The following is a 72089-nucleotide window of genomic DNA, read 5'->3' on the forward strand; positions in this document are numbered from 1 at the left end:
AACTCCATGGTGTACATTATCCTTACAGCAAAATCAATACAACAAACCACAATTTACAGTGCTCAGCAGCCCCATGTGGTCAGTAGCCATCATATTGTACACCAGATGTATAAAGTTAAGGAAGAAATATAAAACATGAAATCATTAGGACAACCTATAGTATAGGTTCTAGACTATCCTTTGACTGGATGTGTGGCTTAAAGAATCAGAAAAATATTAGATTTTGAACTTTCTGCCTGTAAAATCGGGGCAATCATACCTATCCATCACTAGGATTGAAATCTTGAAAGGAGTGTTCCAAAATTATAAGCCTTGCTAACCTTGGCTCCCACTGAACAGGAATATAGAGTTCACCATCAATAATACCTGGACTCAAAGAGAGAATTCACAAATGGGATTGTGACAAAGTAAGAAGTTTCTGCATGGCAAAGGACATCATTAAAGCTAAAGAGAGCCTATGGAAGGAGAGATCTTTGCCAGCTCTACATCAGAATATACAAATAGCACAATAAATTATACTAGCAAAGAATTAACAAACCAATTAACAAATGGGAAAACAAGCTATGTAGAGATTTCTCAGAAGGAATAAAATTGGCCAGTAATCACATAAAAATGGTCAACATCTCTGGACATAAAGGAAATATGAACCAAAACACTTGTGATGGGCTGGGAAGGTGGCTCACTGGTAGAGTGCTTGCCTTGGAAGCATGAGGATCTGGGTTTGATTCCTCAGCACCACATAAGCAGAAAAAGCTGGAAGTGGTGCTGTGACTCAAGTGACAGAGCTCTATTCTTGAGTTGAAGAGCTGTAGGCCCAGGTCCTACGACTGAACAAAAACAACAACAACAACAAATAACACAACAAATTGACATACTGTTCTTTTACCATCTCACTTTAGATAGATCATTAAACATTATTTGTGGGAATGTAAACTTCTTCAACTACACTGAAAAGAAATCCACAAAACAACTAGGACTACCCTCTGATCCAGTACTACCATTCTTGGGCATTTATCCATTTTCAAGTTATTGATACAGCACAAATGCCTTCAATAGATGAATGGATCAAGAAAGTATGGTGTATATACACAGAGTAATTTTACTCAACCATTAGAATATTGTATCACTTATAAAGAAAAAGATAGACCTGGAAAAAATTTTGTGAAGTCAGGATGCATGGTTTTTCTCATATGTGGAAGCTAGATCTATGCACACATATAGAGTGTTGTATGCACATATACATAAATATATTTCACAAAGTACGGTATATGTTGGCAAGAATTTAAATGATGTAATCCTTTAGAAAACCTAACAGTACAATAAAATGTATATGAGGAAACTTGCACTTGAAAGGCAGCAGGAGGTGAATGAAGTCAAAATTTTCAACTCATATCCAATGAAGCTAGCAAAATTGACGGGAAGGACTTGAGTTTCAGAGACTGGGGAGATGAAGAAAAAAGTGTCACTAATTAAGACTCATTGTACTTACAATTAAAAATGTAATTAAAAATAATTATGCCTGAGCCTACCACCTATGATTTCCATATTCACACTTCTTAGTAGCCATCCCCCTTTCAAACCACCATGAACCATCTCATCTTACTTAGGAATGTTACCACTTTGCTGTGTCTATGAACCAAGGAATTGTAGGCAGATCAATTTAATGCTGTCCACATATGCCAAGCCATCAATATAAGGCCAGAAACCATGAAACTCTTACAAAAAGTGGCAGGGGAAACACCATGGCTCCTAGAACAAAGTTCAAAACATTCTAATGAAAGATCCAAAATCACAAGAAATCTAAGAAAGTGTGGATAAACGGGATTGTAAGAAACGTATAAGTTTCTGCCTGGCAAAGAAAATAACAAGCTAAATACAAAACCTACAGAATGGAAGAATTTATGAGCTATTCATCAGACAAGGGCCAAATAGGAAAAATATACAAAGAGCACAAAAATTACCCCCAATAAATGCTCAAATAACATCCCAATTGATATATGAGGTAATGACCTAAAGACAGACTTCTCAGAATAAGTAAGAATGGCCCATGGACACATGAAGAAATGTTCAACATCTCTGAACATAAAGGAAATGTAAACCAAAACAACTCTGTAATTCCACCTCACTGCAGAAAGGAAGGCCAATAAAAAACATTTAAAAGTGATTAGTAACAAATGCTGTCTTGGATGTGGCCAAAAGGGAGCTCTATCACTGTTGGTGAGAATGTAAATTGTTCAATCAGTCTGGAGACTGAGATGTGAGTATTATGGTTTGAGTCAACTTGTGCAGAAAAAGTCCATGTATTTTTTATCACCAATTGGCCACCAAAAAGACGCAAGTAGAGCTGTGGTGCAAATGAGTAAAGTTGTAGCTTTCATTACAAAATCTCAGGGACATTATCCACATCCTGTGTTCAAGCTCCAGTACTGGCAGTTTGTGTATGTGTGTGTGTGTGTGTGTGTGTGTGTGTGTGTGTGTGTGTGTGTGTGTGTGTGTGTGTGTGTGTGTGTGTGCTAGTGATTTCCTGACTGAATCAAATGTTTTGGTGTATTTAAAGTATTAAGAAATAAAGGTTTCAATGTCCTATGATTTTTTTTTGTGCCCCTGTGTTTGTATGTATGTGTCTATCTGAGGTTGGTGCGGGTGCTGTTGTGCACATGTGTATGTGCATTTAACTTTGGTCTTGCTTGTTCTCCACCTGTATTAACAAAATTGTCAGGCTTGAAAGATGGACACTACTATTTAATGTTATGACAATTTTCTAAGCTTTGTTTTTAACAAATGATGATTTGAATTGTTTACTGAAGGACAGAGAGGGAGGATAAAGAGAGGCGGAGAAAGAGGGGAGTTCTAAATCTAAGACTGCAGCAGCCATATTCCAGAACAATGTTGCAGAACTACATATAAACTAGATCGTGTTGTGCCTTCAGTACTCTAGCAGTAAGAAAGCACCCATTTTTCCATAGGTGTGGATTGTAGGAAAAAAGACAATTCAACAAAAACAAAGTCAAATAGTCTGAGACACTTACAAACTTCCTCTTGGGAAGCTGCTGCTTTACAGGCCCAATATTTGATCTGAAGTGAAGCTTGGAAAGTCAATAAAAGGCCTGTGTAACTCTTTAGTCCTAGTACCTGATACTGTGACTTAGTGGGAAAGCTAGGGGGTAGATTTCCAGCTTTGGAAGACTTCTTCCTTAGTGAACAATGAGCACAGACTTGGTTCAGGTCTGTGAACCTGAATGTAGAAGTTTGAATCTCCATAGTGTGAACTGGAAATTTGGCCTCCTAATGAGATAGGTTTTTGGGACGTAGGGTAGCTGTGGGAAAGTCTCTTTTTAATAGTCTCTCCTATATGCACATTTGTTTAGATGCAGGTTTATATAACTAACTAGTAGCAGTGGTCACCCCAGGGTAGAGCAAACGAGCCACAGTAGAGGGACAGAGATCAAACTCATGTCATCTGTCATTTTATGCTGCCTGAATTCACATATCCTGCATGTATTTTAGTATTCAAGAATAAAAATTAACATTGAATATAGATTTTTAATTGCCTCTTTGCTTCTGACAAAACTTAAAAGTAAAAATGAGTTTAAATGGAAAGGCAGGATGGTAAGAGCAGGGGAAAGGAATGGAGCAATGATTGTGGGCAGCTCCTGAAGTCCAGTCTGGAGTCTTTGGGGAATAAAAGGAAATTGTGTAACAAGACAGGCCTGCCTGCTTTTTCTCAGCAACAAGGCATCCCTGTCTGCTTTCCTTAGCAACAGAATAGCCCTGCCAGTCTTTCCTCATTTATGCCAGAGCCAAAGGGCTTAGTAGACCAAGACTAAGGGAGGAAGTTAGAGCTATCTTTGTAAGATGAAAAAGAACAAGCCCTGGATGTGTCTGAAAACCTAGAAAGTCTTTGGAGCATTAAACTTTTAGGCCTTTAGAGAACAGTCTTCCATAGAAACTAAACATTCAGGAGTTCCGGGAATATGGCAGAGGAGAGGCTGGAGACTAAACAAGCTCTCGCATAGAAAGCAGTTTAAGTGTTCCAGTGAACAGTCCTAAGCCAGAGAATCACACAAAGCATGCCAACACAGTACAGCTAGCTAGGCCAGAGAGGGGAAATCCAGGCAAGGAGAACGATCTGAGCACTTGCCAGCAGCCACCGCTGCAGCGGCATTGGTGGCGGCAGTGGCCATAACCGCCATACCTGCAACATAGAGAGTACGGGACGAAGGAGCCAGACGCCGTGGGCAAACAGATTATACTCAACACCAGCAAGAACCAACAAGGAGCAGACACTTTCATTCTGCAGTTCACAGACCAGAGACGACTCAGGAAAAAAGATTCGATGTGAGTAGAAGCCTGACGTCCTCACTCCTTCTCAGGAAGTAGAGGAGGGAAGGCCAACCCCCCCCCCCCCCCCCCCCCCCCGCCCAACTACTATCTCCATCTTTGATACTGACAGAGGCCCAGCTGAGCTGCTAGCTCCAACTCAGGCCTTGAAAGAAAACTAGAGACATTTATCAGGAAACCAGAACCTAACTTGACCTTCCAGATTCAGCTAAACCCAGGGAAAAGTCACCCAGCTCAGGCTACCAGCCCCAATTTTTAAGCATTACATTTTTTTTTTAATTTTTGCTTTTCTATTTTTTCTTGTCTCTTTTTTTCTCTTTCTCTTCTTTTTTTCTCTCTACTTTCATCCTATCCAACCTATTTATCGCTTTGAGATTAGGACTTATTTAAGTTAACTCTCCCTGTGCCTTTTCACATCTCTCTATTCCTATTTTTACCCACATGTCTCCTTAAACCTAATAATTTCTGGTTTGCCAAATTCTTCTTTGTGGTTCGTAGCCCATTAATATATAGTTGAATGATGTTGAATAGATATTTCTGTTGAACTAGATTGTATGCACAGATTTCTGACTATGCAACTATAGACTTTGGTTGATGCTTGCCTTAAGATAGTGTTCTAGCACAAAACTGGTGTTACTTTCATCCCAAATGGGCAGAGTATGCCGTAAAAACACAAGGAAAATGGCAAGTCCGTGTATCTCAACTCCCACTCATGATAATCAGGGGACAGAACAAATAACGAATAATCCTGGGGAGAGTTCCCAAATAGCTGTACAAACACTGCAGGCAAACAAAAAAGATTGAAAACATACAAAGGACCATGTATGAGCGTGATAGACAGAGAGAAGAGGCAAACCAAAGGTCAATACAGGAAAAGATTGAAAACATACAAAGGAATCTGTATGACCGTGATAGGGAGAGAGAGGAGGCAAACCAAAGGTTAATAAAGGAATATCATGAGAGTGAAGAAGCTACTCAAAAACTGATAAAGGAAATGCATGAGCAGATTAATAACACTCAAAGCAAAAGGCAGGAATGGAGTGAGCAAGATGAGAACACTCAAAGAGATCTTCAGGAATGGTGTGAACGTGAGGAAGCTAAGCAAAGAATAATACAGGAATTGAGAGAGCAGGATGAGAATACACAAAGAACACTAAAGGCATTCATGCAATCCATTAACAAAGAGCTGAAGGAAGTCAGGGAAACCACAAAGGGAATCCTAAGTGGAAACCAACAGAGGAAATGTGAGTCCAAGGAAACCATAAGCAATCAAATAACTGATTTGAGCATAAACACTGAACACTAAATTAAGGAAGTAAAGAAGCTCATACAAGATCTAAAACAAAGCTTCAACAAAGAATTTGAATCCATCAAAGTTGACAAATTAGAAGGAAAAGAAATAAAAAAACAAAGTAGAAAGCCTTAACAGCAGGTTAGACCATGCAGAAGTTCGAATCTCACGGATTGAAGACAGCCTAGATATTATAAAGAAAGAACATACCACCATCCAAGACAAGTCCAAGAAATATGATAGATCTTTCCAACACTTGGAAGACACCATCAGAAGGCCTAATCTGAGAATAATGGGTGTAGAAGGGCATCTAGAGACAGAAGTTAATGGTCTAGGAAATTTGTTTAACAGGATCCTAGCAAAGAAATTCCCAAACATGCAAAAAGATAGGCCTATTCAGATACAAGAAGCTTTTAGAACTCCAAATAAAACAGACCAGAAACGGACATCCAACAGACACATTATAATCCACAAAGGATCAATTCAGACCAAGGAAAAGATCCTTAAAGGTTTCAAGAAAAAAAACATTAATCACCTATAAAGTGCACGTTAAAAGTACACGTTGTCATGTCGAAAACGAACTTTAGAAATTTGGGGGGGGAGGATTGGTTAAGGGGGTCGGGGGGAGGCTGGGCAAGGAAAGGAAGGGGAAACAAAGGAGGAGGCTACAATGCTTGATAAGAAATGTACACATTTTCTTGCCTATGTAACTGTAACCCTTGTGTACAGTATTTTCACAATAAAAAATAAATAAATAAAATAATATAAAATAAAGGGAAACCAATTAGAATCACCTCAGTTTTCTCAGCAGAGACAATCAAAGCTAGAAGTGCCTGGAATGATGTATGCCATGCACTAAATTCAAACAACTATCAACCAAGAATACTGTACCCAGCTTAACTCTCCTTCATAACTGAAGGCCAAATAAAAACTTACCATAGCAAAGAAAAATTGAAACAATATATCTCCACCAAACCAGCCCTACAAAAGATACTTAAAGATGTCCTACACATAGAAAAGCAACAAGACCACAAGAAAGGGCAGGAAACCTCACCGAAACTGAGAATCCAAGAACCATAGGAAGGACCCAATAGCTGCAGCCCCCAAGAAGGTGGATTAAATGGCAGGAACTCCCAAATACCTCTCAGTCCCATCTCTCAACATTAACGGACTTAACTCTCCAATTAATCGACTTAGACTGTCCACTTGGATTAAAAAGCAAGATCATTCTATCTGCTGCCTTCAGGAGTCACACCTTGCCCCCAAAAAAACAAACATTTTCAATATGAAAGCCTGGAACAAAATCTACCAAGCAAACGGCCCCCATAAACAGGCAGGAGTTGCAATCCTAATATCAGATAAAATAGACTTCACATTAAAATTCGTGAGAAGAGATAAAGAAGGTCACTACATACTAATTAAGGGGTCTCGCCTTCAGGAGGATATTACAATACTAAACATCTATTCGCTAAACAATGGAGCACCCAAATATATCCAGGAAACACTACTTTCCCTCAAATCCAACAAAGATCCAAATACATTAATTGTTCAGGATTTTAACACACCACTATCCAACTAGATAGATCAACTCACAAAAACTCAACAGAGAAAATGCAGATCTAAACAACTACATAGATCAACTAGATTTAACAGACAACTACCGAGTATTTCACCTAGAAACATCAGAATACACGTTTATCTCAGCAGCACATGGAACATTTTCCAAAATAGACCACATTTTATGCCACAACATAAACTTGTCTAAATTCAGAAACATTAAAGTTATACCTTGCAATCTCTCAGACCACAAGGGAATAAAATTAGAACTCAACACCAAAAGACACCAAAGAAAGTCCGGTAACACATGGAGGCTGAACAACACACTGCTGAATCACGAGTGAGTCATGGAGGAGATTAGAAAGGAAATTCAAATGTTCATGATATTCAACAAAAAAATGAGCACACAAATTACAAGCTCCTCTGGGACACAGCAAAGGCAGTACTCAGGGGCAAATTTATAGCTCTGAGTTCCTACATCAACAAATTGGAGAGGTCTGAAACCAACAATTTAATGAGGCATCTGAACCTCCTTGAAAAAGAGCAGCAAGATAAATCCCAATCCATTAGACATACAGAAATAATTAAAATTAAATCAGAATTAAATGAATTAGAATTCAAAAATACTATAAAAAGAATAAACAAAACAAAAAGTTGGTTCTTCGAAAAAATTAACAAAATTGGCAGACCCTTAGGAAATCTTATATGAAAAAGAAGAGAACACACCCAAATAAATAAACTCAGAGATGAGAATGGAAACATTATCACAGAAAAAAACAAGATTCAGAACATTATAAAGGAATACTTCTTAAAACACTATGATAATAATTTTGAGAACGTGGCAGAAGTGGAACTTTTCCTAGCAAATATTGACAGGCCAAAACTAAACCAAGCTGAGTTAAATCATCTTAACAGGCCCATATCAAGCATTGAAATAAAAACAGCAATAAGAGACTTCCCATCTAAGAAAAGTCCAGGAACAGATGGTTTAGAACCATTTCTTAGATGAACATTGATGAAAAACTTCTCAACACAGTTTTGACCAATCGACTTAAACTATTCATCCAAAAAATTATACACCACGATCAAACCGGATGCATTTCAGGGATGCAAAGTTGGTTCAATATACGCTAATCAATTAATATAATTCATCACATCAACAGGAGCAAGAATAAGAATCATATGGTTATCTCAATAGATGCAAAAAAAGCATTTGACAAGATCCAACACCCTTTTATGATGAAGTATTTGAAAAAATTAGGAATCCATGGAACATTCTTCAATACAATAAAGGCTGTATATGACAAACACAGAGCCAGCATTATGCTTAATGGTGAAAAACTAAAGCCATTTTCTCTTAAATCAGGTACAAGACAAGGATGTCCACTCTCTCCATTTCTCTTCAATCTAGTATTAGAATGCTTAGCAACAGCAAGAAGACAAGATGCAAACATAAAGGGGATCCAAATAGGGAGAGAAGAATTAAAACTCTCCCTCTTTGCAGATGACATGATCTTGTATTTAAAGAATCCCATAGACTCCACTCCCAAATTACTCATGCTGATTCAAAACTTTGGCAAAATAACAGGGTATAAAATTAATTCTCAAAAATCAATGGCTTTTCTGTATGCCAACAATGAGAAAAGTGTGGCTGAAATTATGAAAGAAGCTCCATTTGTAATAACCCTAAAAAAAATAAAATACCTAGGAATTAACCAAAGAAGTGAAGGATCTCCATGATTAAAACTTTAAAAACTTGAAAAAAGAAATCAAAAGAGAACTAAGAAAGTGGCAAAAATTCCCATGCTCCTGGATTAGAAAGATCAACATCGTGACAATGGCAATACTTCCCAAGGCTAGCTACAAATTCAATGTGATACCTATCAAAATTCCAACCTCATTCTTCAAGGAAATAGAAGAGGCAATCCAAAAATTCATATGGAACAATAAAAGACCCCGAATAGCAAAAACATCCTCATCAGAAAGAACAGCCCTGGAGGAATATCAATGCCAAATTTCAAACTCTAGTATAATGCCATAGTAATCAAAACAGCTTGGTACTGGCACAAGAACAGACCTCAGGACCAATGGAATAGAATTGAAAACCCAGAAATGAATCTACAGACCTATAGCCATCTAATGATCGATAAGGGAGCTAAAAAATAGAATGGAAGAAAGATAGCCTCTTCAGTAAACGGTGCTGGCAAAATTGGTTAACTACTTGTAGAAAACTAAAGCTTGATCCCTACATATCACCCTGAACCAGAATCAACTCGAAATGGATCAAAAACCTCGGAATCAAATTAGACATTCTGAAAACATTACAGGATGGAATAGGAGAAATCCTAGGTGTCCTTCGCACAGGCCGAAATTTCCTTAATAGAGACCCAGAACCACAACAAATCAAAGAAATGTTGGACAAATGGGATTGCATGAAATTGCAGAGCTTCTGCATGGCAAAGGACATAGCTAGCAAAATCAATTGAAAGCCCATTGATTGGGAGAAGCTCTTCACTACCGTACAACGGACAAGGGTCTCAAAGCTAAAATATACTTGGAACTCAAAAAATTAAGTCCCCCAACAACAAATCCCCAAAGAAACAACTGCCTAATAAATAAGTGGGCTAAAGACTTAAAGAGAAACTTCTCTGAAGAAGAAAGAAAGATAGCCAATAGATACATGAAGAAATGCTCAACCTCCCTAGCCATAAAAGAAATGCAAATCAAAACAACATTGAGATACCACTTCACCCCAGTTAGAATGGCTATAAACAAGAATTCTAATAACAACAGATGCTGGAGGGGAGATGTGGAGAGAAGGGAACCTTACTGCATTGTTGGTGGGAGTGTAAACTTGTTCAACCACTTTGGAAAATAGTATGGAGGTTCCTCAAATGACTCCACCTAGAGCTCCCCTATGACCCAGCAATTCCACTTTTGGGCATTTACCCAAATGTTTACAAACAAGATCACACTAAAGCTACCAGCACAACTATGTTTATTGCAGCATTATTTACTAGAGCTAAGATATGGAACCAACCCAGATGCCCCTCAGTAGATGAATGGAGCAAGAAAATGTGGTATATATACACAATGGAATTCTATGCCTCCATCAGAAAGAATGACATTGACCCATTTGTTAGGAAGTGGAAAGGCTTGGAAAAAATTATATTAAGTGAAGTAAGCCAGGTCCAAAGAAACATAGGTCCCATGGTTTCCCTTATTTGCAATATCTAGTGTATGTTTGAGTCCAGCAGAAAAGGTCAGAAAAGTTGATGTTAGGAAAATGAATCCTAAGTTATGTATTCAAATGTTTTTTTTTCTTTCATGCAATTGTTTCTAACACATTTACAAGATTATTTCTTTGTTGCTTTGTATGTCCCTCCCCCACAGTATAACCCCTGATTTCACTGTATTTGTTGCCGGTATAATTTGTGGAGGGGAAGGGGAAAAAAAAAATCGTTTAAATAGGGATACAGGTAGACCCATTGCAATAATGAGATGTAAATTCCTTATGTCCAAAACGAACTTTACAACTTTCGTGCGGGGGACGGGGTGGCAGGGAGGATTGGTTAGAGTAGCAGGGGGAGGATGGGAAGGGATGGGAGGGGAAACAAAGGAGGACTCTACAAAGCTTGATTAGAAATATACTTTTTATTTTATCCATTTAATTGTATCTCCTCTGTATAGTATTTTCACCATAAAAAATAAAAATAAAAAAATGAAACTAAACATTCAGAAAAAGCCAAGATGGGACTTGAAAGGTGGTTCAGTGGTATAGCACTTGCCTTCCATGCATGCGGCCCTGGGTTCTATTCCTCAGCACCACATAAGCCAGAAGTGGTGCTGTGGCTCAAGTTGTAGAGTGTTAGCCTTGAGCTGATGAGCTGAGGGACAGCACCCAGACTCAGTGTTCAGGCCTCACAACCGGTCTAAAAAAAAAAAAAAAACACGCCAAGATGTGCTCTGAGGTGTGTAGATTCCCTTATTCAAAGAACACAAAGACCTCCCAATAACACAATTCACCCTGCCAACAACAGCCCTTCCCAGTGAGGCTCAGGGAATAGAAGACACATTAACCTTTTCTACCTGTCATTAATCAGCCCACACCCTGAAGTCACCAGAACAGCAGGAAGGCAGGGCTCTGCCCTGTCACAAACCAAGCATGAATCTCAGAGGACCACACTTAATCTCAAAATGTACTCAGACCACTTAAAGGTCCAACACCATCCAGAAGGTGTCCATAGACCTTCAAAAAGATCAAGCTAGTATCAGACATGTACTAGTTATTGCAAATAAGGGAAACCATGGGACCTATGTTTCTTTGGGCCTGGCTTACTTCACTTAATTCAATTTTTCCAAGTCTTTCCATTTTCTAACAAATGGCGCAATGTCATTCTTTCTGATGGAGGCATAGAATTCCATTGTGTATATATACCACATTTTCTTACTCCATTCATCTATTGAGGGGCATTTGGGTTGGTTTCATATCTTAGCTATGGTACATAATGCTGCAATAAACACAGTTGTGCTGGTATAAGTTGATGTTAGATGAAATGAACCCCAAAATAAGTATTGAAATATTTTTCTTTCATGCAATTGTTTCTATCTTATTTATAAGATTATTCCTAATTGCTTTGTATATCCCTCCTCCATAATATAACTCTTGCTCTCACTATATTTGATGTTGGTATAATTTGTGGTGGGGAAGGGAAAAAACAAATCATTTAAATAGGGATTTGGGTGTACTCACTGCAACAATGAGATGTATAAGTCGTTATGTTGCAAAAAGAACTTTACAAATTTAGCCAGGAAGGGGGGGGGATGGGAAGGGATGGAAAGGGGAACAAAGGAGGAGGCAACAATGCTTGATAAGAAATATACTAATTACTTTTACTATGTTATTGTAACCCCTCTGTAGGGTAGTTTCATAATAAATTTTTTTTAAAAAAGATCAAACTGTGATGCCCAGCTCTAAAGCCCAAACTCTGCACACAGTGTTAGCCCTATTGAATGGACATTCATGCCAAGCAGGGCTCTCTGATAAATTTCCTAAAACCATTGGACCCTATGCCAGCATCCAGTCACTTGTGTTCTGGTGACAAAGCCTCGGGGTCATTCAAGACAGAAGGAGCCATAACCTCAACTCCACCTGTCATGGGCAGTTCAGCAAGTCTTACTCTTTTTCTCCCTCAGCAGTTGGTTAATTTCTTGGATAATCTCACCAATACTGTCTCTAATATCACTGCCCCCAAGGGGACACTCCCCCCCAACCAAACAGTCAGACAAACTGGAGGTATTCTCTTTAAGAACGACAGACCAGCCTTTCCATGAGTCCATTTATAGGGGCTCCTCTTTCCCCAGATTCCTTGGAAGGGGCATCTGCTCTCTCCAGCAGCAGGCCAGCCACTCTTCCCAGACCTGCCCTGACCACAGCAGCCCCTAGAGAGATGGACACTGCTTGTCCAAGTTGGGAGAGCTGATGTCTCCAGGTTCTATGGTTGAAGAGATTCTAGGCAGGTTCTTCTGCTGGAAGTTTGGCAAGGTTGAGGATTCTGCAAAGTCATACAGCAAGGTTTCACCTACCAGACTGCCAAGTACACAGCTGTCCAAGCCTGGTGTCTGCTTGTGCTCTGGCTTCCTTGAATCTATAAAGGACCTTCAGATTCCTCCTAACAAAGCCAGCATTGAATTGTCCATAAAGAGCACCAAGTGCTCCTGGTCCATCTACTGCAGCCTTTAGCAGTTTACCCCCGCCAGCATGGGACTCTCTGGTGCAACCAGTCATAGAGGAATATTTCTGGGTAGCAAGCAAGTCTAGCTTTTCATTTGGAAGCCAGCAGACTACTAATATAGGCTCATCATCTGTCCCCTGACAACCTGGACAGCCCTGCCCCTCCCAGCTCCATTGCCCACCCTGTATTTAGGGGCCTCCTCGGCTCAGCTTCTGCTCATGAACCTGCCCATATATTCTGAAAGGAGCCCAGAGAAATCCTTGGCCTCTGTTGTGCCTCAAAGTCAGGCCACAGTGAGACTTCTGCAACTCCCAGCCTTGCTACAAGCAAAGCCTCCATCAGGGTAACACCCCCAGGCTCTACAGCAGACCTCTGATGGGTACAAAAAGAGGCTGTGCTTATGCCACCCACAGTCACCAGTCAGCAGTCCTGGCACAGGGGCATCTGCTAAGGCCACCCCAGTAGCTACGGGGATCTGACATCAAGACAGAGGCAGGCAGGTGCACCCATGCAGGCTGACTTTAGAGCAGCTCCTCTTTCAGGTGCAGACCTGGTGGCATTTGAAGAAGAACATGACATTGCAAAATATCATAGCACACACTAGACCTGATAGAAGCAGGAAATCAGAGAGAGAGGGAGAGAGAGAGAGAGAGAGAGACAGACAGACAGACAGACAGAGAGACAGAGAGAGAGAGAGAGGCTAGCTGTGCTTTGTACCTGTTTCAATATCCTTGTCAAGAAATACAAATTTTTATCAAGAAATAGAGAGGAAAATTTCTAACTCTAAGTCTGATGGAGTAGCTAGGATCAATCTAAACTCCCTATCATAAACAATCACAAAAGTGGAAGCTATATGAAAATAAATATATGCATATAAATGTATATATAAGTATGTAGGTATATATATATACACAATGTGAATATGTAATTTATATATAATGTATATATATATATGTATATATATATATAATGTACAGAGGGAAAAATACATATTATTTGAAGGAATAATAACCAACACCTCCCCAATTTAAATTGAAAGCATGAACCCTTCCATGCAGGAATCTAGCAGCTCAAAAAATTCAATTACTTAATTACCCAGGTCCACACTAAGACACATTCTAATAAAGACAGAAATCCTCCCAATGCACAGTGACACAACTCATCACACCCAAGTGATCTTTAATGATATTATGACAAATTTCTCATCAGAAACTAGATTACCTATTAGACGGCAAGGGCAACAAATTTAAAGTGCTAAAAGGACATATCTAAAACCCACCTTTCTAACAAATATACTTCCTCCAAATGGAAGAGATGAGCTAAGTACCTACCAATGGCTCAGGCCTATAATCCTAACTACTCAGGAAGGTGACTTGTAAGGATGGTGACTCAAAGCCAGCCTGGAACTTGTCCCCTCAGGAGGAAGTTGTAGGACACAGTTGTCATTGAAAAGGAGGGAGGCCTTTGTGTTGTGCCATTGCTAGAACAAGACATAGCATAAGGTGCCCATCAATAATGGAGGCTATTAGCTAGTGTCTCCAGAGAAGCAATTTATAAGATGCAGTAGTCCTTTAGAAAACCAGAGGATTTTTACCCCTGCCCTTGTGGTGCCATGATAATGACCAGAGCAACCTCAAGCCCACCTGGAGCCCTTAGCAACAGTCTTTGAGGTCTAAGTGCTAGAGTGTCAATGCTTTCAGGCTGTGATTGGTCCACTTTTTGCTGACCTCACTGGACCAGACTTTGATTGGTCCATTTCCTCCATGATATCACTATGACTGGTTGTGATTGTTCCATTGTATGAGGTCATTCAGGATATATAGGAAGCCACAGTGCTCCAACCTATGCCAGTTAACAGAGCTGGAAGTTCTTTCTTGATAACCTGCTGGACTGACTCAAAGCTGAATGATTTTTTTTTTTGGTTCTTGGGATTGGTTGTCATTTGTATTTTGGTATTTCTTCTTACTTTTTCTGGGTTTTTCATTATTTTATTTAGTTTATTTTAGGTAGATTTGCTACCTGCCACTGTAGCAGAAGGATAGAAGAACACAAAGAATCATCCTCAAGCTCCTGAAGGAGGAGATCATCAAACAATACCAGATGAAAGAGCTCATTGACAAAGGTACCTATGGACAAGTGAAGCTGGCCCATCCCCATGTCACAGGCAAGGAGGTGGCATTTAAAATACTCTGGAAGTGAAAGGCTTCATCACTGGATAAAGAATGAGGTGGGCATTTTTAAGACGGTAAGGCACAAACACATCATCAGGTTGTACCAGGTGATGGAGAAGGAAGAGGATCTGTATCTCATCATGGAACTGGCCACTACAGGACACCTCCTGAGGTGGATCTTAAAATCCTGCATCCTATATGAGGATGAAGCCAGAAAGCTAGTCACACAAATTGTAAGTGCTATTCACTACCTACACCAAAACAGAAGCACACACTGAGACCTTAGGTCCAACAACATCCTGTTGGACGCCAAAGGCAACATCAAGGTTAGTGGTTTTGGTCTGAGCATCTGGCTCACCCCGGGGCTGTTGGTAATGAATGTATGTGGTGCTGTATTATTCCTTCCCCCTGAAATGTTCCTGGAAGAAAGAAATGCTGGCCAGGTGCAGGTGACTCACGCCCGTAATCCTAGTTATTCTGGAGACTGAGATCTGAGGATCAAAATTCAAAGACAGCACAGGCTGACTCTACCCTCTGAGCAGATGCAAACTGATACCAAAGACTAATTTGAGAAGGAGACGGCAGAGGATAGAGGTGGCTAGCAAAATAGCTACCACTCTTCTCAGAACAAGCTGCAGTTCCAGACAAAGGAGTGGAGAGCCCTAAGAGATATCAAAGATAACCTCACTTGCAAGCCAGAAGGCTATTATTGGGTGGGAGAGATTTGTATGGGGTCTACTAAAAAAAGAGTTGTAAGCGGGATCCAAGAATGGAGTTCAAAATACTGTTTTTCCAGCAACATCCTCAGTCCAGCCCAGAAGACAGGTGCACCAACTGCCTTAGGTTTCCTCAGGAGGGATTCCAGCCAAGGGGCACCTAGTACTACATTGATAAACTGTCATTGTAGTTATTTAAAGCATGTAATTTTTGTGCATTGCATCAGTTCCTTGCACATGCAAAACGACTTGAATTACCTTTGAACTACACTCTAGTTTTTAAAAATGTAGTTTGATTTACTTTATTCTATGTAATTCTTCAAGATACAGTCTCATTATGTAGCCAAAACTGATCTCAACTGCCTAGTCTCCCATGTGTTGGGATTACAGGTTTGTACCTCCATGTCATCCATCATACTATTATCTGAACATTTCCTTAAGTTTAGTACTTTATTTTATTCCTTAGCAGTACTGGGGTGTTGGTTCTTTGTCCGCCCCATGAAAGACAGACGGGTTCTGAGGAAAGGTACATGCGCCATTTGCCCGTTCCCCAGCCTCCTTTAGCCCCGGAGACAATCACATGCAACGGGGAGTCAAGTCAAGCAAGAACTCATTTATTATCACACAGCAAGCCTTTTTAAAGCAAAAGACTAAAGAGCATGGAAGGGGAGGAAAAGGAACCAACCAATGACCCTAAAGGTCACCCTATCATGTGCTTTTCACCTGGGGCCCGGGGTTTAATTGGCCCCAGTGCATCTGAACTTTCCCTGCCTTTCACGAGCTGCACTGATGTCACTTTGCCTGATCATGGTATCAAATCAGATTTTAATGTAAACAACTTGGGCTCTGCCCACTCAACTTCCGCTCAGTGCCATCTTTGCTGCCCTTGTGCCCCACACTGTGGTTTTGATTCAGAGGCTGCTGCTTGACAAGCAAATGCTCTACCTCTTTATCCCTGCCCCCAGTCCTTGATCTTCATTTTACTTTAGATGAGCTCTTATTGTATTATTCTTCTTAGGTCATTATCAGACTGTGATTGTAATGTATTATTCTGCTGGGAAGCTGACATCTCCCTTGGATAGTTCAAACCCTTTTTTGTCTTTTTTATACTTTTGTAAATATATTTTTTCTTATTATAAAGATGGGACAAAGAGTGGTTTCAGTTATACGTCATTTTAAAATTCAAAACCTTATTTTAAAAGAGTGAACATGCATATAATCACTAAAATTTATCTCTAGAAAAATGGCTACCAGAATAAATGTTTTTGGAGCCTTGGTTAGTGGTATTTTGTATTGTTCTCACTTCAGCTCAAGACAATGCTACATAGTTTCAGGCCTGCATAGCCTAAATAAAAACAAGTAAAAAATAAAAAAATGATCCTTTAGAGTACAGCTGTGGAAGATTTGAAATACTTTTGTACATTTTATTGACCATTTGTCCATTTCTGTGCTGATGAAAAGTGATATAGCAATTGTAGTAGAATTTGACACATTCTTCTAACATAACATAGCGTTGCCACATGACCCCAAAAGAACTGAAAACGAAAACTAGTAGCTCATATTCCAATGATAACATCAGCAATGTTCACAATAGTCGGGAGTTGGAAACAGCTTGAGTGTCTATCAGTTGAATAGGTTTATAAAATGTGAGGTATGCATAAATTATGACTCATCCACAAAAGGCTGCAATTAATATATGTCTCATGGATGGACACAAAAATAATCTATTTATGTGAAATATATTACTAAAGCATTTCATAAGAGAAAATGGAAGATTAAAAATTTCTGGGGAAGGTCCTTGGGGGTGATTATTACTTAATGTGATTGTGTGGATTCCATCAGTATTGAAAAGAAAGTCCACAAACAGAAGTAATGGTTACAAAGCAGTGTGGATATAATTAATGTCACTGAATTTTATACCTGCTTAACAATCATAAAACACTGCTTTCAAACCCCTACACATAAAAATGCTAAATCTGCCTTCTGTTACCTACCTTGAGTTGTAGGTACTCTTCTTCACTTATAATTGTATTCCTTGGAGAATCTCTGGTGTATCTCTGATCATTATTCATGCTTTTACACATAATCCATCATTTGAATATTGATGTTGAGTTTCAAAGGATATTTTGTGTATTAAAATGAGGGCAATGAATGTAGATCCTTATTCTGTCAAGGCTGCCTAGAGAGGTCATTCCTAAATCCCCATACTAGTGCTGAAACTGGAGGGACAATTGTTTGTAAGCAATTACAAGTGAGAGTTAAGTTTCTGATCACATTAGATTTTGGTCATGTCAGTTTGGTTTTAATATTTACATGAATTTTTAAAATTTTCCTTTTCCCCTTACTCAGTATGTCATTTTGAAAATTTGTAGTATGTTCTTGTTTGCAGCATTAAAAAGAAACATAGTTTTCCTTTGCATCATATTATATGTTTTTTTCTATTTTACAATTTATTAATTTTTGAAAGCTTTTATGTTGTTTTCTCTTAATCTAGGGACTGGCCCCGTCTCAGAGATTTTTCTCAGTTCTGCCAATTGAGTCACAGCTCAACTTCCAGCTTCTTTGTTTTTGAAGAGTCTCATACAAAGCCCAGCACAACTAAGGAGGCTGAAATCTGAGGATCTTGGCTTGAAGCCAGTATGAACAGCAAAGTCTGAGGTTTTCCTCCCCACCCCAGACATTTGTTGTGGGGCCTGAAGTCTGGGCCTAGGTGCTGTCCATCAGCATTCCAGCTTAAGGTTAGCACTCTATCATAGGAGCTGCAGCACCATTTCTGGCTGTTTCTGCTTATGTGGTTCTTAGGAAACAAACCCAAGGCCCCATGCATGCAAGGCAAGTACTGCCACTGAGCCAACTTCCGAGCCTGAGTCTGAGATTGTTATCTCCAATTAATCACCAAAAAGCTGGGGGTGGTAGGATTCTAGCCTTGAGTAAAACAGGGCAAGTTCAACCCCTAATACTGGTAATTACACACACAAATCTCATGGTCTTTCTTGCTAGAGCTTGCTTTGAAATCCAGCCCTTAGATTTCACCCTCCTGGGTAGCTAGGATTTACATGCATGAGTAACCAGCATCTGACTTATTTTAATATTTTTAATCAACTCTTGCCTTCAACCTCGATGCTTTTTATTGTGGTCAGTAGACCTGATCTCTGGGCCTCATTGCTGTTTCTTACCTATTTTTAAGGAGGGTAGGGGTTGAACTCTGGGCCTCTGTGCTGTCTTTGAGCTCTTCAGGTTAAGGCAAATGCTCGACCACTTCAGCCACAGCACCACTTCAGGTTTTCTGGTGGTTAATTGGACATAAGAGTCTCAAGAACTTTCCTTCCCAGGATGGCTTTGAACTGTGATCTTCATATCTCAGCCTGCTGAGTAGCTAGGATTACAGGCTACAGCCACCAGCATCCTTCTGTTTCTCAGCTTTTTATTCAAGGATAAATTTTTACAACTTCAGCCACAGCTCCACTTCTGGCTTTCTTCTGGTTTAGTGGACATAAGATTCTAATGTGTTTGTCTGGGTAGTGTGGCTTCAAACCGTGAACCTCAGATTCAGCTTTCTGAGGTGCTCTGATTATACACATGAACCAGAAACCCATTGCTCATTTTAAAAAGTTAATATGTTCTTTTTCCCACTCTTCTGTTTTTTAATTTTCCTTTTTATTTTTATACATGTGCTAGTTCTGGGATTACAAATCAGGGACTGGATACAATGCCAGAGCTTTTCCTTCAAGACTAGAGGCTTACCACATGAGCCAAAGTTAGCTTGTGGCTATGCTTATTTTTTCTTGGTGATTGGGCAAAGGCCCTGGGTTCTGTCCTAGAAAGTGATTGCCCAGTGTGCCTCTGAAGTCACAGGTCAACTCCAGTTTATTATTTAATTCTTGGTAGTAAATAAGAGATGAGTCTTATGCAAAGCCCAGCATGAATAAGTTGGCTGAAATCTGATGATCATGGTTCAAAGCCAACAAGGGCAGAAAAGGCTATGAGAATTTTAGCTCCAATTAATCAATGAAAAGCTGGGAGTGGTGAAGTTTTTTCCGTGAACCAAACAGCACTATTTCAAGCCATATAATAGCACACAGATGCACACACAGAGAAAGCCTCATGGACTTTCTTGTATGGGCTAGCTTTGAACCATGATCCTCAGATTTCAACCTCTATTCATCCTCTCTCCTTTTAAAATTGTATTGGTCCTGTGGCTTAACCTCTGACTCTGGGGCCTATATCTCAGCTTTTACAATCAACGCTGGTACTTTTACCACTTCAGCCACAGCTCAAGGTTTTGTTCTGTGTAGCTGGAGATAAGAGTCAAGCACGTTCCTGCAATCCTCAGATGTCAGCCTCTTGGGTAGTAAGGATTACACACATGACCAGGAACATTCGGGTCATTTTAAAACTTTAGTATGTGCTTGCTTCGACCTTCTTTTCTTTTTTTTCATTTTTGCTTGTCCTGGGAGTAGAAATTGAAGCTCAGATGCTGTCTCAAGGCATACATAAGACTAATGAAAACATTTGGCTTCTGCATGGAGGTTAATTGGAGAGAAGAGAATCATGTAGAGCTAGGCCAGTTTCAGGAGGCAGAAAATTGAGGAAAGTCCTTAACATTCTTTTCTCCAATTAACCAGTAAAAATCTGAGTGTAGTAGATCATTGAGCAAAATAGTACACGTTCAAGCACAAGGATTGACACAAAGAGATGGGGGGAGGGAGAGAGAGAGATCTTATGAACTCATATATCTGAGCTGAGCTTTAAATAGTATCCTCAAATTTCAGCCTGAGTAGATAGAATTACAGATATGAACCACCAATGACTAGTTCATTGAAACCTCTGTTATTGGCTCTTTCTTCTCTTCTTCTTCCCTTCTTTTCACTTATTTCATTCTTTATGTGTGTGTTGGTCCTGGAGCTTGAACTTATGCAAGGCCTGACCTGATTCCGGAGGCTGAAATCTGTACATCATGGTTTGAGAGCAGCCTGAGCAGGCAAGTCCATGAAACTCTTATCTCCATTCAATCAACACAAACCTATTCCCAGTGTGGCCACCACATAAAAACCAGTCTCATGGAACTTCTTCAGTGGGATTGCCTTTACACTGGCTCTTATATTTCAGCCTCCAGCATTTGTAGAATTACAAACATGAGCCAACAGTCATACATTCAGTTTCTTAATATACAAACATGCATTCATTTTCATGCTCACATATATTCCCATACTCACATGTATACTAAATGTAACACTGTAATAAAAAATAATATAGATACTGAAAAAGAACACCTTTGCAAATGTAATTAAATTTTATTTTTAAAATATAATTCAGTATTGAAATATTGATGAAAGAGCAGCTGAGAGGATGTTTCAAATACTAGAGTGCGTGCCTAAAATGCATGTTTCTCAGTCCAAACCTTATTATTTCCATCCTTCCTTCTCTCACAATAAAATCATAAATAACTACAGAATTAACCTACGTGTTCCTTAATCACTGATTGAATAAAGAGATTGTAATATATATAGATATATATATAGATAGATATATATATACACACACACCACACATATAAACCATGATATATTATTTAGCCACACATAATAATGAAATCATACAACTTCAAGAAAATAGAACTGGAATCCTTCACATTAAAGCAATTAGCCACACTGTGAAAAAAAATATTAGATTTCTCATTTGCAGACTCTGGATCCAGAAAATAAAATGAATGACCCAGGTGTATAAGATGGAACTGATTAAAAGAAGTGAGTGAGGAAATGAAGATAAATATTGTGGAGTAAATATGTTTAAATACTTTGGAAGTTAGTATAAAAACAGGATAAAAAATTATAAAAATAGGGTAATGAAATTAATAAATACAATTAAATTTAGCAAGCTACCTTATCTGGACTTATGTGTATAGCACAATAAAATACTTTGTGAAATTAATATTTGCTAATGAAAAGACAAAAATTCATTCCAGTTGTTATAGATTCATATGTTAATTTCCATCTTTTCTACAGTTATTTCCCTGACAAAGTAAAAGGAGAAATAGGTTTTACTCATTTAGAAAGACAATCTTGTCCAATTAGCATTAAAGTTTTCTAGTTAATTACTGTCAATGTGAAATGGTTTAAGTAAAATTAATTATTATATTAGAATATTTCCAATGTACTCTTCAAAATATTATTATTTTGCTATTTATTGAATATGTTTTCTTTATTTAATTGCTATATACCATTTTCTCAATGTAGTTTGGTGTATGCAACTATATTTTACCTCACCTGGAAATTATTCAAACAGTTTTTATCAAAATTGCCTATAAAAATAGAGGTAAATCCAAATTATGTATATTTGAAGACAATACTTGGTTACTCCTCTTCTCACATTTCCCATTCCCTTCTTGAGAATAATACACATTGTAAGGAAATGCTTAGAAAGTTTTGGAAAAATAGATTGCTTTTAAACCAATGAGTTACTCTACGTTGCATTTTTGTTTACTTTATATCCAGACACTATGACATCGATATGTTAACCTATGCTTACTGAAATCATGCTTATGAGATTTTGTGTATTATAAGCAATGGTCATTAGTTTTTGTTTTGTAATCAACATTATTTCATGGGTTAGGAACTGAAGTGAGACATTATACTCAGGACAAAATTTAAAGAGGCATACAAAGTTAGTTACCAAGTTATACATCATTTAACAGAATGTTTGTTAAATGCAAGCTAAAGAAGATAGTTTATAGAAAAAAATCATTTAAAATAAATACAAAATCAGTGTGACTGATTTTCTTTTACACTAGTTTGCAATACGGCTTGTATGATGACTTTTCTGATTATATGTTTAGTTATGTCGATATTTAGTTGGAGAAGTTATGTTCTTTAATATTCATTTTTTCAGAGCAAAGAGGAAATGAATTCCATATCAGAGTCAACATCCAAATAATGTTGCTGTTGTATCCTACTACTTTGCCAACGTTTCAAATCAGCTCGAGTAACCTGGGTTTTTTGAAACTAATTATGTATGCAATTTTGTCTGTATTAGATTCTTTTTTCATTTTTCTTCTTTTTTTATTGTGAAAGTACTGTACAGAGGGGTTACAATTACATGGGCAAGATAATGAGTACATTTCTTATCAAGCATTGTAGCCTCCTTTGTTTCTCCTTTGATCACCATTGATTAAAATATTATTTTCTGGGAACTACTTCTATTTTATTCTCTCTTGTGATTTGATACTGTAATTTTTTAAATATTAGCAGATCTTACTTCACATATAGTTACATTTGTTTTAAACAATTTGATCCATTCAAGGGATTTGCTATAGTTAATTACAAATTAACCTAACCTTATTTCTGAGACAATCATCTTTACGGCCTTACTCAAAGTTAACATACATTTGTGGTTTTGTACTTAGAAAAAAAAACTGCACACAACATACTTTTCTTCCTGTGGGAGTTCTACTTTTTTGGTTGTTTTTCCAGCTGTGGTGACTTCAACATATGTGTGCATTTTATTTCAACTGTTTTATGTCTATATTGTGTTTCATATAACAGAAAATGCAAAAAGTATCAGTGATTTAGAACTTTTCCAAAATAGAATTCTAAGAGAGACACTTGAATTTTTATGAAAACTGGGAATGGGCAGGTCTTCTTAGTGGAAGGGGTAGTAGAATAACGGAGACATTGTTTGACATGATTTGAATTTTTCTTCATCTTGCCTTACTATTTCCAATGGTATTACTTCAAAGTCTTCAGTAGAAAGAAAATAATTTTATCTGTATGAACTCAGAATTTTTGGTTTAATTGGGACACACTATATACTCATATATGATTTTAACCCTAAAATATTCTTTCCTTAGTATAAAATCACCTATGTGAATTTTTAATGCTAAAATACCCTCTACTGATTTATATGAAATGGTCCAAACTATTTTCACTTCACATTATATGTAATATTGAGTATAATGATAATATTATGTAATATAGTATGTAATAATTTACTTAGGGAAATCAATTACACTGAATTTTTGTGAAATACTGAGTATTAATAAAATTATATTTGATTTTATTAAAAAATTCAGTTACATCTAAAAATAACTCATAGTTTTAAACTAATGCTGAAAAATAAGATTGTTTATTGGAAAAAGCCAGAAATTACAATAAGCTTGGTTTTTTAAAAATTGACTTGGATCTGGCCTTTGTTGGCTCATTTCTTTAATTCTACCTACTCAGGAGTCAGATCTGAGGTGAGTGGTTCAATGCCAGCCTGGGCAGAAAATTCTGTGAGACACTTATCTCCAATTAACCACCTGAAAACTAGAAACAGCACTGTGGCTCAAATGACAGAGTGGTAGCCGTGAGCTGAAGTGCTGAGGGAGAGTACCCAGGCCCAGAGTTCAAGCCCCATGACCGACAAAAAAATTGACATAAATTTATACTTTATTATTTCATGAACTTTTATGAATGGTTGTTTAGTGAAAAATGTCATTGGTGTTTATATTTTATGTTGGCATAAAATGAGCCTTCTATTGTCTTAATTTAATTTTAAAAACCTCTGATTCTAAGACAGCATAAATTTTGTGGGTAATGGTTAAGACCAGGTTGCCTTTCTGAATAAAAATATATCATCCTGCAAAAAAGAGGAGCAAAAGGAAAAGATATGACAACAAACTTACTCTATAAACCTTAATGGGCCTGGCTTATTTCACTTAATATAATTTTTTCCAAGTCTTTATATTTCCTAACAAATGAGGCAATATCATTCTTTCTGTTGGAGTCATTGAATTCCATTGTGTATATATACCACATTTTCTTGATCCATTCATCTACGGATGGGCATCTATGTTGGTTCCATATATTATCTATGGTAAATAATGCTGCAATCAATATAGTTCTGCTGGTAGCTGTACAACTGGTTATGTCGAAAAACAAACTTTACAACTTTGGTTGGGAAGGAGATAGCATAGGGGGTGCAGGGGAGGAATGGGAAGGGATGGGAAGGGGAAACAAAGGAGGAGGCAACAATGCTTGATAAGAAATGTATTCGTTATCTTAACCATGTAATTGTAACCCCTCTGTATGGTATTTTCAGAATAAAAAGGAAAGAAAAACCCTTAATGGACTGTCAGTTTGTCTAAATTTTAATCAAAAATTAACTTAATATTTGATAATATTTTATTAACCCATTTAAATTTCTTCATCCTTGTCATTTAAGATTCACTTTAAAAAGAAATTCAACAGGTGTCTGCTTTCCCTTACTTTTCCAAAGAAATGATTAGTTAATCATTATAGTGTATAGCACAATATATGTTAAGGAAAAACTTTTTTCCCATTTTTGGTTTGGTTCAGTCTGTAGTTAAAGCGGCATACACATCTTACCCACCCTATTATCTGTCTTCTGGAGATTAAGTTCTTCAGTGTGAAACCCATGAGAAGATAGACTCTCATCTTCTTTCTTCTTTTATATTTTAATCATTCTAGGTCAAAAACATTTCTCTTTGACATACTCCCCTCCTTGACATTGTCTTGTCACAGCCCCCCAAAGCAATAAAACCAACTGAACAAACACTGAAACCTTTAAACTTGTAAATCTGAGTAAGCCTTTCTGCTTAATAAATAGAAAATATAATTTATGATGATAGGTTTAAAGCTAACACAGAAGCCTAGTCTTTGTAACAAGGTAAAGTGTATTAAAATGTGCTTCATTATAAAATATCTAACTCCATGTTTTATTTTGTGTTTTTGTTTCTGTTGATGCTATGGCTTAAACTCAGGGCCTGGATGGTGCTTTTGTGTTCAAGGCCAGTGCTCTACATACAACTTGAATGGAGCTCCATTTCCCCTGATGGCTAATTGGAGATAAGAATTATATTAACAGAAGTAATCCAGGTCCAAAGAAATATAGGTCCCATGGTTTCCCTTATTTGCAATAACTACTATATGTCTGAGACAAACAGACTTCAGACAAGTTGATGTTAGGTTAAATGAACACCAAGATAAGGATTCAAATATTTTTTCTTTCTTGCGATTGTTCCCAACATATTTATAAGATGATTTCTTTGTTGCTTTGTATGTACCTAACCCATGGTATAATCCCTGCTTTCTCTTTATTTGATGTTGATATAATTTATGGAGGGGAAGGGAAAAAATTGTTTATATTCGGAAACAGGTGAACCCATTACAACAATGAGATGTACAATACGTTATATCGAAAAGCAAACTTTATGACTTTAGCGGGGTGTGGGTGTGAGGCGGGTGAGGGGGTGGTAGGGGGCTGTGGGGTGGGTGGGTGAAGAGGGGAAAGGATGGTATGGAGAAACAAATGAGGAGGCAACAATGCTTGATAAGAAATGTACTCACTATCTTGCCCGCATAATTGTAATACCTCTGTATGGTATTTTCACAATAAAAAAAAAACATTCTCAAGAAAAAAACAAGAATCTAATGAACTTTCCCACTCAGGCTGGCTTCGAACTGTGATCTTGAGATCTCAGTCTCTTAACTAGCTAACATTACATAAATGAACCACCAGTACCTAACCATGTTGCATATTTTGTGTAATTCTCATTCTCAGCATTGTATAGATACTCCTACTGCAATATTAAATAAACTTAAAACATAACTAAGGATATTTGCAAAGTATATAAGGAAGGAAGAATTTACATTCTTTACAAAATCTATGCAAAATCTATGCTAAACTATTGATATTTTACTGTACCTTTCCTACAACCAGTTTATATAGTTTAATACTTGTCACACCACGTTTCTCTATAGTCTACTACAGATTTACTTTTTATGTATGCATGTATGTATATATCTATGTATCTGTCTATATATTTTCCAATGTGAATCATCAGACTTGAAAACTTGCTTTATTTTGCTGTTCAGCAGTTGAACCTTGTCTACTCATTCTGTGACAATATCTGTGCTCATTCTCATCATTCCTTTATTTACCACATCATCAGCCTTCTAAAATCAGCTTCATTTCTTGGAGAAGGTTTGCAATCAGTCCAAACTATATCCACCCAGAGGGTTTTAATAAAGCAAGCTTTAAGAAAGGAAGATAATGTGAAATGACAACAGAATTTCTACATAGACCTAGTAGGTTATCAAAATTATATCTGACATATTTCATATTTCTGCTGTCCTTCTCTTATCATACTTAAGAAAACATTGACAAACACTATAAATATATTGCATTTATAATTTAAGGATCAGTACTTTTTTCTAACCTGAAGCCTTCTTTTCCATGATTTTTGACATAAACTTTTGGGAGATTTCTTGATTGTTATGGGAATACATCCAAAACAAAGCCATGTATATCAACAAAGCCAATGTTTTCAACTCAGATTACTAAACAAAAGAGGGAGGAAATTATGGTTAGCTATATATGTTAAGCATAAATATAGGCAATATCAAGATATTATTTTATTGTGAAAATACCATACAGAGGGGTTACAATAACGTGAGCAAGGTAATAAATACATTTCTTATCAAGCATTGTTGACTCCTCCTTTGTTTCCCCTTTCCATTCCTTACCATCTCCAACCCCCACTCCCAGCCCACTCCCACCCCACCCCAGCCAAAGTTGTAAAGATCATTTTTCAACATAACGACTTGTACATCTCATTGTTGCAATGGGTCCACCTGTATCCCTTTTAAATGATTTGAAATTGTATATTTTACTGGATAAATTGGCTCAAATCTGTAATCCTAGTTACTTGGGAGACAGAGATTAGAGAATTCCAGTTCCAGGAAATCCCAGACAAAAAAAGAATTTTCAGAAACTCTGACAATTCGCTGGGTGCAATGTTTCATGCTTGTGTTAGGAGGACTGCAGTCCAAGCAGGCCCATGCAAAGTGATACTACCTCAAAATAAGCAATGCAATTACAATCTACAGGTATGACAGTAGTAGAAATGATATTTATCAAGGATATAGTTTTGGGCTCAATCCTCCAGTAGCACTAGGAATTTAAGTGTTTGCCCGGGGGAGAATTTGGCAAGTCTAAGGTCAAGACATCATAGCGCTTTTACAGGCTTTAATAAAACCTCTACCTCTTTTGCTAATATTTTAAAATATAACCATATCTTCCATGCCCAAACCAAATAATTTCCTATTAGAGATTTTCTTCTATCCTTAAAGTAATATGTTATGAGTTGGATACTTTCCAACTGAAATCATACTAAAAAGTGACTGCATTTGGAACCAGAATCAAAAAGGTAGCATTTAAGTTGAGGTCTCTTCCAAGAGAAACAGAAGGCCTTTAATATGCCAAGGAATGATGACTCAGAAGAAGCTAACTCTGATCCTTGAGTTCTATTCCACCAAATCAGAGGGAATGTATTTACAGTATTAAGGCTACCTTTTCTGTGGTAGTTTATTACTATTACTAGCAAACATGTGGCATCTATAAGATATGAAAATTCATTAACTCTTGGGGTCTATGACTCATCTTTAGAATTCTAATGTTTAAGAAAGATGAGACGGGGGATAATGGCTTTCAGGCTGGTAGGAAAGTTCATGAAGTTCTATCTCCAATTAACTAAAAAAATTTTTGGCCGGAGGCATGGTTCAAATGGTAGACTGACTATTGTTAGCAAAGAAATAGAGCATGAGGTATGTTCAAGCCCCAAATTGGGAGAAAGGAAAAGTTCTTAGAAGAATATTATGAGAAACAGAGTTATGAATAGGAAAACAGAAACAAAAGAAATAAACGTATTGATACAGACAAAGCTTCACAATATGAAATATGGCACAAACTATAATATTTAGGGTTATCCTTCCTATATAGTAGAAATAAATGGGATTTCTTCTTGAAACTAAAATGTAAAACTGTATGCAATAAATAATGAAACTATAGTTATGTTTCCATAATTTAACTTGGTATCCTAAAAATTCCTAGAATAGTGTAGCTTTGGAAAATCAATAAATGTTGCATTTTCATATAGGATTACATAGCCTTGCAAATATTGTCTAAAATTGATCTACAATAAAATGATTGCCATTGATTTCCTTCTCAAGATTCAAAACGTTTACAATTTAAGCTGACCTTCCACAAAAATCATACCCCAAACATGACTTTTAGTTTGTTCATACAATCATATGAACTTAAACATACGGCCCAAAATGTGAATTACCTTTATTTGCTGTCATTAATGTAGTATAAATAATACTATTAACCCTGGCGCAAAGAAGAGATTCTTACTTCTAAATACATACTTGCATACACACACACACACACACACACACACACACACACACACACACACACAAACACACACACATATTTACCACTCTAACAAAGGTTAGGTTCCAAACATTGGGTATCAATGATCTAATAATCAAGCTTTCCTGTCCAGACATAAAATACATTCATAATTCCATACATACAAAAACACCATATCATTCAAAATAATGAAAATATTTAACAGAACCACCCAGCTCCTGAGCCATCAATTCCCTGATTTCATTCATTCATGATGATGCATTTTTCATATCATATTTAACAATCTTTGTCTCTCTGATTAGCAGACAACAATATGCTATCATATAATAGAAAATGTTGGTAAAATTACTTGACCTTAGGTAATCTTTAATATATCTTATCAAAGATGTCTATTTCCTTTTTGCAGAGTCTGTTCCTGGCAATTTGCCCTAATGTCTAATATTAAGTTACAAAAGACATGCCATATTTCTTAATTCATTTTCCCTAAAGTTTATGCTATGGAGTTGAATCTGATTTGTTTGCTTATTCTAAATTAAATTTTCTCAACTACTTGAGCTATTGTTTATGTTACTCCTTAGCTATTAGAAATGTCAAAAAGAACTGGAAATTCACCTTGGCAATGATTTGTGAATGGCAGTAATGGTTGTGGGGATATGAAGGACTTGAATTATCTAGATTGTCTTAAAAGTGGCACTGTTATTTAAGGACTGATCATTTAGTAAGCTTTTAAAGTGTGGTCTTATTATTTCATTTAGGAAGATAAAAGTATGCTTTTAATCACGTTCTTGCCTGCAAGCCACCAGAATTATTTCCTGTCTACAGTTTATGCCCAGCTGCTACATTAGTGAAACCGACAAATAACTGCACAGCTGTGTTAGCTGCTTTATATTTTGAAATATTCTTCTGATAGCCCTAGTGATTTGAGCCCAGATTCATGGGATAGTCACAAAGCATCACAATATACAAGACTACGTGCAAAATTAGGTTCAATTTTTTTTCTATATTGTTTCATTTTTTTTCATATTGATTTTCTTTTAAGGAGCTAGGGGCTGTTAATTTCTCATTATTATTGATGTGACAAATAAATGTACCAGATTTTTCAAATAAAATAAAGGGATATAAAATGACAAATTTAGTAAAAAAAATAAATTTAAACATTTGAATGATTTTTTTAATTCTAGTCCTGCTCTCAGTAATCCTCAAATAACATTGAGATGAGCCAAGCATATGTGTACATTGACACGTATCAAGCACAGAGAACTCTGGAAACGTGGGGCTTTGTTTTTTATATTAACTTCACCTAGAAAAAATTTATTACATGCTTCATGTCTTTTTTTAAATTTTCATTTATTTTTTATTGTGAAAATACTGTACAGAGGGTTACAATTACATGGGCAAGATAATGAGTACATTTCTTATCAAGGATTTTAGCCTCCTCCTTTGTTTCCCCCTCCCATCCTTTCCCATCCTCCTCCACATCCCCACCCATCCTCCCCGACCCCTCCACCAAAGTTGTAAGGTTCATTTTCGACATAAAGACTTGTACTTCTCAATGTTGCAACGGGTCCAGCTTTATCATTATTAAAATGCCTTGTTTTTCCCATTCCCTTCCACAAATTATACCGACATCATATACAGTGAAAGCAGGGGTTATACTGTGGGGGAGGGACATACAAAGCAACAAAGAAATTATCTTATAAATGCATTAGAAACAATCACATGAAAGAAAAAAAAACATTTGAATACATATCTTAGGGTTCATTTCCCTAATATCACCTTATCTGAACTTTTCTGCTTGACTCAGACATATACTAGATATTACAAATAAGGGAAACCATGGGACATATGTTTCTTTGGGCCTGGGTTACTTCACTTAATATAATTTTTTCCAAGCCTTTCCATTTCCTAACAAATGGGTCAATGTCATTCTTTCTGATGGAGGCATAAAATTCCATTGTGTATATATACCACATTTTCTTGATCCATTCATCTACTGAGGAGCATCTAGGTTGGTTCCATATCTTAGCTATAGTAAATAATGCTGCAATGAACATAGTCGTCCTGGTAGCTTTAGTGTGGTCTTGTTTGTAAACATTAGGGTAAATGTCAAAAAGTGGGGCTGCTGGGTCATAGGGGATCTCTATAAGGAGTCTTTTGAGGAACCTCCATACTACTTTCCAAAGTTGTTGAACAAATTTACACTCCCACCAACAATGCAGTAAGGTTCCCTTCTGTCCACATCCCCTCCAGTATCTGTTGTTATTAGAGTTCTTGATTTTTGTCATTCTAACTCAGGTGAGGTGGTATAATAATGTTGTTTTGTATCTATTGGCCATCCTTTCCTCTTCAGGGAAGTTTCTCTTTAAGACTTTAGCCCACTTATTTATTGGGCAGTTGTGTCTTTGAGGATTAGTTGTTAGGGGATTTAATTTTTTGAGTTCCAACATATTTTAGATATGAGACCCTTGTCCTTTGTATAGTTAATGAAGATTTTCTCCCAATCCGTGGGCATTCTATTGATCTTGCTAGCTATGTCCTTTGCCATGCTCAAGCTCTGCAACTTCATGCAATCCCATTTGTACAATCTTTCTTTGATTTGTTGTGTTTATAGGTCTCTATTAAGAAAATTTTGACCTGTGCCAAGGAGACCTAGGGTTTCTACTATTCCATCCTGTAATGTTTTCAGAATGCCTGCTTTGACTCCGAGGTCTTTGATCCATTTGGAGTTGATTCTGGTGCAAGGTGATATAGAAAGATCTAGCTTTAGTTTTCTACAAGTAGTTAACCAATTTTGACAGCACCATTTGCTGAAGAGGCTGTCTTTCTTCCATTCTATTTTTTTAGCTCCCTTATCGAAGATTAGATAGCTATAGGTCTGTAGGTTCATTTCTAGGTTTTCAATTCTATTGTATTGGTCCTGAGGTCTGTTCTTGTGTGGTACCAAGCTCTTTTGATTACTATGGCTTTATGGTAGAGTTTGAAATTTGGTATTGATATTCCTCCAGCAGTATTCTTTCTGTTGAGGAGCGTTTTTGCTATTCGGGGTATTTTATTGTTCCACATGAATTTTAGAGTGCCTCTTCTATTTCCTTGAAGAATGAGGTTGGAAGTTTGATAGGTATCGCATTGAATTTGTAGGTAGCCTTGGGAAGTATTGCCATTGTCACGATGTTGATCTTTCTAATCCAGGAGCATGGGAGTTTTTGCCACTTTCTTAGTTCTCTTTTGATATCCTTTTTCAATTTTTGAAAGTTTTCATCATAGAAGTCCTTCAATTATTTGGTTAAGTTAATTCCTAGGTATTTTATTTTTTGTGGGGCTATTACAAATGGAGTTGCTTTCCTAATTTCAGCCACACTTTTTTCATTGTTGGCAAACAGAAAAGCCATTGATTTTGGGGGCAGTTAATTTTATACCCTGCTACTTTGCCAAAGTTTTGAATCAGCTTGAGTAATTTGGGAGTGGAGTCTATGGGATTCTTTAAATACAAGATCATGTCATCTGCAAAGAAGGAGAGTTTTAATTCTTCTTTCCCTATTTGTATCCCCTTTATGTTTGCATCTTCTCTTCTTGCTGTTGCTAAGCATTCTAATACTAGATTGTAGAAATTGGAGAGAGTGGACATCCGTGTCTTGTTCCTGAGTTAAGAGGAAATGGCTTTAGTTTTTCACCATTAAGTATAATGCTGGCCGTAGGTTTGTCATACACAGCCTTTATTGTATTGAGGAATGTTCCATGGATTCCTAATTTTTCCAAAACCTTCATCATAAAGAGGTGTTGGATCTTGTCAAATGCTTTTTCTGCATCTATTGAGATAACCATGTGGTTGTAATCCTTGCACCTGTTGATGTGATGAATTATATTAATTGATTTGCATATATGGAACCAGCTTTGCATCCCTGAAATGAATCCTGTTTAATCGTGCTTTATGATGTTTTGGATGGCTTGTTGAAGTTAATTGGCCAAAATTTTGTTGAGAAGCTTTGCATCAATGTTCATTAAAGAAATGGGTCTATAGTTCTCTTTCTTTGATGAGTCTCTGCTTGGTTTTGGGATGAGTTTTATGGTGGCTTCATATAATGTGTTCGGTAGTGAATTTTCTCTTTCAATTTCATTGAAGAGTTGAAGGAGTATAGGTGTGAACTCTGCTTTGAAAGCCTTGTAGAATTCTGCTGTAAACCATCTGGTCTTGGACTTTTCTTAGCTGGGAGGTCTCTTATTGCTGTTTCTATTTCAATGCTTGATATTGGCCTGTTAAGATGGTTTAACTCATCTTGGTTTAGTTTTGGCATGTCAATATTTGCTAGGAATAGGTCCATTTATGCCAAGTTCTCAAACTTATTAGCATAAAGTTTTGAGAAGTATTCCCTTATAATGGTCTGAATCTTGGTTGTTTCTGTGATGATGTTTCCATTCTCATCTCTAAGTTTATTTATTTGGGTGTGTTCTCTTCTTTTTCAGTTAAGATTTGTTAAGGGTCTGTCAATTTTGTTAAGTTTTTCGAAGAACCAACTCTTTGTTTTGTTGATTCTTTCTATAGTTTTTTTTATTCTAATTCATTTAATTCTGATTTAATTTTAATTATTTCTTTATGTTTACTGGATTGGGGTTTATCTTGCTGCTCTTTTTCATGAAGGTTAAGATGTCTCATTAAATTGTTTGTTTCAGATCTCTCCAATTTGATGATATAGGAATTCAGAGCTATAAACTTGCTCCTGAGTACTGCCTTTGCTGTGTCCCAGAGGAGCTGGTAAATTCTGTGCTCATTTTTGTTGCATATCATGAACATTTGAATATCCTTTCTACTCTCTTCCATGACTCACTCGTGATTCAGCAGTGTGTTGTTCAACCTCCATGTGTTACCAGACTTTCTTTGGTGGCTTCTGGTGTTGAGTTGTAATTATATTCCCTTGTGGTCTGAGAGAATGCAAGGTATAACTTCAATGTTTCTGAATTTGGACGTTTGCTTTGTTGCCTAAATTGTGGTCTATTTTAGAAAAATTTCCATGTGCTGCTGAGAAAAACATGTATTCAGAAGATGTTGTGTGAAATATTCGGTAGATGTCTGTTAAATCTAATTGATCTCTGCAGTTGTTTAGATCTGCGTTTTCTCTCTTGAGTTTTTCCCAAATTGTTCTACCTAGTGGGGAGAGTGGTATGTTAAAATCCCGAACATTTAATGTGTTTAGATCTATATGGGATTTGAGGGAAATTAGTGTTTCTTGGATAAATTTGGGTGTTCTGTTATTTGGCAAATAATATAGATAATAAATAAAATTAATAAGATAATATAGATAATAAATAAAATAAAGATAATTTCTTTGTTGCTTTGTATGTCCCTGCCCCACAGTATAACCCCTGCTTTCACTGTATTTGATGTTGATATAATTTGTGCAGGGGCAGGGGAAAAACAAGTTGTTTAAATAGGGATACAGGTGGACCCATTGCAACAATGAGAATTAAAAGTCTTTATGTTGAAAACGAACTTTACAACTTTGGTGGGGGGGGTGGGGAGGATTGGGTGGGGGGGTGGAGGGAGGATGGGAAGGGTTTGGAAGGGGAAACAAAGGAGGAGGTTACAATGCTTGATAAGAAATGTACTCTTTATTTTGCCCATGTAATTGCAACCCCTCTGTACAGTATTTTCACAATAAAATTTAAAAAAAGAACAAAAGAGAAGAAAAGGTGAAAAGAATAAGAAAGAAAGAAAAAAAGGTCTGAAGTTCAGCAGAGCTAAACAAAAAAACAAAACAAAAAAAATTTAAAGAAAAAAAAAGAAAGAAAAATCCACGCACACATATACCCCTAAAATAAAAAGTATAATAGGAAAAAATGTTACTAGAAAACAATCTTTTTCAAAAAAGGTAAAAGTTAAAAATTAAAAAAAAAGGTTTAGAAAAATTTTTTTTATAAAAGTTACAAAAAAGAAAAGAAAAAAAGATGTTCTTTGATTTTTGGGGGATGGGCGGGAAAAATCCTGTATCTCCCTTATGTCCATATCCAGCCTCTTGTTGGAGACTCTGGTCTGCTTATGGTGTTTGATTTTCCTGTGGCTTAATTGGTTTCTTAAGTCAGTTTGTTTGAACAGGCAGAAAAATGCTCTGCTTTACCCAGGATTTTTTGATCCCCTCCCAGGTTAGCACAAAGGGAGGGAGATCTGCTTTGAGTGTCACCAAAGTGGGAGATGGCTGTTTCCTCAAGTTTGGAGAAGCTGTGATGAGGCTAGGATCTGGGTAGAGTTGAGGCCTTTCAGCAAACAGTAGCATTTCCCGTGGACTAGTTTGTGAGAAACTCCCAGAGCCCAGCCAGCAGCCACTCTCAGAGTTCATGTTTACTGAATTTCAATGGATTGTCAAGGCTGCTAAAGTGAGGGGAAGCCTCTGGCTCTGATTAACCAGTGAAGAAAGCCACTCCTGTTGCTGACACCCTAGCTGAGTGACTTTTTCCTGGGTGGAGCTGAGTTTGAAAGGTCAGATTAGGTTCTTGTGACCTGCTAAATGACTCTAGTTTTCTTCCAAGGCCTGAGTTGGAGCTAGCAGCTCAGCTGAGCCTGTGTCAGTATCAAAGATGGAGATCTCCGAGAGTGTGTGGTGGAGGGGTGGCCTTCCCTCCTCTGCTCGTGAGAAGGAGTGAGGATGTTAGGCTTCTATGCACTCCAAGTCTTGGTTCCTGGGTTGTCTCTGGTCTGCAAAGTGCAGGATGAAGATGTCTGCTCCTTGTTGGTTCTTACTGGTTTTGAGTAGAATCTGCTCACCCACCATGTCTGACTCCTTTGTCCCGGGCTCTCTGTGTTGCAGGTATGGTGGCTATGGCCGCCGCTTCCACCGCTACCGCCTCAGCAGCAGCTGCTGGCAAGTGCTCAGATCTGTCTCCTTGCCTGGATTTTCCCTCTCTCGCCTACCTCTGTCCTGTGATGGCACACTTATTGTGATTCTCTGGCTTAGGACTGTTCACTGGAAAATTAAAACTGTTTTCTATGCAAGAGCTTGTTTAGCCTCCAGCTTCTCCTCTGCCATCTTCCTGGAACCTCTCTTCCTTCCTGTCTTAAATAATCTACTTAAAACCAGTTATATTAATTTTATCAATAGATCTCATAATTTATGGAATTGGTGAATTGCATAAGTATTAGATTTCTTATTTCTACTGAATTAATATTTCATATATTTTACTTTTTGCATATAAATCAATGACATTCTTGAGGATAAAACATGCCTGTTTTTCATTTTTATTGCCAAAATGGAATAGTTAGGCACTTTGATATTTTAACTTTAAATCTAAACCTTCAAATTTCACTAGGATTTGAATTGTGTTACTTACAACTGTAATGTTAAAATAAAAGACATTACTTAAATAGAAAGCAAAATTGTAAGTTATCACACCTGAATCCCTGAATTGACTTTATGATAAAATACAATTACATTTATATGACATGATATCCATACTGAAACAAACTGTGAGATATGCAAGCAGAAGACTCCTTTTTTGTTTTGTTTTGTTGTTGTTTATAGATTGTGATGATTCTGTCTTCTTTACCTTGTGCATGGTATATTCATTGTACATCTTCACAAAGTAGTGGTTGGACAAAGAACTTTATGAAAAGGGTGAAAAATTACAGCAATTGAGTTCATTGAACATTGCTGAAAGTGAACTATTTAACACATTTGTGGGGACAAGAGGGCGGGACTGGGATCAAGTGCGGGAACTGAATACATTTCATAAAGGAAATGTACTCATTACCTGACTCATTAAATTGTAATCCCTCTATAGATCACCTTAATAATAAGAACAGAGTAAATTTATTTTAAACCGGCAAACAAAATTTTAATTCTTAAAATCCTAGCCGTTTCTTTTGTTCACTGGTGTGAACTGGTTGAGTCTTTCTCTGAAAATAGCTACAATGACATTCATTGGTCAAATTTGTGAGCTACTAGTAGATAAGTGAATTCTGATTGTCTGTATGGTGTTTTGAGACTCTGATTCATTTATTTCTTTAATCTAATTTGTATTATTTTTCTATACCAGATGTTGGTTTGGCTTGTTCTTGTTTTTCAAGGACCTACTGGTGCATCATTAGTGCTGATTTAAGATTGTTCTAATTTGTTGATGTAATACTCAAAGCTATAGATTTCTTCTGAGTTTTGCCTGTGCTGTTGTGTCCCAGAGGAGGTAGTATTTTGTGTATTCACTTCTACTGAATCCCACAAATGTTGAACCTTCCCTCCATATCTCTTCAGTGAATCACTGATGATTTAGAAATGTGTTATTCAGTCTCTGTGAGTTTCAGAATTTTCTGTGATGCCTTTTGATGTCGAGATCTACTTTGGTCCCATTGTAGTCTGACAAGCTACAAGGAGTAATTTCATTTTTATTTTTGAATTCTGACAGATTTTCCTTGTAATCTAAGATATGATTTATTTTGGAGAACGTTCCATGGACTGCTGAGAGGAATATATATTGTGACGCTTCTAGGTGAAATATTCTGTAGATATCTGTTAGGTATAGCTTGTCATTGCAGTTAGTTAGCTCTGAAGTGTCTTTACTAAGTTTTCACCTGGATGGCCTGTCCAGAGGTAAGAATGATGTGCTCAAGCAACAACAATGTGTTTGGATCTGCGCATATTTTTAGGTTAAGTAATATTCATTTGATGAATTTGGGAGCTCTAGGATTCAGGGCATTGATATTAGAATGGATATATCCTCCAATGGAGAGTTTTCTTTATCAATATTTAATGTTCTTCTTTGTGTCTTTTTACTTTCTTTCCACTTTTAATTTAAAGCATATTTTATCTAATAGTAGTATATCTACTCTGGCCTATTTATGAGGTCCAATTTTAATTCATAAAGATGAAGTACAGAAGGGTTACAATTACATAAGTCTATAATGAACACACTTCTTTTGAAAAATGTCACCTCATCCCTCATGTTCTCCTAGTTTTTCCCTTTCAACCTCCCTCCCCCATAAGCTGTGTAGTTCATTTTCAATGGAGTGTGTATTGAATAGCACTGCTGCATTTGTTCACCATTTGTCCCACCATTTCTGTGTTCCCACTTGCCCTTTCAAAACTTACATATGGGACAAAAGGTACAGAAATAAAAAAAAAAGTAACAGAAAATAGAGGGAAAAAAACAAATTAAAGAAAAACTCTCATTTCCATTTTTTGGAGATCATTTTGATGAACATTCTTTTATATGATAATATTCATATAGCTCTTGAGCCTTTGTGATCCTCTCCAAAAGGCATCCTCCTTAGATCTCACTATGTAAATTTTTAGAGTCCTATATAATTTATCATGTTCAAGTGTCATGTTTTCTCTTTTACCATCCAACTGTGCTTACTTGTAGAATTATACGCACATTCCAATACAACAAATGAGTAAAATCATGCAACATATATACCTTTGTCTGTCTTTTTTCACTTAATGTAAGTTTGTTCCAAGTCTTTCTATTTCCTTATGAATGGTGTAATATCCTTTCTTGATCAATAGAATTGCATCAAACAGAAGAGTTTCTTCATGGCAAAAGAAAAAGTTAGCAAGATATATAGAAAGATATCAGAAAGAAAGAAGATTTTTACTAGTTAAGCATTATATGATGGTTTTCTATCTAATGCATATTTAGAGATAAAAGTTTAAACTCAGCAAAAATAAACACCAAAAAAACAAGAACCCAAATAATATATGGGATAAACACTTAAAGATAAACTTCTCATAAGATGTAAGAATGACAAATAGACACATCTCTCTACATGAAAGAGATACAAATCCAACAACACTGAGTTTCATCTCACCCCTGTCACAATGTCATTTGAAAAAAAAGGAAAATAACATATACTGATAGGAATGTAGCCTAAAGGAAACTCTATTACATTGTTGGTGGATGTAATCTTATTCAACCTGCTTATAAAACATTATGGAAGCTGCTCACAAAACTGAATAGAGAGCTAAATATTATTCGGCAATTCCATTAACGGGGATTTATCCAATAGAGCAGAAACAAGGCCACAGTGAAGCTACCAGCACAATCATGTTCATTGTTTGCATTCTTTTTTGTAGCCAACATATGGAATCAGCCCATATGCCTCTCATTGTAAAAAGGGATCAAGAATTTTATATATGTATATATATGTAAATTATATATATAATTTTATTCATTTTTATTTACAAGTATGTATGTATGTATATACATACCTCTACATGTATATACACACATACATATATACATACATAATGGAATTCTCTTCGTCCATCAGAAAGAATAATATTGCACCATTTTTAAGGAAAATGAAAGACTTAGAAATAATCATGTTAAATGAAATAAATCAGACCCAGAGAAACTTAGGTCGCATGAATTTTCTCATTTGTGGTAAATAGAAGGTGCCTATAAATATAAAAGTAAACATACTGGATGGTATGCAAGGAGATACAAATGAATTATCCAAAGTGTTAGAGTCTATGGAGAGTGAAAATACATAATTCTCTTAAAAACTAAGCCAAAGTCCAACCAAATAAATGCTAGTGTACTGAAGAGAGGACAGTGAGAGGCAATGTGAGAGGCGTAGGAAATTGAAGGTGAAAAGGATAGAATCTAGGCAAGAATCCATTGTATACTTCCCGGAACTGAAATATACAAAAGAAAGGGTAGCGTGAAATGCGGGTGAAGATGTAGAATAGGTAAGACAATTCCAGGTTCATTTTACACATATACTACTTAGTTCAATGGGAAGTAATTCCATACATAAGATAATATTGAGATACATAAGGACTGGGGTTGATTTGGAGGGGTGGATGAGAATGTTGAAAGGGGTGACATTGATCAAGATGCACTGTATCCATAAACTGTTTTAGTGAATGGCAACTCCTTTATACAACTACGTAAATATAATAAAAATATTTAAAAATTATTTATGATAGTTAAATAGAGAGTTTAACCGTAATTCAATTCCCAGTTAAAAATATTTTTAACCTGGAGGTTTAGAGAATAAAATTCAAATAATAAAACTTTATGAACATTTTTAATCAGAATTTTTCGAATTTAAATCAAAACTACTTTGCTTTTTGTCACCCATTGGGCTGTTTTAAGAGAATACTTCAAATTATGTGGCTTAAAAACATCAGGAGTTTATTACTCATACTCTAGAAACATGAACACGGATTATAAAAATGGTGATGCAAAGCAATTCCTTGTCTCATGGGGGTCCATTATTTGGTTCATTATAATCTATTTGCTGGACGTTCATATGGCAAAATAGTTATATTGGGCTTCTTTTATCAGGATCATTATTTCAGAGTCATCTCTGAAAGGGTGATTCTAATGTCACTAGACAGGGGAAAAGAATTTCAACTTGTCTATCTGGAAGGAGTTACATCATCCAATACCCTTGGAACTTTTGCTTTAACTCTTAGTGTAGTGTATCATTTGGATATTATTTTATATAAGAGAACTTATGGACAAGTTTATATTATGGAAATTATGTGAATGATTGTTCTTGCTTTTTGGGAATAATTATAGTGATGGCAAAGTGAAATGTGATTGCTTAGTGGCTCTTGAATCACATCACAAGTAGCCATTTAAACATGGTACGGCTTTTCTAAGGCCATTCTGATGTATATGAAAAATCTGTGATGAGTATATGAATAATCTGTTATGCTTTCAGAAATACTCGTTTTAATTATGTTCTGCTATTAGGACTTCCACAGAAACCAAAATCAGAGGATAATAGTTTCTCTGATAAAATCCAGAAAATTGTTATAATTATTACATGAAGACTGTAATATTAATAACATTATAAATACTAGTATTCACATTACATAATATATTGACATTCTTTGGTTACATCAATATTTACAATATTTATAACTAAATGTAAATTGTTTGCAAATACTTATTTGATGATGTATACAAAATGAAAAAAGATTTATGTACATATTTACTATAAATGCAAAGAGATTCACCTGTTATTTTTGTTCCTTCATTTGTTGGTTTCATTCATGTATGAAGAACATGCAGAGAAGTGACAATTGCAACCTTGCATTTACTAAAGGGCTAATTTCATGAAGTTTATGTTTGTCTAAATAGTAGATTTTATAAATTAAATTGTTTTTCCCTTCTTTCCTTCCTTCCTTCCTTCCTTCCTTCCTTCCTTCCTTCCTTCTTTCCTTCCTTCCTTCCTTCCTTCCTTCCTTCCTTCCTTCCTTCCTTCCTTCCTTCTTTCCTTCCTTCCTTCCTTCCTTCCTCCCTCCCTCCCTCCCTCCCTCCCTTCCTTCCTTCCTTCCTTCCTTCCTTCCTTCCTTCTTTCCTTCCTTCCTTCCTTCCTTCCTTCCTTCCTTCCTTCCTTCCTTCCTTCCTTTGCCCTTCTTTCCTTCCTTCCTCCCTGCCTTCCTTCCTTCTTTTTTCTCCCTCTTTTCCTCCATCCCTACCTCCCTCTCTCTTTCTTTCTTCCATCCTTCCTTTCTTTCTTCCCTTCTTTCTTTCTTTTTACTTTCATTCTTCCTTTCTTTATTTTGTTCAGAATATTTCTTATGTCTACGGAAAAATTATCAGCTGTTGTATTCCAAGGTGTTATGAGTAATTTTAAATATTCACTGGATTAATATTAATTTTAATAACCTATGTTATATCTTAAGCCAAATTGTACTAAAAACAACTTCACAAAAGTTGCAAGATATGTAACAAATATTACTTTTCATGATATTGTTTTTTTCTTCAAACAAAAATAAGAATTTAGACATCATATTTTTTGTGTGTGTTGTTCTTGTGATTTGAACTCAAGACCCTATCCCTTAGCTTTTTCACTCAAAGATATTGCTCTAACATTTGAGCACCAACTCTTCTTATGGCTTTCTGTGTGTGTGTGTGTGTGTGTGTGTGTGTGTGTGTGTGTTGTGTGTGTGTGTTGTGTGTGTGTGTATTGTGATGTGTGTGTGTGTGATTAATTGAGATGCAGCTCAAAAACATTTTTGACAGGGCTGGCTTTGAACCAAGCTTCTTGAGTAGCAAGGATTAAAAGCTTGAGACATCCATATTCAGCACAGATATAATATATCTAAGAATAAAATAAATTTCACATTATTTGAATTCTAGAGGCTCAAATTAACAAATTAACATTTAGATAGTTATTAGTTATTACCCCTGAACCTGCACTGTGAAAAATAATTTTCATTTTTATGAAAAAATTACACAAAAAAAGTTTAAATGACAGAATCTTTGGAATTGAAATACACTATTATTCAAAAGTGAAAACGACATCGTTAATCAAATTTCTCTTGTAAGCTAAGAGCAAAGGGCTCTGTCAGGCTGAATGAAACAATTTTTCATTAAATTAAATATTATCTATTGTGGTCACATGATTTTCTCTTCTTTTAAACCTAAAATTTTTTGACATAAAAATGTAGATTCATATATTTTTGAGTATATAAAAATCGTCGTTACAGGCCATATATTTCTGAGGTTTGATTACCAGTCATTTGAGAATCACTGAATTTCATGTATTTTATGTCAACATTGATTTTTAGAAATAGAATCAATCTCAATATGAGAGAACTGAATCAAGATATTCCATTACTTATCAAATTATTCCTAAAGACTTGAATATAACTTATTTTTGAATGGCAGGAAATTCATATTATACTTACTCTCTATTAAATAATTAAGAAATAAATGATTGTGATAGTATTTATTTTTCCTTTAACTAGAAAGAAAGAACCTCACTATAGATGACAAAATCTTGAATGAAAATGCCTTAAAATTATGAAAAATTCAATTCATTATGAGTTAGATGAAATAGTTATTTTTGAAGGTCACAAAATGAAATCTCTTGAAGCTTCCTTAAGTGTTAAATAAAATGTATTTTCATTCAAAACATTTCATGCATCCCTCCAGCAATGTTGTTATAACTAATCTATCTCCATGCGTAATAGCTTCTCTTATTAATTCAAGTAAATATTTAAGAATAGAATTTATAGCAATTGTATGAAAATATCTATCCACCACTCTAGAAATTAATCTGAATTCATAAAGGATTGGGATTAATAAATAGTTTTCACTATGTTGCCATAAAGAGGTGGTGAACCTTTTCAAGTGGGCAAAATGATAGAGATTTGGTCACTGAGAACTTGGGATCAAAGAGGATGGTAAGATCAAAGTCCTTTCCTCCTCTTTCTTCTTTTTCTTCTCTGTCTCCTTTTCCTTCTTCCTCTTCCCCTTCTCCTCTTTCTCCCTCTACCACTATTCCACTTCTTCTTTACTTCCTAGCTTTTCTAAATACACATCCTCCATCACATGTTCTTGACATGGGGTATTGTGCCACCACCAACCCAAGCAATAAGGATAAAATCATGAAGTGAAATGTATAAAATCAGAAGCCAAGATTAACCTTTCCTTCCTTTAAGTTAATCTTATAAAGTATTGTCTCATATTAATAAGAGACTGACACAGCATGCTCTTTTTATTATAAGGGATAAGATTTATTGCAAATAAAAATCTGACCAACATCACCCTAATGAAATGATTGATTAAATTAATATTATAGTTGGAAAAATCTACTTTAAAATATCTAATGTACTTCAATGAGAGGTAAAAAAATACACCTCTATGGTTTGCTATGAAAAGACAGCAGAATTCTATGTGTTCCTCAAGGAAATTGACCTATAATTGGGAGTATTGTCAATTTCATAAAAGATGTAAGAAGACTGAAGAACAAATTTCAACTCAAACTTCATCATATAAAATTTACTTTGTCCCCTGAAACTACCCTTTTATTCTAGCTATGTCTGGTTCCTAAAATGATTCATATTTTATTCTAATCACATTTTTAGTTAACTTTAAGTAGTTTTGTGGAAATTGCTGTTTGAAAAAGCAGTTTATGAACATTGTTTAGTGAATACTTTTTCTTTTTTCTCTCCTGAGGTTTGAACTCGGTCTTGGCACTGTCCCTGAACACCTTTGGGTGAACAGTAGAACTCTATCACTTGAGGCACAGCAGCACTTCCAGATTTTTCTTAGATTTAATTGGAAATAAGAATATCACAGACGTTCCTGCCTGGGCTGGCTTCAAACCTCAAGTCTCAGCCTCCTGATATCTAGGATTATAGGCATGAGACTCTAGTGCCCGGCTTAATAGAACACATCTTTTTTTTTTTTTTTTTGGCTAGTCCTGTGACTTGAACTCAGGGCCTTGGCAATGTCTTTGAGCTTCTTTTCCTCATGCTAGTACTCTACAGCCTGTGTCATAGTGGCAATTCCATCTTTCTTTATGTAGTACTGAAGAACCAAACCTAGGGCTGCACACATGCAAGGCAAGCAGTCTACCACTAAGTCACATTCCATGGCCAATCCAATGCATCTTGATGTTCATTATCCCTCATCCTTCTCAGTCCCATGTCATCCCTCAAATTACATAACTTTGTAGAATATTCACTGACTTGCAATGGCATGTATAGTCACTCAGAGGATATATCTTAGGTCATATTTTATTGATAGACTTATCCAGTAACATACTAAAGTTAAATGCATTACAGAATTCTGTGATTTTAAATTCTAAATTATCACTCAGATTCACCCACTACTATTCGAAAATTATTCCTAAGGTTAATGCAAATGCAATCTGTAATTCTTAGATAAAGTACAATGATTCTTTTCTTTAGATACAAGGAAAGGTAGTTTTTTATCAAGACACAGTTAAAGTTCTTGAATGTACAAAGACTTTAACATAATGTCACTCTTAATAAATGCCAATATCCTTCTTAATCGTCCCTCTTTTAACAATTTCATCCACATAGCTTGAGCCTAAATTGAGACCACAGATTTAGTTTTTTATTTAAGAGTTGGAGTATAAACATCACCTTCACTTCAAGAACACCCCTACACTCTCAAAATACTCCAATATTTATTAGTAGTCACTTCCTCTCATCATTTCAACCTTCCCTCCCCTTTAGTAACTATTATTTCATATTCTACCTCTAAAGATGTGCCAATTTTAGAAAGCTCATATAATTAGAAAATGTAGTCTATTGTATTCACATCTCCCATGTAATATTAGTGTTTCCAAAGTAAGTCCATGTAAATTTTTCTCATGAATAGAGCATATTGTTTTGTATGCATGTATATAATTGTATACCGTCCTCAATAGGCATTTCAATATTTCATTATATGTTATTGTAAAAGGTTTTGCTATATGCAAAGCAGCATGTATTTAATTGAATCTGGCTTATTTCACTTACTATCATTTTTCAAGTCTTTCCATTTCCTCAGGAATGGGGATATGCCATTCTTTCCAATGGAAGCACAGAATTCCATCAATGCAACATAATTGAAGACCCAGAAATTGACCCACTCGTATAGGCATATAATCTTTGATAAGAGAGCCAGAAATGCAAGATGGAAGAAAGACAACCTCCACAAAAAAATTGTGCTGATAGAATTGGCTGTACAAAGAGAAATGAAGCTAGATCCTTATATATACCCCCTGTACCAGAATCAACTCCAAATGGATGGAAGACCTCAATGTGAGTCCAGATACATTGAGAATGTTACAGGAAGCGTTAGGGAGGGGAAACACAAGGGCTCAAAAGCCATAAAGAAAAAAAAGATATTATAGCGCAGATTAATTACGGAGCAAACATACAGATGAGAGCCTCAGCCAATGATAAACCCTTACTCCCTTTTCTAACTAGGTTATTTATAGTGGGTTTACCTGAATATAAGACTTTTTTGGTGGGGATTAGAAAGAAAACAACTAATACTAATATATAGATAGTTCGTGAAATGAGTTGTAGCTGGAGAAAGGGAGGGGTTAAGGCATGTGAGTCTAGTTGAAAGCCTTGTCTTTCTGCCATTTAAGTAAGTTATAGCTGCCCAAGGGAAGAGGGGGTAGAACAGGAGTGGACATAAACAAAATCGATGATCTGAAGCCTCAAAATAGGCACCCCAGACTGTGTGGACCAAAAGTCTCTAACATGAGGTTTTATTTAAATTAAGAAGCACGATTTTCAATTTTTGCAGAGTGGGATGGTGCATAGTCACTGGCAATGTCTGCTATGTCAGGTAATCCCATCTACTTTTTCACGTTACCCAATAGCCAGATTTCAACCCGAATGAGTACAATGAGATTGTACAATTGAGACTGCGAAAATTCCCTTTCATGAACCAAAATTCTGTCAAATGATTTCTCTCTTCCAGATGTTTACACATTTCTCATGGTCCTTCCTACTTTTTGTTCTTCCTTATAGACATTCATAGTAATTTTGTTGTTGTTGTCTTATGTGTATATGCCATTTTTAGGGCTTGATCTGAATATTCAAAGGTCTCCCGTGTATTTTTTGCTCATGGCTGATGACACTCTATTCCTTGAGCCAGATCCTCACCTTCTCCTTCTTGCTGGATAATTGGAGATAAGTTTTCACATTTTTGTCTGTTTGGACTGATATTGAACTAATATCTTCATGTCTTAGCCGCCTGCGTTTCTAGGATTCTATAAATGAACGGCTAATACCAAGCTTTGCTTTACTGTTATTTTAATTAAGTTGTAGAAGAATGTGGAAGTATATTCATTTTAAGTGTGCAATTTTTAAATACAACTTGAATCAACTTGATATAATGTAACTGTTATCAATTTTAACTGTTAAATCAATGAATATTACATATTCCCACAGAAATACAATTAAAATAATACATATGTGTTTCCTTAAAGAAGTAATGGAACCATGAATTTCTTTCACTTTACATTTCTTGTTTTATATAATTTTAATTGGTAGACTTCCATGAATAAAATTAAATATATTAATTGTATACCACAAGAAGCAAAGCGATTATAGTTAAGAATAGATATTTTGGAAGTGGTGATGTGGCTCAAATGTTAGAGCCCTAACCTTGAGCTGAATAGCTGAAGGACAGTGCCAAGGCCCAGAGTTCAAGGCCCACAAACGACAAAAAAATAAAGAATAGATATTTCATCACAGCCAGAAGATAAGTTTTTGAGCATTCTTACAAAAATAAATGTTACATGAAGAAATTAATGGATATGGTATAGGTTGATCATTACAAAACATAAATAAATGGGATTACTACTCAATATTTCGTAAATATGTAAAAAATAATTGTGTAGCAAGGCGCCAGGTTATTCTTACACGCCTAGCTACTAAGGAAGCTGAGAGATGAGAATCATCGTTTAAAGCCAGCCTAGGCAGGAAACTCTGTGAGATTCTTATCTCCAATGAGCCACCAGAAACCTGGCAGTGGCTCAAGGGTTAGATTACTAATCTTGAGCTGAAGAGCTGAGGGACAGTGTCCAGGCCCAGAATTCATGCCCCATAAGCAACAAAAAATAAAAATGAACAGTTAAAAATAAACAAATTTTTTGACATAAATGTTAAAATTTATATTCTAAATATTTTTAAATCCTCACTAGATACAGTAGTTCATATAAATATAGAGAAGTGTATCTAGTTTTAGTTGTCATTGAATCAGTTGTGTAAATCAAACATTTCTCACTCAATTCATATTTATATGTTTATATACTTATACGCCATAATATAATTAACATATAGGAAATGCTGTTTTAGGAATCTCCCTTGGCTTTCTAATATTAACCCTTCTAACCTAACCCTCCAACCTTGTCAGAGGTTTCATCTCATTGGAGCAGAAAAGTATAAGCCATAATCATTGTTTGGAACAACTGTAACATTTTACATGCATTTCACTAATATATGAAACAAAACTTTCAAGTCATCTTAACCATGCCAGTAATAGCAAAGTGTCCTCTGAGATTTTCAGTCTCTTAAAAGATGAAAATCTTTAATTATACATCTGTCTTTTTCTGCCTAACATCCTATATCTTAAGCAGATCTTTTTGTACAACCTTATGTTCCTGAGTAGAAAACAGATACAAAGGTAATAATGAAAATAGCCAAGGAAAATACTTGAAAACTATTAAAAAAAGCAATCCAGACACTCCTTTTTTTATGTATTCAAATGAGAATGTACGTTAAGTTATTATGTTTTTGTTATCATTTAAAGAGAAATAATTAAACTTTAATTAACAGTGAAAAAGGAAACAAAAAACTTTTTTGTAGACAGCTTGACCTTGAACAATTCAACGTAAGCATAATGGACTTATCTTGTGTTTCTATGTAGTTGCCAAAATTATAGAGAGCAACACCCAAAAGCAGGAAAACACCAAAGCCAAAGGAGTAAAATTTTGTCTATATAATAATTGTGAGGCTCTGACTCTTTAAAAGTCAGGCTTGCAAAGAGGAAGTGTATTTGTTTAGTGTGAACAATAAAACATACAAAAATTTTTTATTGATGTTTTACATATCGTGACTAGGACTTCTTGTGTTGGAGAAGAGGCAAGGTATGAAAAAGTTCAAGATTGTTTGAATATTCCCCAAGACCGTTTTTGTGTATCAGTTAAAGCAACGGAAGTAGCCTTGGTTATTCTTAGTATCATACTTGTTTACATTCAGAAGCATTATTTATTGCTGGGTTATAAGCTGCAAACCCTTGAGTATTAATAAAGAGTCATTTCCTAAGAGAGGAAAGTTGCTGTGTAAACAAACCTAAAATATCAAAGACTTCGCATAGGGGAAACTATTTTCTCGCTATATCACAATCTGTACGTGTAAATTTTGTTTCCCATTGTTTCACGGGACCCATTTTTGTTATCTTCTTTTTCACCATAAAGTGAGCCTATAACATCCTATACAATCCTGGGATTGCTCTATCTTTACTGGATTCTCTAATTTGTGTTGGAAACTTAGGAAGGGTATAAAATTGAATTTCTCTTCCTGTTTTACCTTATTTTTTTATTACTTTAGAAATTGTAACTCAAAATGACATAACTTACCTTTATAATATTCAGAGACATATTTCATTTCCATATTCTTACCCTAACCTTCCACATAACTTGGTATCCAGGAATCCACAAATGTGAAAATAAAGCTAAGGAGCTTCTTATTTAATATTATTTAGAATTTCAAGACTTCATTAATGCAGGCCCCTTAGTAGTATGTGCATTATACGTGTGTACAATGCCAATGGCAACTTTTTCTTATTCTCAGAAACTAGGGCATGTGGTGTCTCTGTAGCTGCATAAGGAAAATGCTGTATTTGAGTTAGGTTACTAAATCAAATCTCCTGTAACAAATTTTACAAGTTAATTGGCTTGAATAATCCATATTTATCATTTTACATTTCTAAAGGACAGAAATCAAAAAAAAGTCTTGCCAGATTAAAAGCGAGCCACCTATAGAGCTGAAATATTTTTCAGATGATTCCAATGGAAAAGGCATTTACTTTCTGTTTTGTTTTCCAGAAATTAAGAATCTGGGTTGTTGTCTTTTCCTTTATCTTCTAAAGTAGCATCTTTACCTCTTTCAGATGGTTATTACCTAATCATGTCCTTTTCCAAATAGAGCTGGGACTTTCAAGTGCCCATGTAAGTATACTTCCTCCATCTGATAATTATTCAAATTTGTGTTCCTTGGGTAATGAAAGGTGATTATTTTACAAACACACACACACACACACACACACACACACACACACACACACACACACACACACACACACAAACAGCAAATCTACATTTGAGGGATTAGATAATTGGGGACGATAAATATTTTTGGAAAGTATTTTACTTCCTACCACATTGAGTGTGTGGCATTCTTTCTACTATAGCCTGCTATATTTTTACTAATTTTGAACAACATATTTCTTCAATGAAATATAACTAGAATACAATTTAACCCCTGACAGCAATTAATCTTGATTAAAACATTTGTCATGTACTAGAAATTCTAAATACCAGAAAGCAGCACCTGAAGCTGTTCTCGCACTATGCCTTTTCTTTTTTAAATTGTGAAAATACCGTACAGAGGAGTTACAATTACATGGGCAAGATAACGAGTACATTTCTTTTTTTTGGGGTGGGGGTCCGGTGGTGGGGCCTAAACTTTGGGCCTAGGCACTGTTCCTCAGCGTTCTTCAGCTCAAGGCTAGCGCTCTACCACTTGAGACACAGTGCCACTTCCGGCCTTTTTCTTTTTGCTTATGTGGTGCTGAGAAATCGAACCCAGGGCCTCATGCATGCAAGGCAAGCGCTCTACCACTGAGCGACTTTCCTTGCCCCACAAATACATTTCTTATGAAGCATTGTTGCCTACTCTTTGTTTCCCCTTCCTATCCCTTCCCATATACATTCTCATTAATACCTTTTCTTTTCAAGAGCATTTGATTGTTACTATTTTGGAATTAGGGGTAGTATTTATTTGACTGATTTTTTAAAGAATCTACCCCCAATGCTGGTTCTCTTTTTTCTTTTATGTCTAACCTATTTATGAAAGAAACACAGCTATTAATATGACATGCATTGCTTAGTGAAGTTGAATCTATGTGGAGAGGAAAAGAAGAAAAAAGATGTCTCTGTGTGTATGTCACGTTAAAAACATACCTACAAGCTATTTATCTTAAAATCATCTATTTTTCATTATGTTTAGATTCTGATAAAATTTAGCCTCTCAACTCACACAGTGTTAATGCAGTCTTATTCCATGCCTCCCAAAAGCAAACAAGAAATTAGTATTTAGTAAAAAAAAAATTAATTTTAAAATTATTATTTAGTATAAAAACTATATTTAAAAAAATAACCTTTCAAATGGTTTATTTGATATTTAGAGTCATGTTCAGACTCTATGTTGGAAACCAGAAGGGAAAAATATGATGTTTATACTCTTCCTTGAGCCATTCTGATATTTTCATCTATTTCTGAAAGAATGAAATTCTTAATATCCACAAAGTGTCATTCTTTCCTTATTAATAGGATAATTTGGAAAAAGGATGTGAATTCACACTAGAAAAAGGAGAAGAAGAAAAGAGAAAAATCTAGATATTTTGTTCTTCCTCATCTCAATCACAAGGTCTGTGCATTTTAGATACAGTGCTCTAGAGTGATTAAACACATCTATAGAAAAAGATAACTCCACAAGTGATCTCATGGAGAATGTTTATGTATAAAAAAATGTAATAGCTTCCAACAGGAAATGTTATCTATTTGTGTAGTTCTTGTTTTGGTATTTGTTAAATTCTGGTGTGCTATAGTCAACTATCATAAAGGTATTCAAGAATGGTAAGAAACTAACGTCTTAATGTCATATTCTAATATTAGCTTAGTTCTTGCTATGTTATATGTATGTGGCTGTATTTGAGTTTTGCCTCATTATCACATGCTATATTCTTCCAGTTTATAAGTTGAAAGAAGGCTCCCTCTGGCAATATGCCATTATTATAGCTAAGGGAAAACAAATCAGCTGTTAGACACAGACAATAGGAGCTGAGGAACAGCACCCTGGATCAGTGCAAGCCCCACGACCAAAAAAAATTTGCAAATATGACTTTAAGTTTCCCCAAAATGAACAATGAAAGCAATAGTAATCTTCCCAAACAGAAAAAATAATTGCAAATGATTCAGTGCACCTACTTTTGCTGAGTTATTTGACTTATGGCTTCTTTGCTGGACATACTCTCTTCTTTTAAAAATTGTCAAATATTAGCCTTATAATAAACTTCACCTAATATTTCTTGTTTCAAAAGAGAAGTCCATACAGTTGATGTCTCTTGGCTTTCTTATTATATTAGTTTACAGTCAATCAGGCAAGAGAGTCTGTCAAACTCTTATCTGTAATTAAACTCCAAAAAAATCTGAAGTGTAGTTTTGGATGAAACAGTAGAATACTAGCTTGGGTGCAAGTGGGCAGTAAAGACAAATGTTCAGGGACCTGCCTCTGAGCAAAAACTAAACAAACAACCAAAAAAAACCCACATATTCCTTTGGGACCATCCTTAAAGAACTGGTTTGAGAAGGAAGAGGCTGCTTTTGCTGATCATACTCACTGGATCCTGCTCTTTTCAATCCTTATTGCCATGGAGAACTCAGGACCAAACTAAAGGAATTGATAACTGACTCCTGCCACAAGAGAATCATCTCAGGACTGAAATATCCATGAATAAGACATTTTAAAACTTCCATGTCTTTGTTCCTTTCCAGTGGAACACTTTTGAAAACAAAGTTATTTCCTTTTTTTCTATGCTGACTTCAAATGACATTTTATTTTCTTTTGTAATACTCTCAACTAGAAGTTTACAGACAAGTTTTTATATTGTGAAAATACTGTACAGAGGGATTACAATTAAATGTGCAAGATAATAAGTACATTTCTTATCGAGCATTGTAGCCTCCTACTTTGTTTCCCCTTCCCATCCCTTTCCATCCTCCCCCCATCCCCACCGAATCTTCCTTCCCCCTTTCCCCCCCATCAAAGTTGTAAAGTTCATTTTTCTACATAAAGACTTGGTTTTATGTCAGTATAGAACACACTCGAACAAGTCAGGGACAGAGGTTCCTTCAAGCCTTGGATTCTTTGCTTGTACACTAAAAAGGACAGCACAAATTAACTTGAACTTTGTCATTACTCTAAGTTCAATTCCTGTCTTGGGATTAGTTTCCACTTGCAGTAACAGTTCCTTCCAGTAACAAACTATGGTGCTGCTTGAGATAAAATGAACGTTTTCTGGTGTCATTGAAATAGCACAAAGACATCTTTGGACATGAGGTAACATGCGTTTCAGAGACAGCTTAGTAAAGAGAAAATATGGAATTTATGCATGTACATATGATCATTTAAGTTGATGCTATGTGAAACGAACCCCAAGATAGGGACACAACTTGCTTTTTCTTTCTTTCTATTTTTTAATGTATCTAATATGTATTATGTGCTATTTTTTTTCTTTTCTATTTTCTTCATCCATGGTATCACCCCTGTTTTCACTGTATTTGATATCGGTGGCCTGCAAACTTGCCTATATATTTTTCTAATGTGGCAAGGAGAAGGGAAATAAAATGCTGAAACGAGGATACAGTGTGACCCATTGTAACAATGAGATGTACAATATATTATGTAGAGAACGAACTTTGCAACTTGTAGAGCGGAGCACTTAGGGAATTTGAACTTGATATACTCCAAGATTATGATTTTTTCATATTTTTATACAGAATTGGGGAGGTAGAGAGAAAAGTGTTAGCAGGGGAAAAACAAAAGAGGTCGTAACAATGCTCCATAGATAATGTATTCCTTAATTTACTTATGTAACTCTAACCCATTTGTACACCATTTTTACAATCAAAATATGAAAAAATCATTATCTTGGAGTACATCAAATTCAAATTTCCTAAGTGCTCCCTAAATTAAGACCAATTTTATGTGTGAAGAAAGTTCTCAGAAATATTGTTTTTGTGAGTGTGTGTATTATGCATTATTTCCCAAGTGTACATAAGTTAACAGTAGAAAAAACAATAAGAATAATAGAAGAAAGAGATGTTCTGTGTTTAACTATAATGGTTCAATACATTATAGAAGACTCTGAAGATAAGACAACTTTGAAACTACAAATCCAAGGCCAGCATATAGATCTATTGGAGTGATGTAGAGAAAGCATTACTACTAAGCATTACTACTCTCTTCCATCTACCAGCTCTAAATCATGGAAGCTAATCATGAAAATTTGTAAAAAGTAGAATGGAAGAATAATTCTGGCTCCAAAGCAAGTCAGATATAAGAGCATGGACTTAACTGGAAAAGAGTCCATGTTGAGAGAGTGGGAATTATACTAGCAATGAACACATTTCTTTTTCTTTCTTTTTTCTTTTTTGATGTAGTGGGGCTTGAACTCTGGGTCTGGGCACTGTCCCTCCTCTCTTCTGCTCAAGGCTAGTGTTCTATCACTTCAGCCACAGAGCCACTTCCATTTTTCTGGTCGTTAATTGGAGATAAGTGCCTCAGAAACTTTCCTACTCATGCTGAATTTGAACTGCAATTCCCAGATCTCAGCCTCCTGAGTCAATAGGATTATAGGCTTGAGCCATCTGCACCTGGCTTAAGATCACATTTCTAACAGAGTACACTTGGGATATGCAAAATGTATGTGCATCTATCTTTATATGAATCCTTGAGTTAAAAATCTGGGCTACAGGTTAGACTTTACACTTACAAAAATGTTTCTAGTTTAAAAGTTGATACTCCTGAAAAAATAAAGCCTAAGAATGTAAAGGAGGCTGTGCATCCAGTGTGGGCAGAACGGTCTTTGAGACACTATCTATCATTAACCAGCCAAAAGCTGAATTGGAAGAATAGCTCAAGTGATGGAATACTATTTATGAGCCTGATGGCTGAATAAGAGCTTGAGGTTTTTGCATACATACATAAAACCATGCACATACACACGGAGGAACTAATGTGTGCAAACACACATATGAAACAACTCTCAGAATGTATAGAAAAGTTAGAAAATAGTAGAAAATGTGTCCTGTGTAAGACTAGAATCAAGTAATAATTTTTAATATTAGAAAGTCCTAAAATGAACTTGAGAATATTATATAGGTAGGGACCAGATAGTAAGAAAGTCAAGTAATCATTATTAAAGGGATCAATCCATGGAGGAATCAATCAGAGACCCCTACAAGTGCATCTTAAAATGTTCATATCCTGTTTCAAATATTAGAACATCTTTGAAAATAGTACATAAAAAGTCTGAGCCATCAGTCTATTGGAAAATATTATCAGAGAAGTTCAGAATTGTGAGTCTGTATCCAGATAAAATAAACCAAACAACTTGGGCAGGACAATTTTATACAAGCCTAGAATTCTAGCACTCAGACTAAGACAGGATATTAGAGAGTGGAATTATGTAGCAATACCTTCCCTGGACCGGGTAGTATAATTTTGTCTCAAAACAAACCAAAAAACAAGAAAGGGATACACAGTTGGAAGTTTGAGCTAATTTTGTCATTGCAACTCATATATACTCCTCAGTTATGTGTTAAATGCTCTCTTAATTTCAGAACATTCCTAGAGGCAAAATAGCTCATGATTCCCAACCAAAAAATTTAAAAATTTAATCATCATTCTATTGGATTCCAAAGGAAGGATGAAGGATTCCAAAAGCTTACAACTGGAAAAATTGCAAACTTCATCTAATGTAGGACTTTTTAGACCTGGCTAAATTAGAATTTGGATTTAAAATAAATATTTTGTTTGTAATTTCATATTCTATAAGATACTACAAAATTATTTCTAAGTAGAAGATTTAATTTACAAATTCACAAATGATTCCGGCATTTTATTTGCCTAAAATATTCTTTCAAGTGAGATATATTTAGAAATTATTCAGTAGATAATTCCAACAGTTCATGTATAACATGAAAATGTGAATAATCTAGACAGAGTTGCCAACAAATGGATATTAATTTATAAATTTAGAAAAAGAACATTTTTTTAGACTTTGGTATAACATAGTATGAAAACAGTAATTATGTGTCATCTTTTTTCTTCTACCTATACATAACACAGAAAGAAATTTCCTTAATTACGTATCTCCTTATACAATGAGAAAAATGCTAGGTTTATGTTTGTTTTTATTTTGTTTGTGTTGTTTGGTTTGTCCTGGAGCTTGAACTCTGAGCCTGGGCACTGTACCTGAGACTGTTTTTGTTCAATGCTACCGCTCTACCACTTGAACCCCAGAGCCACTTGACTCTGGCTTTTCCTGAGCAGTTTATTGGATATAAGGATCTAAGGAACCTTCCTGACTGGGTGGGCTATGAACCAAAACCTTCAGATCTTTGCCTCCTGAATATCTATGATAAATAAAAAGATAAGTATAAATAATATTTGCAACTGTTCTGATCTCAAGAATACCAATGGGGGAAATGATGCAGTAAAGTTTAGTGTAGTCTTTTTCCATAATAGGAAAAGCATCACATTAGCAGAAGTGTAGTGTTTTCTCACAATACTTATAAGTTAGTCATGTTGTGAATTTAGGGAATTTTAAGGTGCACCATAGAAGTTGGAAACTATTGGCTAGGATGACTTTATGGCATAAAACCTTGGGATTGATTGTCATGGAAATAATAGCATACTCTGATGAACAAATGTTTACTCTTAAGGAATTAATTATTATAGATACTTCATAGTCTTATCCACTACCAGAATGTGGCTATTTTTTCTGTTGAATTTTCAATATGTAATGCCCCATTGGAAACTGTGTCTATTGAAGAATTAAATAAATTGCAAACAAGTACTGTTTGGAATGTCTCTGTTATGGCATGTTCAGAATTTGAAAATGAGTAGTTAGTCATCTTAGAATTATGAAGAACATATATATCCTGTCCTCTTAACAATTATTCAGCTTTAAAAGTTAAAAATTTCCATAGAATTGACTTGCTTTCTGTTTTACTATGAGACAATATTAAAATTTTTTTTTTCAAAATAATGGCAAGTATATTGTCAAAATATTGTATAGCTTCATAACTTTCAAGTTGATGACCCTCTGAGAAAGAAGGAGTAATTAAATCAAATTAGAAGCCAAATAGGGTTCACTTTTTAAAAAGGTAATATCCAGGAGGGGGGACCAAGATGGCGATGGGGCAGTAGGGAAATGCCACAGCTCTCCCCAACCAAAAAGATAGTTCGAGTTCCAACACTTAATCTCCCTAAGAGACCAACAACAACAAAAAGACGAACACTCAGAGAAAAACAGGAGGTGGAAAATAACAAAAAAGAAAGAGAGGAAAAGAAGAATTTCAGAACAGAGAAGAGTGAAGATCCCTCCCCCAACCTTCACTGGCCTAGCGACAGCATGCCAAGCCATGGCAAGCCAGCCCAGGGAGTCCCAGAGACACAGGGCTGCCTGCAGATTACCAGCGCAGAAGCCGCCTGAGGTACCAGTTTGCAGACCCGCTGATCACCACAAACAGAGAAACCTACCAGCTGGGAGTCTCCAGGAAGATCCTACCCACCCCTCACTCTCCATCTGAGTAAAGAGGCTCCATCCCCCACTAGGCCTCATGATGCGAAAGGGGGATAGGTTCTTGGTGCTACAGCCCTTCTCTCCCTAAGGGCACCCCCCACACGCCTCTCTGTGCCTTCACTACCTACTAAGTGCTTGACCCAGGTTGGGGGCCCAGTGAACAAGATGGGCAACAGCAACAAAAATCCAGCTGCCTCTTCCAGGCTGCCCACCAGAGTTTCTGGTCCACTGTCTACCTCTACCCATGTCTGGGGACCTGGAGACTCAAGCCTGTGCCCCACACACACTGCAAAAAAAAAAAAGAGGCTCCATCCCACCAAAGCTGCCGGGCACCAGCAGTGAGACAAAGGGAGCTGTCTGCAGTATGTGCAGAAGCCGCCTGAGTTACCAGTGTCAGACCCACTGATTGCGACGACCCAGCGGGGGCTGCTGGGGTCCCAGAGACACAGGGGGCTGCATGCAGATCACCCACGCAAAAGACACCTGAGGTACCAATGTCAGACCCCCGATTGTGACGACCCTGTGGGGGCCACCGGGGGTCCCAGAGACACAGGGAGCTTCATGCAGATAACTCGCACAGAAGCCACCTGAGCATGGACACTGTGGACCCGACAGCTTGGACAGAGGCAGAGACAGAAGAGAATCACACAGAGCCACCACCACCCAGCCAAGCCCGTAACCACCCCAACTGAACTTGGATTGCAACAGCAACTGACAACCTACACCACACCGAAACAACTAGTTCCAGGGTGAGTACCCCATGGGGAGAGTGTATCCCTCAAGGGAGACCAGAGCTGGAGAGAATCTCCAGACCCTGACCCAGACTCTCTACCCCAAAACCCGGACCACAGGACCCACTAAAACTGAGAACTGTTTGAGAGCTCCACCAGCCCATGGAGCACACTCAGCTTGCCAGGCTAGAGCAAGAGCACCCCTGGAAGGGAGCTTAAACGCCCAAGACAGGAACAGTGCCCCTGGGTCAAAACAACCAATAGTAGAAGAAATTTGAACTGTGTACCCCAGGCTGCATAACCTAGGTGGTATACACAACAGCACAGGCCCAACCGGCATGCCCCAGGTGGGGGGCCAGAACCAAGCTTGGGGATCAGGCACCTGAACAACACAACCAAATCCCCCCAACTGAAGTCAAAAGCCGAGCATAGGCCTCTGCAGAGGGGAGAAAAACAGGGAACTGCACCCCCTGGGAAGCACGCCAGTGACAACAAAAACCTGGAGGCTCAGGACAAGAGAAGCCCAAACTCCACCAAAACCCGTCCCATATACTCTAGGCAGGCAATTGGGCAACACAGACTGCCAGCACCTGATAGTAGGCAGGAGCTCAGGTTGTTAAGGTGGCTCAGCAGTAGAGTGATAGTCTTGGATGCATGGGGCCCTGGATCTGATTCCTCAGCATCACATAAGCAGAAAGGGTCAGAAGTGGTGTTGTGGCTCAAATAGTAGGGTGCCAGCCTTGAACTGAAGAGCTGAGGGACAGCACCCAAACCTAGAGTCAAAGCCCACAACCAGACCCCCCCCCCAAAACAAAACAAAACAAAACAAAAAACATCAGGAGCCCATAGCAGACTCCAGCATCTGGGAGAGTGCATCCAGAGCATCAGATCTTGCCAAGAGCACCCGTAGGAGCAAACACTAGCAGTCTAGGCTGCTCAACCCTTCCAAAGGCGGGAATTGCCATAGATCTACAGCAGAGAGCCGAGAATCCTATGTAGGTCCGACCAACAGTTGGAGGTAGGCCCCCAACAGAATCCAAGTCCAACCAGCAGCTGGAGGTAGGCCCCCAACAGAACCCAGATCAGGCACAGACTCTACCAATACAGAATCAGCAACCAAACAAAGACACACCAAAACAAAATTGTACATAAGTCTCCTGATCACCCATGTGAAAATCACAGAGAAAAATTACAAGGTTTATCAACACCCAGGATAACAAGCTATTCTCAGTAGCCAGCAGCCACATAGAGGAGAGTCCTAGGGGAGCAAAGCAAAACTGAAAGACAAAAGCTACATCCAAGGGTTGCTGGAGACAATAACTCAAGAAATAAAGCGAGAAATAGATCAGAAATTGAAAGAGCACCAGGATGAACTATCAAAAGAGAAACAGGATATCAAACAGGTGATGAATGCAAAAATAGAGGCTACACAAACCTCAGTAAGAAGTGAGATAAATGTCAAATTAGAGGTAATACAAACCTCATTAAGAGGTGAGATCAGTACTTTGAAAACCAACATCGAATCCATAAAGGAATCCATTTCCTCCATGCAACCACAATAGAAGCCACGCTCAACAGAGCGAAGGATATGGAATGTAGAGTGTCACATACAGAAGACAGAATACACCAACTAGACCAAAAAGTGACAGATATGAAAAAATCACTCAAATTAAGCCAAAGGGAAATTCAAGAGCAAGCAGATAATGCCAAGAAATTTAACCTTCATACAACTGGAGTGGACAAAGGGGAGGAATTTCAGAGCAAGGGAATGTATCACCTATTCAACAAGACAATCAGTGAAAATTTTCCCCACCTCAAAAAAGAACATTTTACCTACATAATAGAAACATATAGAACACCCAACAAGCCAGATCCCAGGAGTAAAAATGATCTGAATAATAAGGAAACAATCTTGCATGCAGCAAAAATGAAGAAAGAAGTATACTACAAGGGAAAAAATTTAGAATCACTGCACATCTCTCCACACAAACACTGAATGCAAGATAGGCCTGGAAAAGTACCATACGAGCCCTGAGAGCCAATAACTGCCAACCCAGACTGATACACCCGGCAAAGCTAGCATTCACATTCGATGGAGAACTGAAAATTTTTAATAGCAAAGAAAAACTAAATGAATACATAAATATTAAGCCAGCATTACAAAGAATGCTAAGAGGGGGGACAAAACCTGAAGAAAGTAACCAGGATGTGGGACCTGTACCCAGACAGGCATTAATCAAAGTCTAACTGAGCAAGCACAGGAGGAAAGGAAAGAAGAAAAACTTAGGAGAATGGAATGACAGGGACAGCAATGCATCTCTCTATACTTTCTCTTAATATTAATGGGCTTAATTCTCCAATCAAAAGAAAAAGAACTGCAGACTGGATCAGAAAACATGACCCATCCATCTGTTGCCTTCAGTAGAAAGAGCACACCTCTCAGCCAAACATACAAACAAATTCAGAGTAAAGGGTTGGAAAAGGATCTACCAATCAAATGCCCCCAGTAAGAAAGCAGGTGTAGCTATCCTGATATCTGACAAATAAACTTTTCATTAATATCAGTACAGAAAGTCAAGGACGGACACTGCATATTAATACAGGGAACAATCCAAGAGGAGGATATTACCATCATCAACTTATATGCCCCAAATATTGGTGCACCCAAATATATTAAACAATTCTTCTCAAATTTACAGAATAAAATAGATCCCAATACAATAATACTAGGACACTTTAACACACCACTCTCACCAAAGGACAGGTCTACCAACCAGAGGATTGGCAAAGAAGCTACCGAATTAAGTAAGGCCATACTTCAAGCGGAATTAACTGACATCTACCGAGTATTTCACCCTAAAACATCACAGTACACATTCTTCTCAGCAGCTCATGGAACTTTCTGCAAAATAGACCATATCGTAGTTCATGCAAGGAACTTAAGCAAATACAAAGGGATTGACATAATCCTCTGTATCCTATCTGACCACAGTCAAGCTAATTCTCAATAGCAAAGCATACCGCAGAAATTGCTAAGAACATTGTTCAACTACCACTTCTTATTTGCACACACCCAGTCTATGTATGAAGATATTTTTTCCATGTTAAGCAATAGCGTAGTACACACTCTCTGTGGAGTAAAGTTCCAGAGCAAAACCTTATGCCCACATTAGATGATGTAGAATTTAAAGCATTTTAAGACAAACAGTGATATTGCAATTGCAAGGCTCCTTAGGGATATTTTGTTAGAGCTCATTAGTTTACCCAGGAGAAATATAAATATCCACAAAATTTGGAGCTGATTAGTAAGTATCTGAATTAACACTAGATCCTAGATGTTGTGTTATTACAAGTCACCACTGTATTACTGTTACATCAGAATCCTTCCCTACTTTCAAATATGTATGTGAAAATAAGAAAAAGTCATTAAAGAAAAATATCTTATCATTTTAGGCATTTAATCCTAATGCTGAGGGTAATGACTGAGCATTTCCATTCAATAAAATCTTGATGTTTATAAGAGCACTTCCTACATATAAGAATTTATGACAGGTTGACTGAAACGGTTATTTCAGCACGAAGATATCCCTAACAAGAACTACACTTAAATAGAGCATATGGCAGTTATGATGTGTCAATGCTCATTGAGGCATTTCAATTATAAAGAAGAATCAATTCGAGGAGTCTTCAGTAACATCAGTAAAGCTGTGTTTTCAATCTAATACTTGGTGTTATTTGTACTGCATATAAAATGAATAGGTTGATAAGATAGCAAAACTTATCTAAAGGTATTTCAATAAAATCCCAAACTGATGTGGATACATTCGTTGCTCATTGTAACTATAGGACAAATTAGTTTTGTCCGTTCTGTAGTTCAACCTATAATCTCCGGGCTAAACAAAGTCTTCAAAAATATTCACAGAATTCCTCTAAGTAAAGTTCATGACAGGTATATCTATATAATTCTCCTCAGGTCAGGATAAAAGCATTTGTTTCCAAAATTTAATCAACAGGATCTGTTGAATTCATGGATCAAGAATTTTATGGCTTCACATTCATTTCTCAAAATTTTATCAATATGACTTTCATCTATACCAGTTCACTAAAACACTTGTCTATGAACTTGTCTATGTCCTTTTAGTTTTTAAATATAAATAGCATATTACCTTCAATATCTCTGTAACAGTTTTGACCTTTTCCTCTTGCAAATTCTTTCTTTCTTTACTTCAGTAAATCTGTTTTTTGTTACTTTCTTGTTTCCTTATTTATCTCTTTCTTCCAATCTTGTCGACACTGGTCCTCACATTGCTCACACTTGTGTCAGAACTTTCCTTTTCTTCTTCCCTTTAATAATGTCTCCCTGATTTTATTATTATTTTGCATACTCATGGTCGTGGATATTTTGATGATGTCAAAAAAGACCCATCTTTGCATCTGTTTAATAGAAACTTTAGAACTATCAGAGTTTTTTTTACCTAAATCCACCATTACCACATGTAGTCCTTATCACCAAGAATATCACTAACACAGTTGCCTGGCCAGAGATGTAGAACACTAGATTTCTTCTTACCCTTCTGCTACCACCCATTAGATAAGATGAATGGTGAAGGTTTTCTCAGTTACTGTCACTAATATGATTTCTATATACTCTTATTTATGCCCCTGACACAGTCTGTTTCAAGTCCTCATCACTGGTCACCTTGTCCTAAAACAACCGTTTACAAAGTATGCTTTTTCACCATAGTCTTTTCACATTGATCCTCTCCATCACTAAATTACTCTCCTTGTAAGCACACAGAATGAAGAGCTCAGACACAGTTTATTTTTTGTCGGTCGTGGGCCTTGAACTCTGGGCCTGAGCACTGTCCCACAGTTCTTCTGCTCAAGTCAAGCCCTCTACCACTTGAGCTACAGCGCCACTTCCTCTCAGACACAAATTCTAGTATTATTATTTACTCAGTACATTGACTGTTGACCTTATATTTCTCATCTGTAAAAGGATGTAATCTTCCAAAAATATTGAAGAATATATTTGTTGACTTCTAGAGCAAGAAAAAAGAAGAGTCCTTACATTTTCCACCTTAGCTTACAAATAAGGAAAGAATCAAATTCAGTTTGTTGATATAAATTCACAAATTGTTTTCGGCCGTTGTATAGTTCATTTTTTGACATAACGACTTCTATATCTCATGGTTGCAATTGGTCTACTTGTATCCTTATTTAAATGATATGTTATATCCTTTCCCTTCCAAAAATTATACCAACATCAAATACAGTGAAAGCAGGGGTTATTCCTTGGTGAAGGGACATACAAAGCAACAAAGAAATCAACTTATAAATATGTTAGAAACAATCATAAGAAAAACCATTTGAATCCTTATCTTTGGGTTCATTTCGCCTAACATCAATTTATCTGAACGTTTCTGCTTGTATCAGACATATATTAGTTATTGCAAATAAGGGAAACCATGGCACCTATGTTTCTCTGGGTCTGGATAACTACACTTAATATATTTTTTTCCAAATCTTTCCATTTCCTCATAAATTGGGCAATGTCATTCTTTCTGATGGAGGCATAGAATTCCATTGTGTATATATAAAACACATTATCTTTTTATTTTTGGGGGTCCCTTCGTGGTTCCTGAACTCTGGGCCTGGGTGCTGTCCCTCAGCTCTTCATCTCAAGGCTAGCACGCTACCACTTGAGCCATAGCACCACTTCCGGATTTTTTATCTGCTTATGTGGTGCTGAGGAATCAAACCCAGGGCCTCATGCATGCAAGGCAAAAGCTCTACTACTGAGCCACCTTCTCAGCCCCTATATACAACATTTTCTTGATACATTCATCTACTGAGGGGAACCTGGGTTGTTTTCATATCTTAGCTATGGTAAATAATGCTGCAATAAGCGTAGTTGTTCTGGTAGCTTTAGTATAGTCTTGTTTGTGATCATTTGGGTAAATGCCCAAAAATGGGATTGCTGGGTCATAGGGGAGCTTTATGTGGAGTCTTTTGAGGAACCTCCATCCTACTTTCCAATGTGTTTGAACAAGTTTACACTCCCACCAACAGTGTAGTATGGGTCACTTCTGTCCACATCCCCTCCAGCACCTCTTGTTATTAGAGTTCTTGATTACAGCCATTCTAACTGGGGTAAGGGGTATCTCAATATAGTTTTGATTTGCATTTCCTTTATTGCTAGAGAGGCTGAGTATTTCTTCATGTGTCTATTGGCCATCCTCATTTCTCCTTTGGAGAAATGTCTAAGTCTTTTTTTAAATTTTTATTGTGAAAATACTGTACAGAGGGGTTGCAATTATATGAGCAAGAGAATGAGTACATTTCTTATCAAGCATTGTAGCCTCCTCCTTTGTTTCCCCTTCCCATCCCTTCCCAGCCTCCCCCTGCCCCCATACCCAATCTTCCCCTCCCCTCCCACCAAAGATGTAAAGTTCATTTTCGACATGACAAAGTGTACTTCTCATTGTTGCAACAGGTCCAACTGTATCCTTATTTAAATGACATTTTTTTCCCCTTCCCCTCCACAAATTATACCGACATCAAATACAGTGAAAGCAGGGGTTATACTGTGGGGGAGGGACATACAAAGCAACTAAGAAATAATCATATAAATGCGTTAGAAACAAATGCATAAAAGAAACAAAACATTTAAATATATATCTTAGGGTTCATTTTCCTAACATCACCTTATCTGACCTTTTCTGCTTGACTCATACATATACTAGATATTGCAAATAAGGGAAACCATGGGACCTATGTTCCTTTGGGCTTGGCTTACTTCACTTAATATAATTTTTTTCCAAGTCTTTCCATTTCCTAACAAATGGGGCAATGTCATTCTGATGGAGGCATAGAATTCCATTGTGTATATATACCATATTTCCTTGATATATTCATCTACTGAGGTGTATCTGGGTTGTTTTCATATCTTAGCTATGGTAAATAATGCTGCAAAAAGCGTAGTTGTTCAGGTAGCTTTAGTATAATCTTGTTTGTGATCATTTGGGTAAATGCCCAAAAGTGGGTTTGCTGGGTCATAGGGGAGCTCTATGAGGAGTCTTTTGAGGAACCTCCATACTAGTTTCCAAAGTGGTTGAACAAGTTTACACTCCCACCAACAATGAAGTAAGGTTCCCTTCTGTCAACATCCCCTTCAGCATCTGTTGTTATTAGAGTTCTTGATTTTTGCCATTCTAACTGGGGTGAGGTGGTATCTTAATGTTGTTTTGATATTAATTCTCATCTCTTTAAGTCTTTAGCCCACTAATTTATTGGTGAGTTTTTTTTTATGGGGGGGGCGTCCAGCAGTGGGGCCTGAACTCTGAGCCTGGGCGCTGTCCCTCAGCTCTTCAGCTCAAGGTTAGTGCTCTACCAATTGAGCCACAGCATCACTTCCAGCTCTTTTCTTTTTGCTTATATGGTGCTGAGGAATCGAACCCAGGGCCTCAGGCATGCAAGGCAAACACTCTACCACTGAGCCACCTTCCCAGTCCCTGTGAAGTTGTTTTTATGAGGGTTTTGTTAGGAGGGATTTAATTTTTTGAGTTCCAGGTAGGGAAGATATTCGCCTACAGATTGGGAAACCCATAACTTTTGAAAGTAAATAAATTGGTAAGACAGAATATATGTGTTTTTCAAAATTCCTATAACTACTAACTACTCATTTTCAAATTCTGAACATTCTATACCTGAGAGATTAAAAACAGTAACTATTTGCATGTTATGTAATTCTGCAATATATGTAGTTGCCAATGGGGTGTTACAGATTGAGGAATCAACAGAAAAATAGCCACATTCCGTTAGAGGATAAAACTACAAAGCATCTGTAATAATTAATTCTTCAAGAATAAGCAATTTTTTTTATCAGAGTAGGCTCTTATTTCTATGACCATCAATCCCAAGATTTATGCCATAAAGTCATCCTAGCCCAACAGTTTCAAACTTGTAAGGTGCACCTGAAATTTCCCTTAATTCCCATCATGAATAGCTTATGTCTATTCTGAAAAAATACAATGCCTCTGCTGATGTGATGCCCTTCTTGGTCTGGGAAAAAATACCACAATAAACTGGGATGCAACATTTCTCCCCCAGTGGTATTCTTGAGATCAGAACACTTGCAAATATTATTTATATTTATACTTTTTTAATTATCTTACATAGGCAAGAAGTTTCCTTTTATTCTTATCTCCAATAATATTCTCAGAGAAAGCCGGACACTAGTGGCAATGAGGTTGAAGTGGTAGGGCACGAGCCTTGAGTAAAAAACAGGCTCACAGAGAGTGTCCAAGCCCAGAGTTTAAGCCTTAGGACAAACAAATAAAACAAAAACCAAATAAAAACAAACCCCACTCCTAGCATTTTTTTCTCATTTATACAGAGGTACACAATTAAGGAATTACTTCCTGTGTTATGAATAGATAGAAGAACCAAGATGTCACACAATTTCTCTCTTCATACCATGTTTCACTAAAGCCTCAAATAACTGTTTTTTTCTAAATTTATAAATTAATATCATCCATTTGTTGGCAACTCTGTCTAGTTTATTCACATTGCCATTTTATATATGAACTGTTGTAATTATCTATTTACTAGGTTCTAATTGCAACTCTCTTGAAAGAATATTCTGTGCAAATAGAATGCCAGAATCATTTGCGAATTTGTCAATTAAAACCTCTATGTAAGAAGAATTTTGTAGTATCCTATAGAATATGAAATTATTAAAAAACCAAAATATTATTTTAAATCTAAATTCTACTTTAATAAGGTTTACAAAGACCTATATTAGACAAACTTTGCTATTCTTTCAGGCTTAATCTTTTGTAATCTTTCATCATTTCTTTGGAATCCAACAGAATGATGCTTACTTACTTTCTCAAATTCTTGGATGGGAATCATGAGCCATTTTGCCTCTAGTTATGTTCTGTAATGAAGACAGCATTTTAAACACAACTGAGGAGTATGTATGAGTTGCATTTAAATAGTAAACTTGACTTCTCAAAACATAATGACAAAATTAGCCCAAACTTCCAACTGTTTATTCCTTTCTTGTTTGGTTTGTTTTATTGATACAAAATTATTCTACCAGGGCCAGGGAAGGTATCACTATGTAATTCCAGTCTCTAATATCCTGTCTATATCTGAGTGCTAGAATTCCAGGTTTATATCACATTACCCTGCCATAGTTTGTTGGTTTATTTAATGTAGATACAGACTAGCAATTCTGAACTTCTACAATGATCTTATCCAATATACTGACTGATTAGACTGTTTATGTTCTATTTGCAAAAATAAAATATTCTAACATTTGACACAGAATACGAACATTTTCAGATGTATCTGCAGGGGTCTCTGATTCATTCCTCCATGGATTTGATCCCTTTAATAATGATTACTAGATTCTCTCACTATTTCTCGTCCCTAACTATGTAAATACTCAAACTTTTTTGAAGAAAGTTCACTTGAGGACTTGCTAATATTTAAAGCTATTTCTTGACTCTATTCTTACTCAGGACATAGTTTCTATTGTTTTCTAACTTTTCTACACATTCTGAGAGTTGTTTAATTTGTGTATGTGATTATATAATTGACTGTGTGTATGTGTATGTTTGTATGTATGTATGCAAAAGACTCAAGCTCTTATTCAGCACTCATGCTCATGACTGGTATTCCATCACTTGAGCTATTTTTCCAATCCAGCTTTTGGCTGGTTAATTATAGGTGGTGTCTCAAAGACTGTTCTGTCCAGGCTGTATGCAAACTGAACTTCCCAGACTCCTCTATATTCTTAGGTTTTACTTTTCCAGGAGTAACAACGTTTAAACTAGAAATATTTTTGTGAGTATGAAGTCTAAGCTGTAGCCCAGATTTTTAACTCAAGAATTCATATAAAGTTAGATGAACATACACATTACATGTCCAGAATGTACACTGTTAGAAATGTGATCTTAAGCCAAGTGCCGGTGGCTCATTCCTATAACGATAGCTACTCAGGACGCTGTGATCTGAGGATTGCACTTCAAATCCAGCATGAGTAAGAAAGTTTCTGAGGCACTTATCTCCAATTAACCACCAGAAAACTGGAATTAGTGCTGTGACTCACCTGGTAGAGTGGTATCCTTTAGCTGAAGTGCAAAGGGACAGTGCCCAAGCCCAGAGTTGAAGCACCCCACCCCTGAACATAATGGCTAAAATCAAGGACTCTAATAACAACATATGCTGGAGGGATGTGGACAGAAGGGAACCATACTGCATTGTTGATGAGAGTGTAAACTTGTTAAACCACTTTGGAAAGTACAATGGAAGTTCCTCAAAAGACTCCACATAAAGATCCCCTATGACCCAGCAATCCCACTTTTGGGCATTTACCCAAATGATCACAAACAAGATTATACTAAAGCTACCAGAACAACTACCCTTATTGCAGCATTATTTACCATAGCTAAGATATGAAAACAACCCAGATACACCTCAGTAGATGAATATATCAAGAAAATGTGGTATATAGGGGCTGAGAAGTTGACTCAGTGGTAGAGCTTTTGCCTTGCATGCATGAGGCCCTGGGTTTGATTCCTCAGCACCACATAAGCAGAAAAAAATCTGGAATTGGTGCTATGGCTCAAGTGGTAGCGTGCTAGCCTTGAGATGAAGAGCTGAGGGACAGCACGATGGGAGCCAAAAAATAAAAAGAAAATGTGTTATATATACACAATGGAATTCTATGCCTCCATCAGAAAGAATGACATTGCCCAATTTGTGAGGAAATGGAAAGATTTGGAAAAAATTATATTAAGTATAGTTAGCCAGGCCCAGAGAAACATAGGTGCCATGGTTTCCCTTATTTGCTATAACTAATATATGTCTGATACAAGCAGAAACGTTCAGATAAATTGATGTTAGGCGAAATGAACCCAAAGGTAAGGATTCAAATGGTTTTTCTTATGAATGTTTCTAACATATTTATAAGTTGATTTCTTTGTTGCTTTGTATTTCCCTTCACCATGGAATAACGCCTGTTTTCATTATATTTGATGTTGGTATAATTTTTGGAGGGGAAAGGGAATAACATATCATTTAAATAAGAATACAGGTAGACCTATTGCAACCATGAGATATAGAAGTCGTTATGTCAAAAAATGAACTTTACAACTTTTGGATAGGGGGTTGGGGGTGGGACAAGGGAAGGGATGGGAAGGGAAACAAAGGAGAAGGAGATAATGCTTGATAAGAAATGCACTCAATATCTTTCCCATGTAATAGTAACCCCTCTGTATGGTATTTTCACAATTAAAAAATCAATTGATCAGAAAAAAACAGTATGGGTTTCCATAGAATTAAACTGTTTTCAGTACTTTAAGGATGATCTCAAAGAAATATGTTCTGGGTTTTTTTTCATGATTGCTTGTTTGTTTAGTGTTTGCTGATTCTGGGGCTTGAACTCAGAGGCTGGACAATGTACCTGAACAATAGTGTCTTCCCTGTCCAACTGCCCCCCAAACCATTACTCTACTTCTGGAGCCAAAAATCCACTTCTGGCCCTTTTGATGTTTAATTACAGACAAAAATTTGACAGACTCTCTTGCCTTGGTTGGATTTGAACTGAGATAATATGAAAACCAAGTGACATCAACTGTATCAAGATTTCTGTTTTGAACCATGGAAAACTAGATGAAGTTTATTATAAATCTAATATTAATTAGCCTCTGGCTTTTTTGTGCCATGACATACCATAAATATTTCCAAATCTCACTTAGACTACGTATCCCATTTTGAATACAAGTGACCACAAAAAGCCTGGAAGCATTGAATTTACAGGAATAAACTTCACCTGATGTCTAAGCACATTCCTGGCAATAATTTTCGTGACCTATTAGCTAAACTTTTTTTTTTCGACACAGTATTCTATTATAAGTAAAGTAGATGAATTAAGGGCTCTTGTCAGCTATCATTATGGAAAGAGTAATTATATATTCTAAGTATGGGTTCTTTATTTTGCAATTACTATCTAAATGACTTTTGGCAGTCTTGGGGCTTGAACTCAGGGTCAAAGAAATGTTCCTGAGTTTTTTTTTTCTTTGCTCAAGGCTAGCATTCTACCACTTGAGCCACAGCACCACTTCCAGTGTTGTTTTTTCTGTTAATTTGGTACTGAGGAATTTAACCCAGGGTGTCATTCATGCTAGGCAATCAATGTACCATGATGCCATATTCCCAGAGCCCTAAATGACTTTCTTAAGATGTCATTACTTTTTCATTCCATTACTATGTATTATAATTTGGGGCAGGTGGTAGAAAAGAAATGGAAAAAATACTAAGTCCAGTAAGGCTTACGTTCCTATCACATCACTAAGGAAGTACAGTGTTAAGTTGTGTGGGATTCTTAGGGCTCTTGCATGTGATATTAACAGTCATCTCTGACATGCATGACATTCTGCTTCCACTTTCAAGGTCAAGAACCAAATATCTAAGCCTTTTTATTGGTTGGGTGTGCTTTCTAGGAATGAAGAAGGAGGATGAGGAAGGTTATGGTGGAAAAATATGTATATTGGCTTCTGTCCACAATTTTGCATTTTTATAAAGTGCTACTGATGAACTTCCATTTACATCTAATTGATTATGCTATCTGCATCAGATGCAGATTAAATGAAGGCATTTATTCTGGTGGATAGTCACATATATTAACAAAATCTATTTATAAAAAAAGAGATACTAGGTAAGAAAGAATAAAGGATTGTCTATAAAATGGTTTATTTTCCTAGCAGAACAAAATTTAGTATTGAAATGATTACTCCAGCTTTCTCTGAGGTTTTATGCTCTCTCAGTATCAAAATGTTCTCTAATTCCTGTAACATCCAAGCATAAAAGACATGATTTGAAGATCTCAGTAGTTTCAGAAAAAAAAGTACATAATAGCTTCCTTCCTTCAGAGACATGTGATGGCAAGTATGATTGATCATATTATAGTTCTCTTTGTTTTCATCTTTATCTCAAGTGGTGCATATCTTGGCATATTACATTATGTCCTGCATCAGCTCCCTGTAGGTGAGATTTACCTCTGCTCTGCAATGTCAAGATGGGTCATATGACTTACTTCAGCTTACAAAAATGAGCTAGAAGTTGTGAAAGACTATTTCTAGGAGAAGAATTCTATCTCATTGTTTGTGTCTAACAGCTGACTTGTTTTCCCTTAGCTATAAAATAGCATGTCTCCAGAGGGAGCCTTCTTTCAAATTAAATACTGGAAGAATATAACATGTGAAATTGAGGCAAAACTCAAATACAACGACATACTTATAATACAGCAAGAACTAAGCTAATATTAGAATATGATATTAAGATGTGTGTTTCTTACCATCCTTGTATACCTTTAAGATAGTTGAATATAACACACCAGAATTTAACAAATATTAAAGAAGAACTAAACAAATAGATAACATTTCGTGTATGAGGCTATTACATTTTTTATAAATAAGCATTCACCATTTGATCACTTGTGGGATTATTTTTTCTATTGATGTGTTTAATCACTCTAGAGCACTGTATCTAATATCCCCAATGATTATCCAGACCTTGTGATTGAGATGAGGAAGAATAAAATGTCTAGATTTTTCCTTGTCTTTTCCTCTTCTCGTTTTTCTAGTGTGAATTTTCATCTTTCTCCAAATTCTCCTATTAATAAAGGAAGAATGACACATTGCAAATATCAAGCTAAAGTCTTCAAAGCAAGAATTTCATTCTTTCAAAAATAGGTGAAGTAAATCAGTGTGTCGAGGAAGAATAAAATCATGATTATTTTTCCCTGTCTAGCTTCCATCACAGTGTCTGAACATGACTATAAATATCTAATAAACCACTTGCCTTGGCTAATTTTTAAAAAAAGTTTTTTAAATAAATCGTAATTTTTAAAATTTTTTAAAAATAATTTTTAAAGAAATACTAATTTGTTGAGTGCTTATGGCAGGCATGAAATAAGACTGCATTAACATTGCTTGTTGAGAGGCTAAATTTTGTCAAAATCTAAGCATAATTAAAAATAGATTATTTTAAGATAACTAGTTATATGTACATTTTTTACATGAAAGGACAATATTTATTTAAACAGAGCTCAATGTGGGACGATGGTATCCTCAGAGTGCATCCAGAGGGAAAAGGGAGGAGGGGCCAAATAAGACTCAATCAACGGCACTACCACACCTTCACTGTTTGATCTACACTGCCAGTCACCACATAGAAGGCCGTCTTGTGGAAATCCAAGAGGTAACAAAGTGTTGATGCGCAATGAGAGTTTTCATCCATCGCTTATTCTTGTAATCCCATACAGGTAGGGTCTTGTCATCAGCACAACTCAAAATAAAATTTCCCCTAGAATGGAACAGAACTCCACGTACCCAGTTATCATGACCCAAAGAGTCATAAGGCACATGCCAGTACTGACATCCCACATCTTAATAGTTTTGTCT

General features: G+C 36.5%; 1 pseudogene; it reads right to left on the reverse strand.

Annotated features, from left to right (window-relative positions):
• Positions 1–71805: 71805 nt before the first annotated feature.
• Positions 71806–72089, reverse strand: part of LOC122095432 — a 1217-nt pseudogene continuing 933 nt past the window's right edge.

The sequence above is a fragment of the Dipodomys spectabilis genome, unplaced genomic scaffold (assembly GCF_019054845.1).
Source record: "Dipodomys spectabilis isolate Male_0828 unplaced genomic scaffold, ASM1905484v1 ptg000351l, whole genome shotgun sequence".
In the NCBI taxonomy this organism is placed as follows: Eukaryota; Metazoa; Chordata; class Mammalia; order Rodentia; family Heteromyidae; genus Dipodomys; species Dipodomys spectabilis.